Below are 72,089 nucleotides of genomic sequence, written 5' to 3'. Positions count from 1 at the left end.
TTAAGAGATAAATATTATGTATTTAAGAAGATTTGGAGCCCATATTTGGAACATTTCAATTTGAAAATTTAAAGGTAGTAATTTGAGTGCCACTGAGTCTTTTATCTCAGATTAAGTGAACTGTGTTTTGTATTCTCCTCTTGTTTCTTTTTTTTTCTTTCTGCTTTCTTTTTGTGGAATTTAGGGAGTTTAGATGTAGATTAAAGGGAGGGTGTAGTTTTAGGTTTGGAGGGAGGGTTGGGGTTTTTTTTCTAGTAGATTTTTAGTTTTTCTATAAGCTATGTTTAAATTTTGATATATTGTTTTATTTTAATGTCTGTGATCATTGTTGTTTTTCTTATAAATAAAATATTTTTTAAAAAAGAGTCGTGGTCCATGCTGACATTCTATGGTGGCCTAAGCAAGAAAACATGACATCCATAGGACAGGTCACCAGATCCCACTCACAGCAGTGGAATGTGCAACTCCAACATTAGACCGGCATCAAGGTCGATCAAATTTGTTGTCAGACTGTCAGTCAGCCAGGAGATTACGGGATGAAGGTAGCACCCATTAATATTTCTACCATTAACGATAGGGCGCAGAAACTTCACATGGACGTTCACATTGGCTTTGGTTTCAAATCCACTACTGGGAGTTGATTTTCTGAGAGTACATGGACTGTTGGTTGATCTAGAGTCAGAAGGCTCGTTCATACCAACACTTTCCAGACATTCGCCCCAGATGAGGCCAAGCTCCCAGACTCTTATTTAAACTCTGTTACTCTTTCGGAGAATGAATTCACCAGGTTGTTGGCAAATTCCCCACAATAATTACACTTCAATTCACCTCGGCGATGCCAAGACATGGGATGCAGCACCACATACCAATTGACGGGTCACTGCTGCAGTGCCCAAGCTTGTAGACTCCCTCTAGATAAACTTTGTCCAGCCAAAGAGAAGTTTGAAAGGATGGAGGACATGGGTTTTGTCTTCCCCGTTCCCCGTTCCACATAATACCCAAGGCTGCAGGCGGATGGAGACCCTGCGGTGTTTATCACAGGTTGAATGAGATTACCACACTGGATCGCTACCTGATACCACATTTGCAGGACTTTGCATCCAATCTGCAGGGAGCCCACACCTTTTCTAAGGAGCACCTGGTCCCGGGGTATCATCAGATCCTGGTCCACTCCGATGACATTCCAAAAACAGCTATTATTACACCCTTTGGCCTATTTGAATTCAGAAAGATGCCTTTTGGGCTCAAGAATGCTGTGCAGACTTTCCAATGTTTAATGGACAGAGTGGGATATGATCGCAACTTTACCTTCATATGCCTAGATGACATATTTATTGCTAACTGCAGTCGTCAGGAACATCTGTCCCACCTGCACAAGCTTTTCACTCGTTTGAATGAAAACTGGCCAAGTGTCAATTTGGGTTAATGACCATCAACTTTCTGGGCCATAGAATCAACAAACACTGAGCAAATCCACTACTGGGAAAGGTCAAGGTGATCCAGGAATTTACTAAGCCCAGCACAGTTAAAGGCCTTCAGGAGTTCATTGGAATGGCAAACTTTTATCGCCAGTTTCTACTATCAACACCTTCAAGAAAGCCAAGGAAGCACTGGCTAATGCTGCTTTGCTGGTCCACCCAAGAACAGAAGTCCTGACAGCCTTGACAGTGGATGCTTCCAGTATGGCAATAGGAGGGGTGCTTGATGGGCTTTAGAAACAATTGGCTTTCTTTAGCAAGCACCTAGGACCACCAGAACTCAAGTACAGTGATTATGATCAAGAATTGTTGGCACTTTACCTAGCTATCAGATATTTCAGGTACCTTCTGGAAGGCAGGCATTTCATGGCTTTTAAGGATCACAAGCCACTTACATTTGCCTTCACTTCAGCTCAACAGAGACATTTATCATATATTTCTGAGTTCTCTATGGCCATTGAACACATCTCAGGAAATGTCTACATAGTGACAGATGCGCTGTCTTGCCTGACCATACAATCCATGCAGATTTTAGGCCAAGGGGTGGACTATGTTTTGCCCACGCAAGCACATTAGACAGATGAAGAAGTTCCGTATTACAGAATAGGAGACTCGAGCCTGTAGCTGAAAGAAATTCCGGTAGGCCTGGGGGAGCTCAAACTCCTGTGTGACATATCTACACATTTGGGTCATCACCACCCAATCGTTCCGTTGGCCTGGAAGTGGCAGGTACTTGATGTGGTACATTGGAAAGCACATCTATTGATCAGAATGACTGTCCAGATGGTTGCCAACAGATTTGTGTGGCGTGGCCTTCGGAAACAGGTCAGTAATTGGGTGAAGAGATGCACTCGTTGCCAGATATCCAAAGTCCAGCAACACACGAAAGCCCCACTACAATCTTTTCTGCTGACGTTTTGGTGATTTGACCACATATACGTGGACACTGTAGGCCCCCTGCACATGGTTCCCGTTTTCTTCTTACTATAGTGGATTGGGCCATGCAGTGGCCAGAGGCGGTTCCACTGACAGACATGGCTACTGACACCCACGCCAGGGCCCTCATTTCTGCCTGGATAGCACATTTCGGTCTGCCAGCACACATCACATCTGACAGGGGTTCCCAATTCACATCAGGCCTGTGATCAGCAATGGCCACCTGCTTGGAAGCAAGTTGCATTACACAACTGCATACCACCTGCAATCCATTGAACTAGTAGAAAGGTTCCACAGGCATTTGAAATTGGCCCTTATGGTGTATCTGCAGGGCCCTAACTGAGTTGATGAATTGCCATGGGTACTATTGGCAAACAAACGGCACCCAAGGATGATATAGATGCTTCATGAGAACAGCTGGTCTACAGTGCGCCCCTGATGGTTCCAAGAGAATTTGTACCAGATTCACGAGGACAGGAGGAGACACCTGCAGCGGTCCTAAGCAAGCTCCGCGAGTAGCTCATTTTTTAAAAATGCCCTTAATGACATTCTCAACACAGTCAGGCCAGGTCCTATATACCCAAGAACTTGTGGTATTGCAGGTACGTTTTTGTACAGAAAGGAGCACACCAAGCATCATTTCAGGGTCCGTATGAGGGCCCCTTTGAGGTTCTAAGATGCAATGGTTTGACATACATTTTGAACATTGGAGGTAAAGAGAAAGTTTTGAAATTGACTGCCTCAAACCTGCTCATCTGGATCTGGACAGACCAATGGTGGTTCAGACACCTCAGCGGAGTGGAAAGCCAGGGTCTGCAGCGGGATTGCTGGTTTTGGGGAGGGGGGGTCATGTGGCGACCCACTTACCAGCAAGCAAACCGGCTCCCAAAATGCCGAACATGCTGTGGAAAATACAGGAAATTGACCTGCATCCAACATAGGTTTTTATCTGGGCTGATGATTTTGTTGATGATGTCACTTCCTGTTTGTGACAGAAACAATGATGAATATAAGCCAGCATGCAAGCCTGGAGAAGTCAGTCTTGCACTAGACTCCAAAGCATGTTCATCAACTTCCCTGCATATACATCAACTCGGCAACGTGTACAGCGATTCCACAACGTGTATATCAATGTCTGTAGTAGCTCAGCATAGAATACTTTGCTACAAAATAACAATAAATCTGGAAAGGCAGTATTAGAAGAAAGATCAACAAGAGTTAATGTTCCTATTGAAGACCCTTCACCAGATAATCTGAACTGGCCTTGGTCCCACTTCCATTTTCATATATTTTTCTCTCAAATCTTTAACTTCCCCATTAACCAGTATTATATTTGATATTGTTTCAAATACATTCAGCCTCTATGAAAAAGAATTATAAAGATTTATCTTCCTTGGTTTAAAATGTTGCCCTCTGGTCTAGATTCATCCATATCTTTCACTCAAACCTACTCTGTCAATCCTTTGGTCACTAGTTTTTTTTAAAAGATACAGCACAGTAACAGGTCCTTCTGGTCCAAGTAATGTGCTGACCAAATATGCCCATGTGACCAGTCTACTCTTAGTTTTCCAAACTCCAATGAGTAAAGACAGAATGTTCTCAACTTTTCCTCTTAAAACTGACCTCTGATCCTCGGAATCAAATCAGTTTATGCAGCATTCTCTTTGCAATAAACCCCACCATTTCATTTGCCTCCATATTATTTGCTGTCCTTGCATTGCTAACCTTTTATGTTTTTCATACACGTGGATACTTCTGTACAGCTGCATTTAGTAGTCACTTTTTCATTTAATTAATCTTCTGGTTTTCTAATGTAACTCAGCAATTATTTTTAAATTTCCACACATTATAGTCAACCTATCAAATTTTTTACCCAACTGGACCTTTGCAGCCTCTTTGTATTTTCCTCATATGTGGCTTTCCCATCTATCTTTGTATTATCAGCAAATCCCCACTATATATTTGTCCCTTCATGAAAATTATTAGTATGGATTGTGAACTGTTAAGTGCCACACCATTAAAAGTGCCAACTTTAATCCTGACTAATGTTTTCTGTTGGTTCCTCCATCCATGACATGAACTCTTGAGAAACCTTTCTTGAGGCACCTGTCAAAAAATCTTCTGAAAATTCAAATTTACTCTACATAATTCATCCATCCTTGTTAAATTCTAAAAATACTCATTAAATTTGTCAAATTTAGTTTCCCTTTCACAAAACCAGTCCATTCTGCTCAATTATTTGATGATTTTCTGAATGGCTTGCTACAATCTTAATAAAAGATTCCAGCAATTTCCCTTTGACAGATGTATGTTGAAAGAACCAAAGTCTTGTTGATCCAAACCAAGGCTTTTATTAACTAAAAGACTGGAGCATATCACAAATAGGTCGACCAGTCTAGAATGACCTGGTCTGGCTAAGACCTGCCAGTAGGTGTGGCTACACTCTCAGCCAATCAGAGTCATCCTACACTACCATCTGTACATATGTACATATACACCTTGGTGATGGAATCTGTACTATCACAAAGGTTTTCTATAATTTCCTAATTTTCCTCTCCCTGCCTGCTTGAATACTAGAACATAGAATAGTACAGAATAGAAACTAGCCTGTCAGCCCATTATCATGTCTGCGTCGATCGTGATGCCAATCTAATCCCATCTGCCGGCACAGGATCTGTATCTTTCTATTCTCCACCTGTTCATGTGTTAATCTAAATGTCTCTTCTAAATACTTCTACCACCTCCCTTGGCAATATATTCCAGACACTTACCATAATGTGGTCAAAAAAAGCTTACCTCACAAATCTACTTTAAACTTTTTGCCTCTCACCTTAAGCCCATGTCCTCTAATATTTTACATTTCCATCCTGGAAGAAAAACTGACCCTCTATCCTATTTATGCCTCTCATTTTATATTTTCTATTATGTTACCTCTCAGCTTCCGGTGCTCCAAAGAAAACAATCCATATTTATTCAACCTCTCCTTACCATTATCAGAAATATCTTCCAGTACAGTTAATTTCCTGGCTTCCTGCACCCTCTTCTGTATCCTATTATGCACCCTTTCTAAAGCTTCCACATCCATCTTTTTGTTGGTGACCAGAATTGCGAACAATACTTCAAATGTGACTTCATTGAAATTTTATACAACAATATCACTTCTCAACTGTTATATTCAGTACCATTTTTTTAAGGCAAGCATGTTGAAAGCATTCATTACCACTCTATTTACTTGTGGTGCCACTTTCAGGGTGCTGTGGAATGGCACCCCAAGAACCCTCTTGGGGACCTGCCATCTATTGTGCACTTTCCTCTTACGTTTGACCTCCCTAAATGCAATACCTCACACCTGTCCAGATTAAATTCCATCTGCCATTTCTCCATGCAAATTTCTGACTGATCTGTATGCGGCTACATCCCCCAACAACTTTCATCGCTGTCCACAACTCCTCCAATTTTTATGTTGTCCCCAAACTTAGTCATCAGACATTTCTGTCCAGACAATTTATCAATAACAAACAACAGAGTTCTGATCCTTGTGAAATACGACTGGTTTTCAATCAGAAAAAACACTTTCTTCAATGACCAAATCAATTTTATATCCAGCTTTATAATTCACTGTGGATTCCATGTGACTTAATCTTTTGGAAGAACCAATCATAAGGGACCTTATCAAGTGCTTCACTGCAGTCCATGTGGACTGTATCATCTGCTATCTTTGCAACCACTTACTCAAAAAGGTACCTTAGACAGGACCTTCCTTGCACAAACCTTTATTGACTTTGCCAAATAATTTATTCATGATTTTCCGAATCTGAATAAATCTCATCTCTAAGAATCTTGTACAATAGTTTCCCTACCACTGATGTAAGACTCAATGGCTTATAAGTTTCTGGCTTGTCCTTCTTGTTCTTAAAGAAAGGAACAACATTGACAGTTCTCCAGACTTCTGGGAGCTCATTGATACCTGTCAAGCCCCCAGCATTCACCTCAGGCCATCAGGACTTATTCTCAAAAGTTTTTTTCAAAATCCAAACATCTCTCTTCTTGACATTGACATGCTCTAGTTTATTAATGTACTTCTCCCTGATTTCACCATCATTTATGTCTTTGTTGGTGACAACGGATGCAAAGTACTCATTTAGAAGCTTCCATTTCATCTGGCTCCAGGTGTAGATTCTGTCCTTCATCCTTGAATTGATCTACCCTTTCCCCAATTACCAAGGATATTTCACAGCCAAATTTAGCCCTCCTAACTTTGTGTTTAAGTTATTTCCTGCTTCCTTTATAGTGTGGTAATTGTGGTTTTGCAGATTCCAGTTCAAGTTTATTGTCATCTGCCTGTTCATGTTTCTTTGGCTTGGCTTCGCGGACGAAGATTTATGGAGGGGGTAAAAAGTCCACGTCAGCTGCAGGCTCGTTTGTGGCTGACAAGTCCGATGCGGGACAACCTGACAAAACAGCATTTCTCTAGACCACAGTGCACATACATACACACACAATACAGTTCATAATAATCACATATATAGATAAAGATATAATTTAAAATAAATATTTTGGGATGATTTACTCAGTTACTGAATACTGCTCATCTATCTCACAGCTTTCAGGAAGAAGCTATTTCCCAGCATGGCAGTATTGACTTTGATGCTTCTGTGCCTCCTTCTTGATGGTAAGGGCTCAAACATATGGTGTGCTGGATTTAAAGTGTCTACTATAATTCTTTGAGGCCTAGTTAAGCATTGCTCCTGGTAAATGTTGACAACAGAAGGAAGGAAACCCCCAGTGATCTTAGTAGCCATTTTCATGATTCTCTGTATTGATTTTAGGTCTGATACTTTGTGATGATGCAGCCAGCCAGGACCTAAAAGATATTTTCTTTAAAAAAAGCTCACGAACTGAAAACCCAGATGGCTGTTATACCTGGTGGTCTGACAAGCCAATTACAGCCTTTAGATGTGTGTATAAACAAACCATTTAAAAATAGCATGAAGGAAAACTGGAATGAATGGATGGGAGAAAAGGACTATGCACTAACAAGAGCAGAAAAATGAAACGTCCCATCATTACACAAGGTGTATGAGTGGGTGAAGACTTCTTGGGACACTATAAGAGCTGGAATTAGTGTTAAGGCTTTTAAAAAGTGTGGGATTCGTAATGCCCTTGATGGCCCTGAGGATCATTTGAAGATGGTGATACCAGGGGTACTGATGCTGAGTTTTTGGGCTTTGTCCGTAATGACGCTGATGAATGTTCAGGCAGTGAAGATGATTAAAGTCTTTGTTACAATATTGATATTCATTGTTTTTTGTTTATGATAGCTGTTTTAATGTTGTCTTATTTAAAGTTTTTCTCTTGTTAATTACAGCAGTATTATAAAAAGGGGTTTTACCAATGTTCTAGTTGCATATTCTGGCCAAGTTTTATGTGTAAATACACTAAAACTAATTTTTCCTAAAATTTCAGGCTAAAAATGATGGTGGGGGGGGGGGTCATATGCCAGTAGGTCCTATATGCCATCAAATACAGTAATTGGAGTCTAAACTGGTAGATTTAAAATTGAAATGGCCTTTTCTCAGTGATTTATGACTGGTTTTATAAAATACATCAATTGGAAGCAAACCTTTAGCAAGATAATGTAAAATTATAATTAATTGAAGGAAAGCTATCTTTGCATCAATAATCTCCCTGGAATAAACATGATTTCACTCTTTTAATTCTTGTAAATCTGTTGACAATATTGTTTCATGGGTATGTTTTTAAAAAAAACCTGCTTTGAGTCGGACCATATTTTTGTATTCATGCTTATAACCTGTTGGTGTTTTTTAACATTTAGCATATAAATCCTAAATTATTTCTTTTATTTACTAGATTTTTTTTGGTAAGAAGAGTCTAATAAAATTTTTTTTAGACATGCAGTACCGTTACAGGCCCTTTCAGTCCACGAGCCTGTGCCATTCAATTATACCCAATTGACCTACAACCCCGGTAAGTTTCAAAGGGTGGGAGGAAACTGCAGCTCCCAGGAAAACCCTACACAGACACAGGGAGAATGTACAAACTCCTTACAGTCAGCGTGGGATTCGAACCCCAGTCCCAATCACTGGCACTGTAACAGCATTACACTAACCGTCCTTGCACATTTACAGTTTTACTTTAATAGAATTTTGATTCATGCTGACCAGGTATTGAAACATCACATGAGCTACGATATCATGTGGTCTGATAGATTTAATGAATATGTGCAATTTCACAGGTATTTGAATGCTTTCATTATACCCATGTGAGTGTTTAGAGTTCAGAGTTTTGCTTTATTTCTGTGGACATTCATACTGTATTTTCAGACTGCAGCATTTGAGGGTATGCACAATATTTTTGACAGTTTTTCACACAGCAAATATATTAATTTTCCTAAATCAGTTCAGTTTAAATTCTGGATGACCATAAACAAATAACAATTGACTGATTTTTCACATAAAGGTAGATGTTGCTGCGATTAATATTTTCATACAATCTCAAAAATGCTAATTATGAGTCAGATTTAATCAAACCTACGACCTACCTGCATATACTCCCTGAAACTGAGCTTCTGCTGGGTGCTTTGCTTTCCTCCCTCATCCCAAATATTTGCTGATATGTCAATTGCCAATAGAATGTTGTCCCTTAGTGGAGATAAGTGGCAAAGGATTTAAAAAGATGTTGATGTCCATGTATGAGAGAACCTCACGATTAAATGTCTAGATCTTAACAGAATTTCTACAAACAGCAATGGGTGACCAACAATGTTATTATTAGTAAAAGGAAATCAAGCAATTTCAAGGGCCCCTTTCTTAAGAGTTTATCAATTTCTATTGATTATGATGAGGAACATTTTGAAAATGCACTCCATGTAGAGGAACTAGATATTTGGGACATCTGGATTTGCATTTGTGAAATCCAAAATTGCTGTTGGTTTTCTCCAGTCTCATGATAAGCAATAATGGTCTCAGCTTCTATAAAATGTAGTACACCTAACAGTTTAAGAAATTTCTTGAAGAAACTAGAAAGCAGGGTGTGGGATAACTTCATCTACATAGTCTGAATAAGATGGTGAAGAAGTATCTTAATTGGATGAAGAAATTTGAAGATATTTGCCAGATATGAGCAGAGCAAGAACTTTCAATCTGCAGGATGCTCAGAATGTCATATGGAAAGATTTCATTCACAATAATCATTTGGAAAATATTTGCGGCTGAAGATGTACTTTGGGATCAGCACCACATCAGGTCCTTGGAAGACATGTTGGCAAGAAGACTAAAGTAGATGAAATTTTTGTCTCTCTAGAAGGAAAGACCTATGCAAAGGCAGAGATAGACTATGACAGAAAAATGCGGATTCAAGAAACTGCAGATGGTGAAATCGGAGGAAAGGTGAGTCAGGCAGCATCCGTGGAGGCAAAGGGATGATTCTGACACAGGTTCCAACCCAAAATATTGACTATCCCATTGCCTCCACAAATTTGTCCAGGAGCTGTTTTTTTGCTCCATGACAGAAATTTGTGAGCTTTAATTATGATTGGAGAGAAAAGTGCAACATCCAAAATTAGATTTCATTTTAAAAGAGATCATCTTCATGGGTTGTATACTCACTGCAGAGGGGCTTAAACTGGATCCAACAGAGATAAAAATGATAAAAGTGCCTAACCTACCAGATGCTTCCATGACCCAATGTCAACAAGTTAAGTAAATACCTGTCCCTTTGAGTGAGATGTGTAAACCACAAATACACATGATGTAGAAAGATGGTGAATGGGATTGGATATATGTCCATGAATATGTGGTCCTCATAAACCAATCAAATGATCAGAGCAGAATCATAATTTCAATTACTGTAAAGTGCTACAAGTTCAAGTTAAATTTTATTGTCATCTAATTATACATACACAACCTGACAAAACAAGATATAGTTTTTTAGGTGCTGTTGTACCTTCCTGTTTAATGAAGAGGTGGACTTCAGGAAGGCGAAGAACCACTCCCACTACATATCAATGGCTCTGAAACAGGGAGTGTGAGGAGCACAAAATTTCTTGTGATCCAATTAAAGGGCAATGTATCCTGGACCCACAACACCTCTTCATTAGACACGAAGGTACAACAGCACCTAAAGAAGTTGAGGAGAGCAAGGTTACTGGCCACCATCCTAATAACACTACAGGAGTACATCATAGTGTGGCATGGTAGCTGCAAAGCATCAGATTGGAGGTCAGTATGGAGGGTGATTAAAACTGCTGAGATCGCTAGGGTCTCTCTTCCCTTTATTGACAACATCTCCAGGGCGCAGTGCTTAAAGAGGGTTCAGAGAATTATTAAGGGCCCTTACCATCAAGCCCACAGTATCTTCGAGACACTACCTTCAAGGAAGAAGTACAGGAGCATTAAAAACCAGGATTGTCGTGCTTGGAAACAGGTCCTTCCCGCAAGCACTGAGACTGTTGAACAAACTTAAATATGTGCAAATGATTTTATATATATTTATTTTGGATCACTGTGTATATATGTTGTTTGTGTGTAGGGTGTACTGTATGTCTTGTTAATGTGGAGACTGTACAAGCCTTTCAACCTCCTTTCTGTAAGCTGAGTCATCATTGTTGCTGATGAGGCCCAGTACCTTTGTATCATCTGCAAACGATGACTTTGTTGGAGCTGAACCTGGCAGTACATTCGTGAGTTAGCATTGTGCACAAGAGCGGGCTGAGCATGCAACTCTGAAATGAGCTAGTGCTCAGTGTGATGGAGTGTTGTTTGGGCTTCACTGATGACCCCATAAAGTGCTTTCCCCTCATTCGCAGAAAGAGGAACATAATCCGCTGTGATCAGAGTGGGTAGTTAGAAAGGCCTGCACCTCACCATTAAGAATTTTATTTCTAGTGAGCAGTAGGCCTTTAGTAGGGAGTTATAGCAGTACACCAGTCCTTATTTATGTAGATGCACAGCCCCCTCTATGGGTTTTGCCAGAAGCAGCTGCATTTCTGCCCTCCTGAAAGGAGCTGGCTGACCGAATCCAAAATAGAACCTTAGAGCCACGATTCTCCAATTACCTGAGTGCAGCTGCTCTTCAGCTCCCTCTGGTGGTTAAGATGGAGCTGCAGGTAATCCAGTTTATTTTCCTTTGGAGTAGCACTTTAAAATCCCATAGAAAGATGGACAATTATGTAAAAACTGCTCTTGCTTCAAAGAAAGACAAAAAAGCATACCTCTACCTCTTGCCATATATAAGTATTAGGGGGGGAGTCGATTCTGAACGATACTGTGCAACGACGTGGAGTTAATAAGGGACCTTGAGGTAGGGGTGCCATTAGGTAATAGTGACCATAGTATGATTACTTTTAATCTGCAAATGGAAAGGGAGAAGAAAAGGAAGTCAGAAACATTAGTGCCACAGCTAAATAAGGGTGACTATACAGCAATGAGGGAGGAGCTAGCCAAAATAAAATGGAAGGACATTCTAGCTGGGAGGATAAGATGGCAAAGCAGAGCGGGAGGTTAGAGGATTGGGAGGCCTTTAAAAACCAACAGAGAAAAACTAAGAAAATCATTCATGAGGGGAAAATGAAGTACGAGGGCAAATTGGCAAGTAATATAAAATGGGATAGCAAAAGCTTCTTCAGATATGTTAAAAGGAAGAAATTGGTTAGGGCCAAAATTGGGCCCTTGAAAATGGAGAAAGGTGAAATTATCAATGGGGACATGGAGATGGCAGAGGAATTTAACAATTACTTTGCATCTGTTTTTACCAAGAAGGATATAGGTTATTATCAGAATAGGAGTAGGAGTCAAGCAGTATCTAGGGACTTGGTGAAATTACCGAAGGAAACAATTAATTTGATGGATATTCAGACCTAGAAGCAGGTGGTTGTGAGCAAATTGTTAGAACTGAGGCCTGATAAGTCCCCTAGGCCTAATGGGCTGCATCCCAGGATGCTTAGAGGGGTTGCTCTGGAAATTGTGGAAAAACTAATTGACATTTTCCAAAGTTCTTTAGATTCGGGGAAGTGCCTGCGGACTGGAGAGTGGCTGATGTTGTATAACTTTTTAAGAAGGGAGGGAGAGAGAATATGAGAAATTATAGACCGGTCAGTCTGACGTCAGTGGTGGGGAAGATATTGGAATCCATCACATTAAAGGAGAAAGAGCAGAACACTTAGGAAGGAATAATAGTATCGGTGCTAGTCAGCATGGGTTCCTTAAAGGAAAATTTTGCTTGACTAATCTCCTGGAATTTTTCGAGGACGTAACAAGGAGGGTGGACTCGGAGAAGCCAGTGGATGTGGTGTACTTGGACTTTCAGAAAGCCTTCGATAAAGTCCTACACAGGAGGCTAGTTTGCAAAATCAAGGAGCATGGTATCAGGGGTAGGGTGCTGTCATGGATAGAAAATTGGTTGAAAAGTAGGAAACAAAGAGTTGGGATAAACGGGTCATTTTCTGGATGGCAGGATGTGATGAGTGGGGTCCCACAGGGGTCAGTGTTGGGCCCTCAGTTGTTTATCATTTATGTAAATGATTTGGATGAGGGGATAAATAACTACATATGCAAATTCACAGATGATACTAAACTGGGTGGTAGTGTAAAGAGCGAGGTGGATGTCAGAAAATTGCAAGGGGACTTGGATAGTTTAGGGGAGTGGGCAGAAAGATGGCAGATGAAGTTTAATGTGAGTAAATGCGAGGTTGTCCATTTTGGAGGCAGAAACAAGAGAGCAGAATATTATTTAAATGGTGTTAAGCTAGGGAGCGGGGTAATGCAAAGGGATCTGGGCATACTTGTTCACCAGTTATTGAAAACTAGAGTGCAGGTTCAGCAAGTGGTGAAGAAAGTGAATGGTATTTAGGCTTTCATAAAGAGGGGATTGGAGTATAGGAGTAGAGAAGCCCTCCTGCAGTTGTACAGGGCCCTGGTGATACCTCACCTGGAGTATTGCGTACAGTTCTGGTCCCCATATTTAAGTAAGGACATACTTGCTATAGAGAGAGTGCAGCACAGATTTACGAGATTAGTTCCCAGGATGGCAGGATTGTCATATGCGGATAGGTTAGAAAGACTTGGATTATATGCGATGGAGTTTAAAAGGATGAGGGGTGACATGATTGAGGTATTCAGGATTATCAAAGGGCTTGACAGAGTGAAATCAGAACACATGTTCCCAATGATGGGTGAGACTAGGACTAGAGGGCATAGTTTAAGAATACAGGGAAAGCCATTTAACACAGAAATTAGAATTTTTTTTACCCAGAGAGTTGTGGGTCTGTGGAATACATTGCCACAGATGGTAATGGGGGGGAGAGGGGGAGAAATTCATTGGATAGATTTAAGAGAGAGTTGGATAAGGCTCTTGTGGGAAGGGGAGTTAAGGTTTATGGGGATAAGGCTGGGATTGGTTATTCAAAGGCAAAGATAAATGGTGCTGTTGGCTCGAAGGGCCAATTGGCCTACTCCAGCACCTATTGTCTATTGATTCATTTCCAGTTTAGTCTAGAAATTTATAAATCACTGAACTAGAACAATACTGCCAACAGATCAAAGCTTGCTAAAGCTTAAAATTTCAATTGGAATAAACATACAGATGAAGAGGGTAAAAAATATTCTAGATTTTTATAGCTGAGGAGATGCCATTTATTAAAATGTGTGATGTAAAAATCCAACCAGAATGCATTGAGCTCAATGAGCTCAACGGTAGACAGTTGGAAGATGAACACTAAAAGATATGAGATGAGGGGAGATATACTGCATCACCTCTCAGACTAAATGGATCCATTGAAGTGGCATTTGGAATCGATGAGGAGCACATTGGAGGCAGAGAGTGATGCAGAGTAATTTCAGGGACATGGCCGTACGAACATTTTAGTCAGTTAGATGTGAAAGGCAGAAGCACCATTCTCCTATCACTAGTCTATCAATTATCCAGTTTGGGGAATAGCATCTCAGCGGAAAATAGCAGCAACAGCCAGATCAGTGGCACTATAAACTAGGATAGGGCAAAATCTAGGTGTGCAAACTTGATAGGGGACTCTTTATTCAGAGGCATAGATGGGTATTTCTGTAGCCTTGAGCTTGATTTTAAGATGGTATGTTACCTCCGTGGTCCCTTAGTCAAGGATGTTTTGAGAAGGCACAGGGGATTCTGAAAGGGAGGGTGAGGATCCAGAGATTGTAGCCCATATTAGTCCCAACAACATAAGCAGGAAGAGAGATGAAGTCCTGAAAAGATGATATAGGGAGTTGGGTAGTACGTTTATACAAAACAAAACAGGACATCTAGGGTTCTAAACTCAGGATTTCTTCCTGTGCCACAAGCTAACCAGGTAAGAAACAGAATAATAGTACAGGTCAATGCATGGCTCAAGCTGGTGCAGGAGGGAGGGCTTTAGTATATGGATCATTGAGCTCTCTTCCAGTGCAGGTGGGACCTAAACAAGGTGAAGTGCTTTCAGCTGCACTGGAGGGAAAGTTGAGGCTAACCTAAATGTTAAAGTAAGCAAGTTCAGTGACAAGCCAGGCAGATACAAGTATGTGTGTCAGAAAGATTTGATAGATTAAACTGCATTTACTTCAATGCAACAAGTCCAAGGTCAATATACTCAGGGCATGTATACATACATGGGACTAAATATCTTTTTTTTTGAATATGTTATTTATTCAACATATATAATGTCAAAAATTAAGAATGTCATAGCATAAGTACATAATAAAATATCAATAAATATATGCTGAAACTCAATAAAAACTTAAATACTAAAATCTAAAAACTAAAAAACTACAAAAAAACCCCTATTTACCACCCCCCCCCCCCCCCCCCACCACCTCCCTCTGGCCCCAAACTAATCCCAAAACTAAAATGTAAGATATTTAGGACGGGGGTATCATGGTATTACAGAAATATGGTTGCAGACTGGTAACTCAATGTTCCAGGGTTACAGATGCTATAAAAAATGAGAGAATGAAACCGATGGTAGAAGATGCATGGTAATCCATTCTGTAAAACAAGATCAAGCCAAAATAAACTTTAAAAGCCTTCCCTCTCCATTCAGTGAGCTACCCCTCTTCTCAGCTTTATTTTCTTTTGCCTCCCCTATGACCTCTTGCCTATTGGCCTATGCTCCTCCCTCTGCCCCTTCTTCCGTCCTCCTCATTCCTCTCCTCACATTTTTATTCAGGCGCCTTCCTGCTTTTTGCCTATACTTTGACAAAGGCTCAGGCCCGAAACATTGATTACCTTTTGTTTCCTATAGTTAATGCATGACCTGCTGAGTTTCTCTAGTACTTCTGTGCATTGCACGACAATCATTGCCCTATCATCATCTGCAGAGTTTCCTGTTTCACATCAATCATTCATGGCAGATTTGGGAGAAATATTTGTCAACCAAATCATCTTGGAAAAATTGATACTGAGAATGTATATTGTTGGATTGCATATCTTATACAGTATTTATTTTAATATTAAATTGCAATATTACCTGCAAATGTACCTATAATTGAGATTCATTGAAATAATATTAATGTGGACTTCTCCATTATACAGCATGTTGAAATTGGGACACTTCCAAGAGAAGTTTGTCATCTATATTAATGATCTGGAGGATGGAGGGCTAAATTGGATTAGTAAATTTGCAGATGATACTAAAATAGGGGGAATTGTGGATGATGAAGAGGGTTTTCAAGATTGCAGAGGGATTTAAACTGCTTAGAGGAGTGGGCAGAAAGATGGCAGATGGAGTTTAATGCTGATATGTGTGAGGTGCTTCATTTTGGAAAGAATAATCAAAGCAAGACATATGTGGTAAATGGGGAGGGGGCATTGAAGAATGCAGTGGAGCAGAAAGATCTAGGAATAACGGTGCATTGTTCCCTGAAGGTAGGAGCGCATGTGGATAGGGTGTGAAGAAGGCCTTTAGTATGCTTGCCTATATAAATCAGTGCATAAAATATAGGAGTTGGGAAGTAATGATGAAACTGTACAAGGCATTGGTGAGGCCAAATTTAGAGTACTGTGTGCAGTTCTGGTCACCGATTTATAGGAAGGATATTAACAAGATAGAGAGAGTGCAGAGAAGATTTACAAAAATGTTGCCTGGGTTTCAGCATCTGGAATACAAGGAAAGATTGAGCAAATTAGGTCTTTATTCCTTGGAACATAAAAGGCTGAGAGGGGATTTGATAGAGGTGTTTAAGATAATGATAGAGTTGATGTGGAAAGGCTTTTCCCATTGAGAGTAGGAGAGATGGATACAAGAAGTCATGGGTTGAGAGTTGACGGGCAAAGGTTTAGGAGTATCATGAGGGGGAACTTCTTTACTCAGAGAGTGGTTACTGTGTGGAATGGGCTTCTGGGAAAGGTGGTGGAGGTAGGGTCAATTTTGTCATTTAAGAAAGAGTTGGATAAGTATATGGATGGGAGGGGGAATGGATGGATATGTGCAGAGTGCTGGTAAGTGGGATTAGAGAAGGGTACTTGGATCAGTGCGGACGAGAAGGGCCAAATTGGCCTGTTTCCGTGCTGTAATTGTTATATGGTTATATGGTTATAATAATATTTAAGTATTGCCATCTGGTGCCATCTCATGGTAATGCAGCAATTGCAAATACCATATAAACATTTTGAGTTAAGTCAGAGTTCAACCCCATTGATATCTTTAAAGTACCTCAAAGACACTACATAATATGTAAGTCACAAAGAAGTCACAGAATGTACCAAGGGGAATTATATTAAAATGAAGGAAAAGCAGATCTGGAACATCTAGTGATCAAGTGCTGCCCATTCTATTTGCCAAGGGAGTTCACTGCCATCATCCTGGTTGTGGTGTATATTCCGCCTCAGGATAGTACTGGAGGGACTGAGTACAGTGATCTGCAACCACAAGACAGCACATCCTGATGCCTTCCTGATCATTGTAGGGAATTTCAATCAGGCCAACTTGAAGAAGTCTGTAACAAACAATTACCAGCACATCAACTGCGAGACAGAGGAGCTAACACATTTGGCCACTGCTACACCACCATGAAAAAGGCCTACTGAGCCATCCCATGACTGCACTTTGGCAAGTCTGATCACCTGGCTGTACTTCTACTTCCAGCGCACAAGCAGGGACTGAGGACTACAGCACCATGGGTGAAAATGGTGAATGTATAGTCGAAGGAGGCAGAGGAGCGCCTGCAGGATTGCTTTGAATCAGTGGACTGGACCATATTCAAGGACTGATCCTTAGTCCTGAATAAATGTGCAACATGTGTCACTGACTTCATCAAAAAGTGCATAAACGAGTGTGTGCCCAAATGCACATACTAGGTGTTCACCAATTGGAAGCCATGGATTAATCAGAGGGTTCACAACCTACTAAGGGTGAGATCAAGGGTGTTTAAGGCCAGTCATCCAGATCTCTACAAGAAGTCCAGGTACGACCTGCAGAAGGCTATATCAGCCGCAAAGAAGCAATTCCGGAGGAAACTAGAGAGAGCAACTTGGCAGCTATGGCAGGGATTGCAGACCGTTACTGCCTACAAAGTGAGGTCAAACATCATAAATGACTGTGATGCTTCACTACTTGATGAGCTAAATATCTTCTATGTCTGCTTTAAGAAGAAGTCAACTGTGCCTACGAGAATCCCTGCAAAGGCTGAGGACCCTGTGAAATCTGTCTCTGAGGCCGACATCAGAACATCTTTCAAGAGGATGAACCCATGCAAGGCATCAGGCCCTGATGGCGTACCTGGCAAGGTACTGAGAGTCTAAGCCAACCAACTAGCCGGAGTGTTTACGGACATTTTTAATCTCTGACTGTTATATTGGAGGTTCCCCCTGCTTCAAAAGGACACCAATCATCCCGGTGTCCAAAAGGAGCAGAGTGAGCTGTCTCAACAACTAACGCCCAGTAGCACTCATATCTATACTTTGAGAGGTTGGTCATGGCCAGAAATGACACGCACATAAGGACTGGATCCGCTGCAATTCACTTACCGTCACATCACTCCACAGCAGAGGCAATATTATTGGCTCTCCACTCAGCTCCAAATCACATTGACAACAGCAACTCATAAATATGCTGCTCTTCATTGTCTACAGCTCAGCCTTCAACACCATTATTCCCTTAGTGCTGATCCAAACCCTGGGCCTCTGCAAGTGAATCCTTGGCTTCCTCATTGGAAGTTCACAGTCATACAACATCCCTGACAATCTTCACAGGTGCACTTCAAGGATGTGTGCTTAGCGCACTGATCTACTCATTATACCCATAACTAGGGGTGTGAGTAGGCACTATTCAAATGCTGTCCACAAATTTGCTGATGAGCAACACAGTTGTCAGCAGAATCACAGACAACAATGAGAAAGTGTACAGGAGGGAGATAGATTAGCTAGTTAAGTGGTGTCACAACAACAACCTTGCACTCAACGTGAACAAAACCAAAGAGTAAGAGATCATTGTGGACGACAGGAGAACACTAACCAGTCCTCAACAAGGGCTCAGCAGTGGCAAGAGTCAAGAACTTGGAATTCCTGGGTGTCAACTTCTGAAGATCTTTCCTGGAGTCTCCATGTTGATGCAATCATGAAGAAGGCTCATCAGCAACTATAATTTGTGAGGCATTTGAGGAGATCTGGTATGTCACTGAAGACGCTCACAAACTTCTACAGGTGTACTGTGGAGAGCATTCTGGCTGGTTGTATCTGTGCCTGGTATGGAGGTCCCTATGGTCAGGACAAGATTTAAAAAACTCCAGAGGGTTGCTAACTCGGCCCACGACATCACGGGCACCAGTCTTCACTCCATTGAAGACATCCACAGGAGGTAGTGTCTTAAGAAGTCAGCCTCTATCTTCAAGGATCCCCACCACACAGGCCATGCCCTTTTCACTGCTACCATCAGGAAAAAGATACAGGAGCCAGAGGTTGAGCACTTAGCGGCACAAGGACAGGATCTTTCCCTTTGCCATCAGATTTTTGAATGAACAATGAGCCATAGACACTAACTTACTTTGTATTTTTAATTTTTCTTGCACTATTTTTATTTATTTTGTAAAGTAGTGTAAATAAACATTTGTAGGGTAATGCTGCTGTAAAACAATGAATCTCGTGACATGTTCATGATAATAAATTCTGATTCTGGTGACAGCATTACATGATAGATACCAGGCCATTGATGTATAACATTACAGGCTTATTCTGTACTTCCCTCAGCACCACCCTCTCAATTCATTCCTGTGATCTACATCAGTTATTTTTTTTATAGAATTTTAATAACATTAGATTTGGTTAATTACCACTTGTCTCCCTTGAGCTAGTAAGTGTGAGTTCAAATCTTAAGCCAGAGTACAAAATACAAAGGAAATAATACACTATCAGAAATCTATCTTTCAGAGGAGATATTAAATTAAATTTGAGTTGCTGTAAAACAGTGGATCTCAACCTTTTTCTTTTCACTCATATTGGTGCTCTGTGATTAGTAATGGATTGCTTAAGGTGGTATGTGAGTGGAAAGGGAAGGTTGAGAATCACTGCTCTAGACCCAATTGTTATTGAAATATTTTGCTTGAGAAAAATTGTGATTGGCCCATTTCCTTTGGAGTTAGGAAACTGTGCACATAACGAGTCAATTAGGTATGATTAAAACAGTGGTTTTCAAATTTTTTTTTCCACCCACATACCACCTTAAGCAATCCTTTACTAATTACAGAGCACCCATGGCATAGGGATTACTTAAAATGGTATGTGAGTGGAAAGAAAAAGGTTGAGAACCACTGCTGTAAAAAACTCCATGTTATCATTGGGAAGAAGAATAGGCAAATATTTATTTTTAAATCAATATCATTAAAACAGACAATTGGGTCATTTATTTCATTGGTATATTTGTGATTTTTCTGTATAGAAATTGACTACTACATTTCCTGTCTTACAGGTATTTATTTGACCATTAAGCAATTTGGAAAATCCCAAGGTGACAGGAAGGGCAAAGAGAAGATATGAGATAGCTCTAGCAGATAGAATTAAGGAGAATCCCAAAGAGATTCAATAAGGAAAAAAATAATCAGAGGAAGAATATGAAGACATGGAGCCTAAAGTATCTATGGAAGTAAATTGCAATGTTTTGAAGAGAGTCCAAGTTACAGAAGGGGAGATGCTGGAGATCTTAAAATATTTAAGGTAGATTCCCAGGGCAAGAGTATCCTAGATTCATTATGGAAAGCTCGCAGGAGAAACACAAAAGATGCTGAATGTTGAGATATGAAAAGCTAGAAGGGAGGCAATATCCATGGAAAGAAATGGGCAATCAATATTTGGATCAAGACCCTATATTGAAATGAAACTAGGAAGGTGTGATATCAAATATCAAGAAAGGAAAAAGGAGAGGGAAGTTGGGAAAGGGCTAAAAGGTGACAGAGTATTGGACAGAGGAAGGAGAGGAGGAAGGTGCAAAAATCTCTACCAGGGTCCCACTGATGTTTTCTCTAGCTTCCCAGAGCATCTGAGGATACACTGATTTAAGTTGGAGATTTATCACTATCAACACCTCATTTTGTAATGTCAATACATTTCAGGATATCAGTGTTCTCTTTCCCAGATTCCCTAGCATTGATGACCTTCTTTATAGTGAATGCAGTCCAAAGAATTCATATCCCATGGTTCTACAAGTAGAACATAGAACATTACAGCACAATACAGGCCCTTTAGTGTTGTGACGATCTATATAAACCTACTGAACAAACTAAACCTTCCCAACCACACCCATAACCCCCATGTGCCTAAAAGTCTTAAATTTCTCTATTGTATCAGCCTCTGCCACCACCACTTGCAATACAATCCAGGCATTGTTTTTAAAAAAAACTTTCCCCTGACATCTCCCCAAAACTTTCCTCCCATCACCTTGTACAGATGTCTTCTGATGTTTGCTATTCTCACCCTGGCATAAAGGTGCTTGCTGTCCATCCTATCTATGGCTCTCTTAATCTTGTAGATCTCTATTAAGTCATCTCTCATCCTCTTCAATCCAAAGAGAAAAGCCCTGGCTCTAAAGACACATGCTCCAATCCAGGCAACATCCTAGTAAATCTCCTATGTACCCTCTTCATGGCTTCCACATCCTTCCTGTAATGAGGTGACCTGAACTGAACACAATATTCCAAGTGTGATCCAACCAGAGTTTTATAGAGCTGCAACTTTACCTCCTGACTCTTGAATTTGTTCCCTCCAACTAATGAAGGCCAGCATACTTCTTAACGACCCTATTGACCTTTGCAGCTACCTTGAGAGATCTATGGGCTTGGACCTCAAGGCCCCTCTGCCCTTCCAAACTGTTAAGAATCCTGCCATTGATCATGTACTCTGCCTTCAAGTTTGACCTTCCAAAAGGCATCCTATAAATAACTACATTGATCCTTAAGGGGACTGCAAAGAAAATCAAATCCTAGGACTTGCTTAGCTATTGGAGACCAGAGATCAAAATAGAGCTGAGGCATAGTAACTGGTTTAAAAGTCAATAACGGTGTGATTGATGGAAATGAGAATCATGCAAAGTATAAAGTAAGATTCAAGTTTGTTACCATTCATTTTGATCTACCCATCAAAGATCAATTTCATAACTATTCATTTCTGTCCTTTGATGCGATTACAAGCAAGCATCATGTCAAATTTATAAAACTTTTCTCTGTCATATATCAATTACATCATAAAGGCATCACTGTCATGCTGATTACATGGTATAACCTATCCTATTATCATTCATGCCCTGACTACACCTTTATCTTTTGGCCCAACATAAATCCCGTCATACACTACCTCCATCATACAACCTAACCCACTGTCATTCTCGCAGTACACTTACTGCATCATAAAGGCAGCTACTGTGATTGTTCCTGTCAAAGCTGAAGAACTTGATCATCTCTAACCAAAACAAAGATTTGTGCTAATTCAGTCGGATCTCAATGGTAAGTAATCTATGGAATAGTCACAATGTACCTTGAACTGGTGCAGAAAACTTATTATTTATCTATTCCTAGGAATTGGTTTGGTTTTCTTAGAACCCAAATAGCAATTTTATGATAATCAGAGAACATTGATCCAAATAGCAATTTTATGATAATCAGAGAACATTGATCCAGACAAAGTGTTTGTGAAAACAATTGTTTCCATCAACCCTAATGTCAACATTCTGCCAAACAACATTAATTTCTAAACTCCAGTTCTGGAAAATAGGCATAAATAAATATTTGTGAAGAAATTAAGAGTAAGAAGATTTTCTCTGAGGCAGCTCCCAGTCAACTTCCACAAAATCTTGCAAGCCATCTCTTATCTAACCTTCATAGAGTACAAAATATTTTAGCTTTTTTCTTTGTTAAGGACAGCCTCTTTGTCTAAAGAGATAAGGGGGGCAAAAACAGTGCTCTCTTTAAATCCTTTTACAATGGTATCAATACTCTTGTAATAAGCCAAAATTCTATTTACTTTCCTAATGATCTACCATGTCTACACACTAATATTCTGGATTACATGTACAAGGACATCCAGATCTCTAAATACCAATAGGCAATGGTCTCACATTATTGAAATAATATTGTTTTTTTTTGTCAAAGTAGGTAACCTTGTATTTCCTCTAATTTTACTCATTTAATCTGTCAACCATAATTTTGAAGACATTTTCTCTCCTAACAATTTTCCCACAATGTTTTATCGTCAGCAAATGAGAATACATTACAATGGATCTCTTCATCTAAGCCATAGCTGAGATCACATTGAATCTCTAAGATCTCAACCAGTTAATTACAATGAGCTAATATAAAAATAACCTACTCTTTCCTTTCTGCCTATAACTAGTATTGTACAATAATGTTTCCCAAACACTACTAGTCATAATCTTTTGCAATAATTTTATAGGTGGAGCCTATCAGAGACCTTTTTAGATCTAAATGCATTGTATACATTCCCTGTTCCTTTTTATCCATGTTGCTGGTTACATCCTGAAAGAACTATAACTTGACATGATTTCCCTTTCCTTAAACTATATTGATACAGACCAATTATCTTAGTCTTCTCTAAGTGCTCAGTTGCCACTTGCATGAAAATGGATTTCAGCATTTTCCTGCTGAATTATGTTAGGTTAGAGATCCCTCTTTTTTTCATTCACCTTGACCTAGCCCTAAATCTGGGTCTATTTTAGAAGCACATTGTAGTGCACTACCAGTAACCACAAAGACTAGGCTGAGGGAGTGATAGGCTTTAATGTACAGAAGAACCTTGCTGGCCTGGATCCAGGTATAGGAATGGTGGGAAGGGAGAGGTAGCTCAACCTTTATGGCCTAGGATCACGGGGAAGGAGTCATAGGGTATGAGTCATCAGTGGGCGGGCCAGCTCCATATATACAGTAGTCATCATAACTATATACAATGGAGGAAACGTATCACCACACTCACCCCTCCTTTTAAAACAGAACTCTCTTTAGTCTTTGAACAACAAAGAAAAACTGCCAAGACTAAAGATTCAGTTGCACTAGTGACCTCTTCTGTCTACAGGACCTGCAGGGAGCAGGGGTGGGGGTGGTCTGCTGAGCCGCCAGCTGAGCATCAAGGGACAGGATCAATGTCTGACTATGTGGAGAGGGTGTTATCTATGTTGGGATGATGTCAGAAATGGTATGGGAGGGAGGTGGGGACAGTGCCCTGAGGGGAGCCGGCCCTGTTGGAGTGAGGTCTGCATGGGAGTGGTATCCCAGGCAAGTCTGCCCCCAACAGTCCCATTATGGGGTGGTGATAAACTCAGGGTGGTCAGGGGTGTACGGAGTGGTTCTAAGCTCTCCGGCATGCACCAGATCCCAGACAGATACTGTATCCTCATTGCCATCGGGGTACCTCACAAAAGCATACTGAGGGTTAGCATGGATGAGGTGTACCTCCTCGATCAATGGGTCAGTCTTATGGCCCCTCGTATGTCTCCGGAGCAGGACCAGTCCTGGTGTCACCATTCAGGAGGGCACTGAGGGCCCATTCACCGACTTCCTGGGGAAGGCAAACATTTGATCATGCAGGGACGTGTTTGTAGCACTGGCAGGTCCTTGGACTTCAGGGCCAGGAGCACAGCCTTCCAAACAGTGATGTGTCTCTCTCCACCTGGCCTTTACCCTGGGTTATAGCTGGTGGTCCTACTGGTGGCTATGCCTCTGGCCAAAAAGAACTGCCACAGCTCCTCACTCATGAATGAGGTCCCCCGATCGTTGTGGATGTAATTAGCATACCTGAACAGAGTGAAGATACTGCATAGTGCTTTTATCACAGTGGCTGGGGTCATATCCAGACAGGGAATGGCAAAAGGGAACAGGAAGTACTCGTCGATTATGTATAGGAAATAAATGTTCCTGTTGGATGAGGGACGGGGACCCTTGAAATTGACATTCAGTCATTCAAACGGGTGAGTGGTGAGATGAGACTTGTTGGACCTGTGGAACTGTGGTTTCCATTCAGCTTAGACCTGACAGCGTGTGGTCATGGACCTGACATCCTCGACAGAGTATGGGAAGTTCCGAGTCTTGATAAAGAGAGACAGTCTTGTAACCCCGGGATGGCAAATGGCATTGTGTAAGGCTTGGAGACAGTCGAGGTGCGCTCTGGTGCATGTCCCCCCGGGGATGGAGCATCAAGTGGATCATTGAGTTTACCTGGCCAGTACAAGATTACATAGTTGAGGGTGGAGATCTCGATTCTCCACCTGAGTATCTTGTCATTTTAAATTTTACCCCGCTGCTTCGTATTGAACATGAAGGCAATGGCACGCTGGTCCGTCAGCAGGGAAAATCTTTTCCCGGCCAGGTAGTGCCACCAATGACGCACTGCCTCAACAATCACCTGTGCCTCCTTCTTGACTGAGGAGTACCATGTCTTAGGGTTGTGAAGGGTACGTGAAAAAAATGCTTTTGGCCTACCTGCCTGGTTGAGTGTGGCAGCCAGCACAAAGTTGGAGACATCGCTCTCCACCTGGAAAGGGATGGATTCATCCATGCCATGCATCATGGCCTTCACAATGTCTCCTTGGATGAGATGGAATGCAGTCTGGGCCTCCGCCAATAGTGGGAAAGTTGTGGACCTAATGAGGGGGTGAACCTTGTCGGCGTAGTTGGGCACCCATTGTGCATAGTAAGAGAACAGCCCCAGGCACCTCTTCAGTGCTTTCAGGGTGTTTGGGACTGGGTGCTCCATAAGGGGTCACATGCGGTCGGGTTCCGGGGAAATGACACCATGTGCCATGACACATCCCAGGAGTGCCAGGCGATTGGTATTAAAGAAACACTTGTCTTTGTTGTATGTGAGATTGAGGGACTTTCGCAGTCCACAGAAATTTAGCAAGGTTAGCATCGTGGTCCTGCTGATCATGACCACAGATGGTGACATAATCTAAATAGGGAAATGTCGCTGCCACGTTGTGCTCCTCCGCCATTCGGTCCATCACCCTCTGAAACATGGAGATGCCGTTGGTGACGCCAAAGGGGACCCAAAGGAAACGAAAAAGTTTACCTTCGGCCTCGAAGCCTGTGTAGATAAGGTCACTTGGGAGGAGGGGAAGCAGGTGATAGGCTGACTTGAGGTAAATAGTCGAGAATACCCGATATTGAGTGACCCTATTGACCATGTCAGCTATCCAGGGAAGGGGGTACGTGTCCAGCTGGGTGAAGTGGTTAATCATCTGACTATAGTCAAAAACCATCCGGGGCTTGCTCCCATCCCTGACCACCACAACCTGAGCTCTCCAGGGACTGGAGCTAGGAGCGATAATCCCCTCCGACAGAAGTCGCTAAACTTCGGCCTGAATGAATGCCATGTCCTCGGCGCTGTGGCGTCTGGTCTTGGTAGCTATGGGGCGGCACTCCGGGTTCGCAAATAGTGACGGAGGGGCCACTCGAAGGGATGTGAGACTGCAGGCTGGTGCTGGGGGCTGGGAGCGGGGGGAGGAATCCGTGAGTTGTGGGTTGCTTACTGTGAGGGGCGGTTGAGGGCCTCCGAACGACATCATCACACTCCTAAATTGACTCTGGAAGTCGAGGCCCAGGAGGATCGGTGCGCAGAGCTGAGGCATGACCAGTAAGGAATAATTATCATAACGTTCCTCCCCCACCATCATACAGTACCCACTCATGTCCGTTTGATGGTCTTTTGCTGTCAATGAAATGGAGCTGCTCATAAGTCATAAGCAGTCTGATGCAGATTTGTGTGATGATGGCTCTAATGTACATACTGACCCTGAAGATTTAGATTAAAACTTCAGACTTGGAAACCCTGCCTCATCAAATGCAGGAGATCCAATGAGCATGAAGCCATCTCTTTATTCTTGCATGAGGTTGTGCTGAGTCAAGAAATGATGGATCTCCACTCTGGAACTCGTGCACACTGCAGGAACTCAACAACAACCAGCATGCATCCATTAGGTCAGATACAAGCTGCTTTGAAGATACAAACAACATATTTCTGCTTCTACAATGCACTCCATGATGTTTGGGACAAAGACACTATTTTCCTTTATTTGCTCCTGTGCTCCACAGTTTTAAATTTGTAATCGAACAGTTCCCATGTAACTAAAGAGCACATTCCAGATTTTATTCAACCTTATTTGTATACATTTTGGTTTTTACCATATAGATATTACAGCACTTTCCATACATAGTCTCCTCATTTCAAGGCACCATAATGTTTGGGACATCTGATGCAAAAATGCAAACCACAGAAACAGGATGGCCAGATTACAATTTGCTAAGAGCCTGCAGAATTCTGGAAAAAGGTCTTGTGAACAGATGAGACCAAGATTTACGTGTATCAGAGTGATGGCAAGAGCAAAGTCTGGAGGCATAAAGGAACTGCCCAAGATCCAAAGCATGCCACCTTTGTCATGGTTTGCATATTGCAATGAAGCTTCTGTATTTCCATTCATGAAGTATTCTACCGACAGTCGTCATTGACATATCCACACTTGCCTCCTGAAGAATGTTTCTAATCTGTTGGACTTGTGTTTGGGGAGTTTTCTTCATTAAGATGAGATATGTAATCAGCAATGGAGGTCTTCCTTGGAATGCCTGTCCCTTTGCAATTACTGAGCTCACCAGTATGCTTTCTTCTTAATGCTGTTCCAAACTGTTGATTTTGGTAATCCTAAGATTCAGGCAATGGCTCTAATTGTTCTTGTTTTTCAACCTCACAATGGCTTCTTTGACTTTCATTGGCACTACTCTAGTCCTCATCTTTTTAAAATGGAAACTACAGACTCCAAAGATGATCAAAAGCCTAGAAACATGCCAAGCTCTCTTAGATGTGCACCAATGAAGCAATTAAACATACCTGAGTACTCACAAACACCTATGAAGCCAAATGTCCCAAACATTATGGTGCCCAGAAATGAAAGGACTTTGTATGAAAAGTGCTGTAATTTCTACATGGTCAAACAAAATTGTATACAAATAAGCTTGAATAAAATCTGGAATCTGCACTTTAATTACATGTGAATTGTTTGATTACAAATTTAAAACTGTAGAGCACAAATAAGATAAAATAGGTGTATTTGTCCCAAATATTATGGAGGGCACTGTATATGGTTTCAGTTGAATTGAGCTAAAGGTCCAATGTCTGCCGCACAGGAACAGCTTGAAGCTCTTTGAGAACAGTGGTATGGCAAATGCTATCTGTGTAGAGTTGCACATTGTCCCTGTGACCACAATAACCCTGTTTGGGTGTGAGCCAATTTTGACCCATAACTGGTTGATAGACTGATTGTTGACTGTAAATTACTTTTGTTGCCAATAGGTGAATGGTTGGAGAATTAGGATCGTGGATTTATGAGAGAGAATCAGTTACAGGAAAATAAGTGGATTGATTGCAATGCTTTGAGAGTTGGCATTGATTTATGAGTCATCTTGACTACATCTATGTCATGACAAGATGTGAAAAAAAATTGATGTTTTCCTTGAGGTGCCAATCATGAGCAAATTATTGCTGTTCTGGGACACAGAAATGCATTTCATAGGCACTGGGGGCTATAGATTTCTCTCCTTCATTAGCCAAAAATACTTGTCAACAGGTTGTTATTTCTCAAGCAGAGATGTTGCACATAGGAGTTCACTTCTCTATTCTGCAGAAATAGACACATAATGTTGTTAATGAACTTTTCACATGCAGGTATTTTTGATGAGGAACAAACAATAATTGGTATTCTACTCATTTATCAATTTCATTCATTAAATGTAACATTTGATTCAATATCTAATAAGAATGAAGAAAGAATTTGTCTTTAATTGCTAGCATTAAACTCAATAAAGTGTGGCTATCAATCTCCAGTTATGATCACTTCCATGGGAAATGAATATACAGAGGTAAGTACATTCGTGCATAATGTTGTTGAATAGGTTTAGGGCTATCAAAATTTCCCCCATTCAGCCATCCCTCTCCCCCTACACTCTACTGACTGTAATTATAACAAGCCACTGTGAAGGTTGGTAAAGTATATTACAGAAAATATAAGATGAAGAAGGTAATGACAAGGGCAAACAAAAAGAGAAAAATCTAACAAGGCAAACAAGACTTTCCATGGCTTGGTCAAATGTATTTGCAAGTTATATCTGTTTAGTACTGAGAGCCACTTTTGATAGTGTACTGTCTAGCTGATGGGAAATCCCTATACACATGGAGGTAAGACTTGGATGATCACTAGGCAATTAAGCATATTCCAATGCTGGAGAAGGACAGATCATTCACAGTAAACATTCCTGAGAGATGGAGCAGTACATTGAGCTTTCTTGTGACTACTTCTCTCCACATAATATATACCAATAAGTTAAGAAGTCCCCTGCTACCTACACAAAAAGATTCATACAATTCCATGGTATCATATTCAGTACACAAATTCTACTTGAAAAGTTTGCTGCACTTTTCTTTTGTGTCATTGTTATCTCCTGAACTTTAAGGGTTCTTTCAGAGTGATCATTGAACCCTGAAGAATCAACAGACTTTATTTTCTACTATTGCCCCATTGAGAAATGTTCTTTGACAAGCAGTATTTCTACAATGTAGGATGTTTTGTATATTATATTTCATCTTCTTTCGTGTTTTCCAGGATCTCTTGAGAGAACACCAGAGAATGGTAACCACCAATTCAATAGTTTACAACACTTTAATGATGCCAATATCTGACTCGGATAATTGACAATAATGTCAAAAGCTAAGATTAAGCTTTTCACCCCATTGCAAACCAGCAATATGACAGACTACTAAGAGTTTCAAGATCAGTTATATTTTTCTTTTGTGCTATGTGTTATGAAGTTTGTCTTTGGGCATTGAATACTAAGTCATCAATGGAAAAGCAAACTTCTCACCACATCTGTAAGAGTGAAAAGTTGGTGAATGAATAGGTATATAATTAAGAGGTCTGAAAGCAGCATTATTATAGTTGCATTATAGTTGGCAGATTACCAATAATGACTTCAACTTTATTTGTGTTTCATAAAATCACTGGCGAAAAAAAAGACTCCGGCCATTGATTTTCTGTTAACTTTAAACAATAAAAGCTTTCTTGCTAAAAGAAGAAACCATCCATCTCATATTTTTGTAGAAAAAAAAACATTGAAGGATATGGTTGTAATGTGACAGGATAAAACTATAAATAAGAATAGTAGACCTAAACCTATGTTCATTGGACATTAAAAGTGCTATATAAATGTTTGTGTGGCTCCCAAAGCTACCTTACTGTCTGGTTTGATGAAGAAAAGTGGATGACTGCTTAGTTAGTACATCTGATTGACTACAGATGCAAAAATTTTGATTTGGCCTCTCTCATGCAAAATTGTTCATGTAGTTTAAATCATAGCAACTAGCTTAGTTTTATGTTTTACTGAAAATTGAAGTAATGAGAGGGCTCAGATGAACGTAAACTGTCATAAGCATCATTGCTTTAGCTTATAACATTATTTGAGCCCTATTGTATAATATACCTCAATAGCAGCTGTTCCTGAAATAATGGATGGTAAATTCTTCAGGAATATGAAACATCATCATTTCCAATGGGAACCTATGCTGCACCTCAATATCCTGTGAATATGTATGCTAAAATTCAGTATCCTGTGGGGACCTATGCTACATCTCGATATCCTGTAGAGACCTATGCTACATCAGAATATCTTGCAGGGACACGCGTCACATCTCAGCATCCTGCAGGAACCTTTGCTACATCTCACTATCCATTGAACACTTATGGCAAAGTTGACTATTCTATGGGAACCAATGCCAAACCAGAATATCCTACAGGTATCTATGCCAAAAATGAGTATCCTCTGGGAACCTACTCCACGTCTCAGTATCCTGGAGGGACCTTTGCCATACCTCATTACCCTGGAGGGAACTACACTGCAGCTCAGTACCCTGGAGGGACCTATAGGTCATCTGAAACACATGCTAAAACTCAGTATCCTATCTCTAGTGAACCACAGTATCCTGGAAGCTTCTATGCACCAGATCAATATCCTATGAAGACTTATGTCATGGGTCAATATCACATGGGTACCTACAACGCAGTTCCATATCACATTAGAAACTTGGTCACTGGTCACTATCCTTTGATGACCCACTTTGTACATCCCTATGCAGTGAGGAATTATACTGTGGGCCGCAATCATGTGCAAACTTACAGAGCAGGCCAAAACTCTTTGCAAACCCATCTTTCATTGGATAATTCTGTGAGAACTGTTACTACAAACCATGATACAGATCAGACTGTTATAAAAAACAATAACTCAAACCAAGATCTTGAAATAACCATTGCAGCATATGAGGATCTTGCAAGGGCTGAGAGTGAAGACCATGATTTTGAAAGGACTGATAGTGCAGACCAAGAACGTGATATGGTAGACAGTGACAACAAGGATTTTGAAAGAACAGATATGGCAGACCAGGATTCTGAAAGGATTGAGATTATAGACCAGGAAGCTACGAGATACAGTAGTGAAGACAAGGATTCTCTGAGGGGTGACAGTGTAGACCAAGATTCTGTGAGGACTGGCAGCACAGAGCAGTATTCTGCAAAGACTGACAGTGTAGACCAGAATCCTATGAAAAGTAACAGCAGAAATCAGGATCTTTTATGCATTGACAAAGACCAGGATCCTTTGAGGACAGATCATGCTGAGCAAAGTGCTGTAATGAACAACAGTATAGGTCAGGATCTGGAGAGGATGAAAAGCATAGCCGAGGGCCCTATGAGAACATACCTTGTACCTCAGTATCCTTTGGATGCCTTCATCATAGACCAATATCCTATGATGATCAAGAGTGCAAAGGAATACTATGAACAGGCTTTCTCTACACCTCATTTTCCTGTGAGAACTTGCATCGTAAACCCAGTTTCTACAAGGGCCTATATGACAGTTCGTGATTCTGCCTGGACTGACAATTCAAGGCAGGACTCCACTAAAACTGGGAGCCCAATACAGATTCCTGCAAAGGCACAAAGTACAGAACAGAGTCTTGCAAAGAGAAGGAGCCAAGAACAGACTCCTGCAAAGAGAAGCCCAGAATTGAGTCTTGCAAAGAGCAGAAGCCCAGAACCAAGTCCTGTAAAGAGCAGAAGCCCAGAACCAAGTCCTGTAAAGAGCAGAAGCCCAGAATTGATTCCTGTAAAGAGCAGAAGCCCAGAACCAAGTCCTGTAAAGAGCAGAAGCCTAGAAACAAGTCCTGTAAAGAGCAGAAGCCCAGAACCAAGTCCTGTAAAGAGCAGAAGCCCAGAACCAAGTCCTGTAAAGAGCAGAAGCCCAGAACCAAGTCCTGTAAAGAACAGAAGCCCAGAACCGAGTCCTGTAAAGAGCAGAAGCCCAGAACCAAGTCCTGTAAAGAGCAGAAGCTCAGAAGCAAATCCTGTAAGGAGCAGAAGCCCAGAACCAAGATCTGCAAAGCCCAGGACCCCAGAATATAGTCTTTCAAAGACCAGGAACCTAGAACAGAATTTTGTAAAGACAAGAAGTCCTGGCCAGAGTTCACTAAAGACCAGAAATCCTGGCCTAATATCAGACAAGGCCAGAGGTCTAGGCCAGAGTTTCGAAAAGACTCAAAATCCAAGCCAAGGTCCTGTGGATATTAGAGACCAAGTCCAGACCTCTATAAAGAGCAATGTCCCAGACCAGGAAGACACAATAATCAAGTCAAAGGAACCTATAGGCACCTATGTCTCACCTCAGTACCCTGTAGCGATCCAATTTGTGGACTCATATCCAATTAGAAGCTATCTAATATCTCATTCTTCAGGAACTTACTTTGAACCTCTGAAAACCTATGTGATGCCTTCATATCCAGTGAGAAACTGTGTTACACCTCAATATCCTTTGCAGGCCTTTGTCCAATATCCCTTGATGAACTACAGTTCACCACAGTATCCTGTGAGATCCTACAAAGTTCCTGTGTATCCTTTGAAGACCAACATTGAATCTAAATATCCTGCCAGGTGCATCAGTCTTTAATCATGGCAACACCGGTCCTATTAAGTCATACATTAGTATCTGTGAATATCCACCTCCAAGCTGCCTTTAATAAGCACAAAAGTAAATTGACAGAAAATAGAATAAAACCAGCCCTAACCACTCCATCTGTATGTTTATTTTCAATAAATGTGTTCATTGAGGTAATGAATGTTAGTACTGTGGATTTGAAATTACTCCTGCACCAGGTTAAGAATAACTACTAGATCAGGTAAATCACAGGAAACTGCATAATAAAGATCTCTTTTTAGACATTAAATTAGGTGGACATCTTCGTAGAAGATAGGGAGATATTTTGTTTAATGTTTTTGGATTTTTCCGCCACAATAGTGAGGATCTCCCAGTGGCAATCCATTTCAATTCATTGCCCCATTCCCATGCCAACATGTCTATTCAGTTTACCGTCTGGACATCCTCCAACCATTGGAATTTACATCAATATCTCCCATTTTCGTTAGCCACCACCCCCCCCCCCCCCCCATCAATGTATCCCTATTTCTCCTTTCCTCCAGCTCTGCATTCACAGAGTCACCCTATCCCTGGTCAATTCTCACTTTTCTCTCCTGTCCTCTCATGTCACCTCCCCCTGTACTTTATTTCCTTCTCTCTTTAATTCACGGCCCTGCCTGCTATTTCTTCATACCTTGAAAAAGGGCTCATGCCTGAAACCGGTTTTATATCTTTACCTTCTCTGGAAGCTGTGAGATCTGCTGAATTCCACCAGTATTTCAGTATTTTGACTACAATCACAATGTCTACAGACTTGCATATTTCACTCTGTATTATGAAAGTCCAAGTTCACATAGAAATCTTAGAATTGATGAACTAGAAAGCTCTGAGCTGCTAGCCTGATAAATTTGGGCATTCAAAACTGGTTAATCGATTGTATCTCTTAATTAATTGTGAACTTTCTCAAAGAGATTTAAAGAATGCCTTAATATCTACGTTTCCAGGTTTGATCATCTGTAGAATGAGTACACCATATTCAATGCTTTTCATCAGTAATTGTTCATAAAATATGGCCTAAAATACATTGTGTGGAAAATTGCCTGCAGTTTCTCTTACTGATCATCTCAATATGGCAATTAATTGAGCCTTAGACATAACATCGGAATAAAATTGTCGCCTGTATTTGGAATCAGGCATTGACAGAACCCCCATGAAAAATAAAATATTATGGATATATTTGTGTTGGAATAACAGTTGGTGTAAATTCATACAAAATTGTAAGTGCAAATACTCTAATATGGTTTAATTTTAATTGAGTTGAGTTGGATGGGGATATTCCAGAAGATGCAAAAATAAATTATGCAGGGATCTGAAACTTCAATGTGAAAAGAGAATGTGCCTAACCCAAACTTGACATCCTCATCATTAATCCATATGTTTTTGCGTTCTTAGGATTGAGATTGCTATTTTTAATTCTAATTGTTAAGGTTTGCTTTCACCAATTGTGATTGGTCAGAACAGACTAACAATAATGACATTAATCAAACCCTTTTCTTCTCAATGTAATTTTGATCCATGATCTTATTGAATGGTGGACTAGTTTCAGCTTGTGGCAAATTCCTGTACTATTTATCATATTCCTGAAAATTATTTCCTTGAGTAGTGTTCCACTGCTAGTTTGGTTCAAGAGTTAGATTAAGCTAGTAGTAAGGAATCATTATAGTGTGGCATTCTGTTATCACCACACCAAAGGTCATTAATGACTGTTTATTCGAATTAAGGGCAGCGCGGGCTCAGCCACCACGTGCGTGGTGACGTCATAATTGCTGCCCAGGGCATGTGCTATAAGGGAGGGTGGAGTCAGGGAGAACCCCTGAGGGCGCCATCTTCCCATGGCTGCCCCGCCACATGGCCATACACGCAAGCTAGTTCAACATGAGAATGTGTGCCACCACACTAGCATAGTTCTAAGATGCACTGGCTTTGAACTGGATGTCTTGATTATTTGCCTAAGAATTTTTCTCCAATTCACTTGTTCATCTTTTATAAGAAACCTAGTACATTGTTGCTATTCTTAGAACAGCATTCTCTTAGTGGTTGACCAGCAATGCCATTGGTACTTGATCCAAATTTAATTTAGCATTTACTAAGTTTGCACTAAATCTATAATGGCTGTCATTTGCAATCTAATTTAACACATCAAATTTGCTCAAATTTATCCTCCAGGCCCACTAATGTTTCAATCATTGCTTCAAACATCTACAAGGATGTTTGATGCTTTGGAGAGGATGCAGATGGCAGAAGAGATTTACTAGGATGTGGCTGGGATTGGAGAGCATGTCACATGAAACAAGGTTGACAGCTAGAGGTTTTTTCTTTGGAGTAAAAAAGGATGAGAGGCCATTTAATAGCAGTATATAAGATTATGGGGGGGAGGGCTTAGATGGCGTAGACAGCCAGCACCTTTTTCCTGGGTCAACAATAACAAGCACCAAAGGGAAACTGTTTATAAGGTGAGTGGAGTAAAGTTTAGGGGAGACGTCAGAGGCAAGTTTTTTTTAAACTCAGAGAGTGGTGGGTGCCTGGAATACATTGCTGGAAGTGGTGGTGTAGGCTTGTTCTTTTGGGACATTCAAAAGACTCTTAGATAGGCACATAGATATAAGAAAAATGGAGGATTATGGATATAAGTAGGGAAAAATTAGATTGTTGTGAAGTAGGTTTATATAGGTTGGCACACATGAGCGGAAGGGCTTATACTGTACTGAATTGTATGAAAATGCTGCATACTCCACTGTTTTCTGCAGCAATAATTTGATAAATAAATTAACACAGTGCCTTTAGTCACATGCTATAGATATTAAAAAAGGATTATTAGTTCCTGCACCAAGTTGTGAAGCTCATAATACACCCATTTTCTACAGCAGGATTCATGTCAGAAACAAGAGTAGCCCATTCAACTCCTTGGGTCTTGACTGTTATTTAATTGTGTCACTATGGATCCATGCCTCAATACAGTAAACATTCCTTTGATCCTTTTAACTTCAACAGACAAAAACCTATCAATCTCAGTTTTGAAATCTTCAATTCATCTAGCATACATAGCCTTTTGTATCCTAGATCCAGCTTTTAAGCATTCAGATTTTCACACCTTTGTGTAAATGTGCTATCGAGTTCAGTTTTACCTTTAACATCATGATGTTTTGGATTCTGCAGTCAGAGGAAATAGCTTGTCAACATCTATGATACTCAAATTAATTCCATTATCATTGTACATATTCCTAAAAGGTCAATATATCCCTCTTGAAGAGTGCTTCTCAGAGCTTCCTTCTATTTTTACATCATCCCTCCTTGATAGAAAGCATTAGCCTTTTTACACCTGCGTACTTTTAACAATTGGTGGGAAATGACAATGAGCAGAGGTAAGGAGAAGGAGGCATTAATCTGCATCTATTTAGTACCTTTATATGATCTCAGGACATCCCAATTAATTTTGAAATGTGGTCACAATTGCAGTGTAGGGATTACAACAAAATGTATGCATCCATCAGGCTCCAATAACCATCAATGAAGTAAATGACCAGATGACATAACCTGCTAACATTAGTTAAGATATAACATCAGCCAATACGCAGAATGTTCAAAGTTCAAATTTATTGCCAGAGTACATACATAACATCATATACAACCCTGAGACATATCTGCTGTTCATCAAATAGTGATGTGGGACCTTTAATGTGTGCAGAGACAGCTGAAAAAATGGTGCCTCTGAGACTGCAGGATTTCCTCACCATTGTAGATATAACTACCTTGAATATACTGTATGTTCAGAGCTTTGATGTTAAGTTTGAACCCATACTGTTCTAACTCAAAAGTGAGAATAACCATTCAACTGAGGGACCACAAATATCCTTTTTTTTTGAAACTTTATTTATTAATTTTAACATATGAAGAAAGTAAGTAATTCACGTACAGAAAAAATACAAAATAAAGTAATACAAGTACAAAATAACATAGTTAATACAATACCAATCTCGGCATCTCCCCCTAACAACTAAAAACTAAGACTAAAAAAAAACTATTTTTAACCCCTAAACCCCCCCTCCCCACCCCCATGATAAAAAGTTTAATTAGTATAATTTAAAAAATTTTTAAATATATATCTTAAAAAAAGATCGATATATATTCAAAAAAACCAAAAAAAATATTAATTAAGTATTAATTATTAATCCAAAAAAATTTTATTATATAAGAATATATATGAAAAAACAAAAATAAAAAGAACTTAAACAAAAAAACCAACTAATAATAAAAAAAACTAAAAAAAGAAAAAAAAGAAAGAAAAAAAGAAAACATATATATAGAAAAAATATATAATAAAAAAAGTTTTTTTAAAGAAAAAAAATGATTAGTTCAAACTTATTTAAATTGTAAATCAATAAATGGGGTCCACTTTAACTCATAAAAAGACATCTTATCTTGTATAGAAAAAGATATTCTTTCCATAACCAAACAAAACTTCATCTCTGAATACCAATAGATTTATTTTATAATCTTCATTCAAGACTCTCATACCTTTGATACTATCATTCTGACGTATTAATTGTGCTAGAGGTTCAATAACTAAAGCAAACAAGGTGGGTGATAATAGACATCCTTGTCTAGTAGATCTTGTTAAATTAAAGGATTCTGAAAGCAAACCATTAGTAACAACTCTAGCTTTCGGACCATTATACAGAGCCCTAATCATACCAATAAATGAGAGACCAAACGAAAACTTTTCAAGTACATTAAATAAAAACTTCCATTCTACTCTATCAAATGCCTTTTCTGCATCCAATGAAACCACCATTGGATAATTCTTCTGAGATTTAGATCTATTTATCAAAGTAATTAATCGTAGAATATTATCCGAAGCATACCTATTTTTTATAAAACCTGTTTGATCACGATGTATTATCTTTGGTAAATACTGAGCCAACCTATTAGCCATAACTTTAGCCACTATTTTATAGTCTACATTTAACAAAGATATAGGATGGTAAGAAGCTACCTGTAAGGGATCTTTATCTTTTTTTTGGTATAACTGTAATTATAGCATTAGAACAGGACTCAGATAATTGAAAAGTATCATAAAGTTGTTGTATTACATTCTTAAATAAGGAAGATATATCAACATAAAAAGTCTTGTAAAACTCAATAGAAAAACCATCTCCACCAGGTGCTTTTCCATTTGGCATATCTTTTATAGCCATTTCAATTTCACTATCCGTAAAAGGTTTATCTAACTCTTGTCTGTCTTCTTGAGATAACTGTGGTAAATTAATATTTTACAAAAAAGAGTCTATTGCATCTTCTTTTACCTCTTTACATTCAGTCAAATAAAGTTTTTTGTAAAAATTACAAAATTCATCATTAATTTCTTTTTGACTAAAAGTAATACCCAATTTATTTCTAATAGCTGGTATAATCCTAGATAACTGTTCTTTTTTTAATTGCCAAGCTAATACTTTATGAGCTTTCTCACCCCATTCATAAAATTTATTTTTTGAACGATTCAACAGACATTCAAATCAATATGACTGTAACTTATTATACTTCAACTTTAAATTAGTTAATTGGATCTTTTGGAATTCAGTAGCTTTCTTTTGAAATTCTTTTTCACAGATTGTTATTTTCTTCTCAAAATCCTCAGTTTCTCTAACTCTCTCTTTCTTCAGTTTGGTTCCATAACTGATAATTTGACCTCGTAAAAAGCTTTCATTGCGTCCCACAAAACAAACTGATCAGAAAACAGAGTGAACATTATTAGCAATGAAATCCTCAACTTGTTTTCTCAAATAAACAATAAATTCTGGCTTTTGTAGTAACATAGTATTAAATCTCCATCTTAAAGTATGTTGTGTAACTTGAGAACTTTGATATTCCAGTAATAACAATGAATGGTCCGAGACTAACCTTGCCTTATAATCCACAGATATAACCTTATCCTGTAAATGTGCCGAAATTAAAAAATAATCAAGTCTTGAAAAAGAATTATGTCGAGAAGAATAAAAAGAAAAGTCTTTCTGTGTAGGATTAAATCTACGCCAAATATCAACTAAATTCAAATCTTTCATCATATTAGACATATGTATCGCCATCTTAGATTTCTTAATTACCTTTGGATACTTATCCAATAACGGTTCTAATACCATATTTAAATCCCCCCCAATCATCACATTGGAATTAGCTTGTCCCAATAATAAAGATATTTCGGTAATAAAAGCAGTGTCTTCAACATTTGGAGCATAAACATCAATCAAAGTCCAGGCTTCATTAGAGATCATACAATTCAACTTAAGTAGTCTTCCTCCATTTTTCTCCTCATCTTGCAATTGAAACAGTAAATTCTTATGTACCAAAACCACAACTCCTTTTGCCTTTGAATTAAATGAAGAATAGAAGACTTGTCCATCCCAGTCTCGCTTAAGTTTCAAATGTTCTTTATCTGTCAAATGAGTTTCCTGTAAAAAGGCCACATCTACTTTAAATTTTTTTAAATAAGCAAGTACTTTATTACGCTTTATAGGATTATTCAAACCCTGAACATTAAGAGAAGCAAATTTAAATTTCGACATGTCTTACAACAATTAGAAATAAAAACCCAACTCTTACCCCCTTACCCTCTCTTAATACGATCAAAAAAGAGAGCAAAAAAAGGAAAAAAAAATGTTTTTTAATTATTTAAACAAAAAAAAACCCTTCATTCTTTAATCTAATAATACAAAAAAAAAGAAAAAAACTGGTAGGAGGTTAAAAATACCCCCTCCCGTCTAAACCGTGCAATGCGGTAACTCCCAAAAAAAAAGGGTGTGAGATAACTCACACGTAGCAGATGACTTTCAGAAAATAGTGCCTATCCAGTTCTCTCCCCCAACTCTCACTTCATCTTAAACTAACATCATCATTATTTAATATCCCTTTTTTTTGAAAAAAAAGCATTAGAAAAAAAGGACAACTCTTCTTTTAATCAGCTCCAACTGCCGAGTCACCATTACGACCATTCCTTCTTGGAGCACGGCTCTTTTCTTCCATCTCTTGTCTCCTTGGAGATCGCGGCGGACTATATCTCTGTTGAAACTGAGTGATTGGCAGCTCTTGAGCAAATGCTATAGCTTCCTTTGGAGAATCAAAGAACTTTGATTGGTAACCATCTTGAAAAACCTTCAAAACAGCTGGATATCTAAAGGTTGCCTTATAACCTTTCTTCCACAACAACTCTTTAGCAGGGTTGAATTCCCATCGTTGGAACATAACCTCTTGACTCAAATCCATATAGAAGAAAACTCGATTATTTTGAATCATCAAGGGTGATTTTCTCTGTTGTGCATTTCTAATAGCCACTCGTAAAATTATTTCTCTGTCATAATAATTCAAGCAACGAACCAAAACAGGTCTTGGACTTTGACCTGAAATAGATCTTCAACGCAAAACTCTGTGAGCACGTTCCAGTATTATACCTTCCGGGAAATGTTCTTGACCCAGCACCTGTGGAATCCATTCAGTAAAAAATTTTCTTGGGTCTGGTCCCTCCATACCTTCCGGCAAACCAATAATCTTTATATTGTTCTGTCTGGATTGGTTTTCCAAATAATCAATCTTTTTCACCAAATTTTTATTTTGAGTTTTGTAAGGTAAAACATCATGAGATGGGAATGTGTAGGGAGTTACCCTGTACAGGGCAGTAACAAGAAGGGGAGGTGTCCTTGTACTCCTGTTAGGTAAAACATCATGAGATGGGACCGGAGAAGGAGTCACCCAGTACTAAGGAGTAACAGAATGCATCCTTGTACTTACAAGATAAGAGAGACATTGATGGATTGAGAGGCAGGAAGCTAGCAGGGAAAGGATAGCAACAGTTTAAGAGAGACATTGATGGATTGAGAGGCAGGAAGCTAGCAGGGAAAGGATAGCAACAGTTTTAGTCATTGGACAAGTAATGATATGATGATGTTCTAAGCATGTATCCAAGGGTATAAAAAATCACCATTTTGCTGATAACGGCAGAATGCATTCTCCGACTAACCTGGTTGGTCGCAAGTGTTACAATCCGGTAATAAAGAACAAAGAACCCTGATTTCGACTCAGCCTGGTGTTTGTCTCACTCATTCATGAACAAAGCAGACCTAACAGTTTGTAAGTCTTCAACCATTTTGGTCACATCAAGAAGTTGATCCCGTATTTCGCCTATATATTCTTCACACGAATTAAATTTATCTCTCACTTCAAGCTTAAAAGCTCCAAACTCAGCCATCTGTTGAGAATGTATTTTCACCAGGGTATTAAACCTAGTACCAAGTTCAGTCATAATCTTGGATAATTCCTGCATTGTATAAGATAATTTAGATTCAAGATTCACAAGAATCTTTTCAATTGGAAGAGATTCTGGCTCAACAGATTCCTGCTTCTTCTGCATAACCAAAGGGTCTTCTGTTGCTTCCTTCATTCTGGTTGCCTTCCTTGTAGTATAGCTGCATGTGGAAACCCCAGCCACAGCCTTTCCAGCAGTGACTGGAGGACGCTGGCCAGGATTTTCCCCAGTCCATAATTTATTAATTTCTCCCAGAATATCAAGTTGTATAGGTTCTTCTATCTCAAGAGGTGCAGTTTGCAGCGCCACCACTACAGTTGACAAATGCCTTTCCCCAGCCGGTGTTTCAGCTGGTAATACTTCAACTGATGATACTACAAGCGGTTCATTCATAACATTGCTGTCAGATGCTACTGTGCATGTGCGAACCTGAGTAACTCTTTGTTCTAAAGGCTGTTTGGCGCCCTCTTTAGGGGGCTCTACCGATGTAACACAGAGCTCTGCATCCAAACACTGTACCTCTCTCCTGGGATCCATTTCACGCTGAGTCCTACAGGTAGGCTCCAAAACTTGAACTTTTGGAAAATGTAGTTTTTTGATGATCTGTTGTCGTTTTTTTTTGCTCTTTTTCACCAATTGTACCATCAGAAGTTAAATTAACAGCACTGAAGTTATCTAAACTTTTAAAGAATTTTAACGGTCATTTCTAGACAAAACAATAAGATAGAGTCAGGAGAGGACTGGAAGGCACATCTGATCCTTACGCCATCTTGCCACACCCCCCCACAAATATCCTTAAATACAAGCAACCTGGTAATGGACACCTCCTTCACTTCCATTTCTTGTCATAGCCTTTATTTGCTTAAACCTCAAATGCTTTGTCAAAAGGCACTTCCACACCTTTAATGGATGTTAATTTTTAAATGTGAAATGATTTTCTTTATGATGTTTAAACCATGTGCCCATCATGCATATAAAATAACATCCATCAAGGAAACTGGATCACGGTATTGTATCAGGTGAATACGATGCTGGGAAACCAGTGATGCATTAAGACGATCTGAAAATGGTGTAGTTCCCACCTGGGACAACTTGCCCAATTGTAAATAAGAATCAAAACATAGGAAGAGTTATGAAAAAAACAATACTACTCCAGGTGTTTCCATTGTGGTATTAGAACAAGAATCCTGAAATTTTGATTGACCAGTCATGGAGGAACAAAGAAACCAGCCCAAATGATCCATGACAGGCAACAACATTTTAAAGTAGTGATGCCCTCATAATATTGTAGCTATTGTCCTTGCTGGCAAGGGTTCAAGGGAGAGAGCAGTTCAGTTGAATAAATTGATACGTTTTTGCAGAAAATTTTAGGATGGTTGATTTCTGACCTCAGTGAAAGGAGCACAAGTAAAATTTCCAAAGTGAACATGCTGTAGCAGCTCCTCAGCAATGTTGTTGATATTCATTCTCATGTTAACCTAAGTTTGAAACTTTAATGCGTTAGACATAGTATTCAAACAGTTAAGCTTCTAGTCAGTCATGGTCAGCATGACATCGATAGCTAATGGTTTGACAATGGTTGAAATTTCCAGTAATGATTATTGGTCAGCATCTTTATTGAAAATCCTTTCTGACATTTGAAAATAAAGGATACTATTCTAGGCTGACTTCAGCTGTTTCATTATTAGGAAAAATGTAAATACAAATACGTTTGAAATCTTGAACAGTAAAATAGGACTCATACCTGACAGAGCATTTGTGCTCTGTCCACAGTGGTCATCCAAAGCTCTCCATTGCATCTATTTCAGCTCCCCATTCCCACACTGCTCGGTCACTCCTCATTCTTCTCCAAGGTGAAGCTCAATGTACTCTGGAAGAATGACACCTCACAATCTTCCTTGGTTGACTAGTACCCAATGATTCTCAAATTTCAGACATAGTTACCTCCTTTGTTCTCCTCTCTATCCTTCTGATCCACATCTGGTCCTCCTGCTTTTGTTCCCTTTCCCATGTCTTCCTTCATTCCATATTACCCCATTTTCATTTCCATGATACTCCTGGTTTCATTCATGTCCTCCATTTCATCCCCTCCCCAACCTGATCCAATCTGACCTTCATCTCTCCCTTAATGGTTCCCATTATCACTTTTGTAACTGATCAACCACTTACCACCCTCCCCACAGCTATTTCCACTTTATCCTCCATTTCCCCCCCACCTTCCATCTGCCTTTTTTTCTGTCTGATTTCACCTATCATATACTTGCCTCTGTCTCCCAAATCCATCCTCACTCTCCTTCACCTGGGTCCATCTGCCCATCATTTCTCACCATTCTGTGTTAACCCACCCACCATTTTTACTGGTTGTCTTCCTTCTCCATTCTCATTCCTGATGCAGCAACTCTATCAGAGCCATTGACAATTATTCCCCCCCCCCCTACAGATGCTGCTCAACCTTCTAAGTTCCTTGGCTCCATATTCCTTTTTCACTGCCAGGGTGAGGCTCAATGCAAACTAGAAGAGCAAGGCCTCATATTTGACTTGGAGAGTCTACAACCCAATGGTATGAACATTCCAACTGCAGTCTGTTGTGTCTTCGACTGACCTCTTGACATGATTTCCTGGAAGAAAGATGGTTGAATATGAGAACACTTCAAGAACCCTTGTATTAAGTATGACTTTGGTAACAGGAAGGCATTTCTTTTGATGTTAATTGTTATCAGTTTTGCAATTTTGCACCATGCATAGTTATCAAAGTATTGTCATACAGAACGAAAGCGGCCCTTCAGCCCAATTCATCCATTCTGGCCAAATTGGTATTACCTGAATTTGGCCCTCATTCTTCTAAGCCCTTCCTACCAATATATCTGTCCAACTGACCAAGCATATTTTGAATTGTTAAATGGTGCATTGTGGTCAAGGGGAACAACTTTCAATTGCATTCATTTCTTGCCTGAATCAAACTTAGAGCTAATTGTTCTGATGTAACCCAGAAAATGTCAGTGAGCAGTTATGTGTAAATAGATGCATTTAATCACAGTGGAAATTATGGAAAAAGTCAGGTTGTTAGCATACCTATTTTCAGTAGAATTGGACACAACAGAGTAACTTTTGCATTGATTCATACTGTATATGCTAGTATAGCTGCTTAAGAGAAGACTGTTAAAGATTCTGCTGCAGAGTTCTTCATGATGATTAGTCAGCCCCCTTAAGCTTGCTATATTCAACCACTTGTATGCTTCACAGCACCATTTTAAGTAAAAAAATTGCTCTGTCATGTGATTTTTTTTTTAAAAATGGTGCTGTGAAGCATACAAGAACAAAGATATATTAAGGTTGATACTTTAGGGATTACCTCCAGAAATCAGGAAGTGGTTCTCAAAGTTCATGCCTTATTCTTCATTGAAGAATTATTTTATTTAAAGAAGCCCTTGGTAGGGGTCTTTGGTGATTGCTGCTGCTCTCCGACAGCAGTGCTCTCTGTACATGTACTTAATAGTGGGGAGGATTTTGCCTGTGATGTCCTGGGCTATGTCCTTTACATTTTGGAGGGCTTTACGCTCAGGGGTATTGGTGTTTCTATACCAGACTGTGATGCAGCTGGTCGGCACAATTTCTACCACACCTCTGTAGAAATTTACTAGGGTTTTTGATGTCATACCAAACCTCCACAAACTCCTGAGGAAGTAGACATGACTTCTTCACAGAGCCATTGGTGTGTTGGGTCCAGGAAGATCCCAAGAATTTAAATTTGCTCACCCTCTCCTTAGTTCTAGTGACTTTTTTTTGAATATTTTATTTGAAGTTTTATCCATACATATGAACATAACAAAATACAATAATCAAATATTAATAGTGGATCCATTATACATGATGGTATAAGACCCCCACCTCCTAACGATAAATCCCCAAGTAAAGAAAAACAAGAAATGGGTGGAAAAAAAGAAGCAAGAAAATAAAGGGAGAAAACAGACCTGATGCCGTCCACTACATGGTTCTAACTATTTACATTTTTAATTATTTTAAGGAGGTTAATGAGGTTCTCAAAGTTTAGGGAAAATATGTATAAATTTGTACCCACAATTTGTAAATATGGGTGCCAAATTTTCAAAAATACATCTTATTTATTTCTTAAATTATAAGTAATCTCAAGGGGAACACAACAGTGCATTTCTGCGTTGCATCGCTCTATACCTAGATGAGAGTCCAATTTCCAAGTTACTGCTATACATTTTCTTGCTCCTACTAATGCAATCTTTACAAATTTTTTTTTCCATATATAGTTGATTCCAATTTCTGTCTTACCCCTACAATATTACCTGGTAAAAATAACATTGGATTTTGTGAAAATGTAATTCCTGTAACTTGTTCTAAAAAAGTTCCCAAATTTATCCAAAAAAGTCTCACTTTTGGACAGGACAAAGTAGAATGTGAAAAAGTACCTATCTCCTGGCCATATCTAAAGCATTGATCTGATAAATCTGACTTCAATCTATTTAAAGTTTTGGTGACATTGAGTACAAGGTTGTTGTTGCACCATTCAGCCAAGTTTTCAATCTCCATCCTGTATGCTGAATTAACCCCTTCCTTTATACAACCCACTACCATGATATTGGCACATTTGTAGATGGTGTTATCGTCATACTGAGCCACACAGTCATAGGTGTAAAGTAATTAGAGCAGGGGGCTAACAATGCAGCCCTGTGGTGCTCCAGTACTGATGGAGCTTGTAAAGAAGTTCACTGATTGTGGTCTGGAGGTGAAGAAATCCATGATCCATTACAATTTGGGGTGTTGAGTCCCAGGTCTTGAAGTTTGCTGTTCAGTTTTGAGGGGATTATGGTGTTAAATGTCAAACTGTAGTCAATAAAGAGCACCCTGATGTATGCATCTTTGCTGTCCATGTGTTCCAGGGCTTTATGTATAGCCAGTGAGATGGATCCGCCATACACCTGTTACTATGATAGGCAAACTGGAATGTATCCATGTCACTGCTTAGACAGAGCTTATATGCTTCATCACCAGCCTTTCAAAACACTTCAGGTTGAAATAAGTGCTACTGCGCAATAATCATTAAGGCAGGTTGCTACATGCTTCTTGTGCACCGTTATGATTGATGCCTGTTTGAAACAGGTGGGCTCCACACCCTGCTGGAGTGAGTTATTGAAGATATCTGTGAAGAAATCTATAAATTGGTCAGCACATATTTTTAATACTCAGCCAGGTACTCCATCCAGGCCAGATGCTTTCCTCGGATTCACTCTCCTGAAGGGGGCCAGGGCAGATGTGTGGGAAATAAAGAGGTGCTGGTAAGTGCTGAGGTGATAGAGGAGAAGACAAGCCCGAAATGTTGGTTATATATTGTTGCTACATAAAGAATGCTGCGTGACCTACTGAGTTTCTCCAGCACTTTTCTGTATTAAAGGGCAATATCAGTGTCTGCTTTCTTGTTTAACTACCTATTTCAATTATAGGTCACTTGAACATTTAATGCACCAAAATCACATTGGGTTGAGGGTTTTTATATTTTTAATACTTACTTTTTATATACCTATTTCTAAGCCTTTTATGAACAAGACCGTGCCAAACACCAACACCATAGAACCAAAAATCACTGTTGACAGCACCCAGCTGACAAATGTAAACTTCAAATACTTGAGGAGCATTACCTCAAGGGATGGGTCTTTGGACAAAGAAATTCGACTCCAGGATCAGCAAGGCCAACCAGGTTCTGGGGATGTGGAGGATCAGAGTGCTTAATCAACACAAAGCTGAAAGTATACAGAGCTGTGGTCATCCCTTCTCTTCGATATGGATGTGACACCTGGATTCTGTACCAACGTCATATCAAACAACTGGAGAAATTCCATATGCACGCCCTCCTTTCCATCTTTGGCATTCTTTGGCAAGACCATATCTCCAACCTGGACATCTTGCACCAGCATTGAGCCCCTGATCATTAGAGCCCAGATGCAGTGGGTGGGACATGACATCACAATGAATGACCCATCAGCTGCTCTATACTGAACAGAAGACCGGAAGGAGACCTCAAGGTCATACACACAAGCACTATAAAGACGCTGTGAAAGAAAACCTACACTATTGTGACATCCAGCCAAGAGAACTTACTGCGGCTGCTGACAAGATCTCGTTGGCGAGCCCTGTAAAGTCTACACCAGTTTTGAATCAGGTGTTCCTAGAAACTAATGGAAAAGCGTGAATGGCATCACAAAACAGCATAGTACCCCCATTGTACTCTACTCTGCGCTTCCAGACTTGGACTGCAAAGAATCCACAGATGAACTGCACAGTAACGTGTCTTCTTCGATTTGAAGGATTACCAATATCTAAGTCTTTTCAATTAGAAAAGCACTAACTGCAATGTGTCAGCATCTAGGTCTAGGGAACTGGGTGAGTACAAATTTCCTACAATTAGTGGCACAATCAGCATTATTGCACTGGCTGAAAGCCTAAGTATTTTGTGATCTTTCCAGAGTCAATCAAGGGAGATTAATGAATGATTCAACTCGGTGCTTTCACATTTTTAATGTTACAAAACATTCCCTTAATTGCACAAATATGAATACAATTGCAAGTTTCAACAAGATTGTTAAATACAAGAGGAGTGCTAGTATGTAAAGCATACTACTCAGCCATTCAATTGACTCCAAACCTGATGACAATGGACTAGAAGGAAGTGTACTGCTAGGTAACATCATTATCTGAGCATTCAGATCTCCAAATTAATAACTGTAATACAGATAACAAATGGCAGTGGACCTAGCACTGACCCCTGCAGCACATCTCTCACTGATCAAAGGCCTCCAATAAGTCCATTTATTGTCATTTGTTTGTTCAAGTACAACCTGACAAAGCAGCATTCTCTGGTCCTTGGTGCAAAACACAGACATGTTGGTAGTTCTTTGAATGGAAGAAGATACATTGCTGTGCAGTTCATCTGTGGACACAAAGGGGACTCTACAGTCCTAATCTGGAAGTGTAGAGTCTAGCACAATGGGGGTAGTGGAATTCCGTGGTAGTAACTGTGGCAGCTGCCTGGTGATGCTGTTCATGGTTTTTCATCAGTTTTTGGCAGTACCTGTCTTCAAAACTGGTGTAGGCTTTACAGGGCTCGCCAACGAGATCTGTCAGTAGCTGCAGCTTGTAGTTCTCTTGGCTGGATGTCATAGTAGTGTAGGGCTTCCTTCACAGTGTCTTTATAGTGCTTGCATAGACAACCTTAAGGTCTCCTTCCGGTCTCCAGTTCACCAGACATACAAGCAGACATAACACACATAAAAACAATACATATGCAGGACAAATATTCATCTTTTCAAGTAAGTAAGTAAGTAAGTAAGTAAATAAATAAATAAATAGATAAATAGTGATTCAGAGAGTCTCGGATGGTTAGTGTGAGCAGTTCCTTTGGTTGTTCAACATTCTCACTGCCCGTAGGAAGAAGCTGTGCTTAACCTGGCAGTGCTGGCTCTGATACTCCTGTAACTTCCCCGACGGGAGCAGCTGAAAGATGCTGTTGTCCAGGGCGAATAGGTCTTCAATGATTTTCCATGCCCTTTTCAGACAATTATCTCAGTAGATCATGTCAATTGGGAGAGGGGTGGGGGGAGAAGACTCCAGTGATACTTTATCACTCATGGTCCTGTGGATTGACCTCTGATCCATTTCTCTGCAGCAACCATACCACACTGGGATACAGTCGGCCAGGACACTCTCGCTATAGGTCCTGTTGATGGTTGATAATAATGGTGGCTGGTAACTTTGCCCGCTCCAGTCTTCTCAGGAAGTGCAGTCACTGATGTGCCTTCCTGAAAGTGAAAATAAGAAAAGTGATCTTCCACTACTACCCTCTAATTTTTTCCCCCAGGTTAGTTTTGAATTCAATTGGTCAGCTCACCTTGTATTCCATGTGATCTCCTCCCAGACTAAACTACTCCATGGAACTTTGTCAAAGGCGTTGCTAAAGTTCACCTATTCAGCATCTACTGCTGTACCCTTATCAATCCTTTTGGTTATCTCTTCAAGATCATTGGATTCCTGAGAACCCTTCTGCCACACACAAACCCATCACTCTGCAGAGCACTGCATTCAGTCTGCTTCCAGTTGCTATCGCTCCGACTCATCCATCTGTGGCCTCCTGTGTTTCAACTAGGTCCAATGCAAGCTTGAGGAACTGGGTACATTGCAGCTCTTTGGACTTAATACTTAATTCTCCAGCTTTAGCTGACTCGCTCTTTCTTTCTATTTGTATCAGAACTGGCCATTCCTACCTGACATCAGATTTTTTTTGTTAGTTTTGTCTGGCTTGCTGAGCACATTCCTCAGCCTTGCTATTAATAACACAACACACAGATAAAAAAGAAACCTATGACTGCAACATTGTCATTTGATCTCAGAAATATCCCCTTTATTGTACCTGTCCTATCCCAACTTCTCTGCTACTGAAAACTGACTTGTTTTCTCTCTTGAAAATTCAAAAGTGTAGATGCTAGAAATCTAAAACAAAAATATAAAACTCAATCACCAAGTAGGTCAGGCTGCATCTGTGTTTTATTTTTCCCTTAATTGTTACGAGGTTCCAGGATCTGAAATGTTAATTGTTTCTCTCTCTCCCACAGATACTTCCCAGTCTATTGAGTATTTCCAGCATTATTATTATTTTTTCATCTTTATCTCTATCTCTATAATTGACTGGTTCCTGTTAAAGACAAAACAAAGAATTCCTGCTGCAGTTTTCAATGCAGGCTTGTGAATTTACAAGCAGGATAGAAGGGTGATACCAAATGGAGATACTAAAAAGAGAAGAGTTAATGAAAAGATATGTTGCAATTTCTACAGTATGTTATCTTAATACAATATTAAGCAACTTGATCCTACTGAAATATTCGCACAAACCAAGGGTCACATTTTAAATAATTACCTTGGCATGAGAATTAGTATCAGGTACATGGTTTTTCATACTCACAAATCTTCAAAAAAATTAATCACAAGCATTTTACAATTCCAATCCTGATAATCTATATTTTACTTAATTCCTAATACTCAAACTAAAATGGTTGCTGTATGAAAAGAGAAATAGACTGTAAAATCATTAAATTATAATAGTGTTCTTTAGTTGTGGACTATACCTGCAATGGGGATGCTTTTCATATTTCACTGGAAAGTGCATTTTCTATGATTAATTGGGAACAATAAAGTACTTGTTGATCCACCATGAAGGATAAACCATTCCATACTTTTCTTGGAAAATCACCTTAAAAATGTGGACTCTGGGCAAGTGATAACAGCCTGATGAAGCACTTTTCAAAAACTTCTTTGCATAAGAGTAATTATGAAAAGCTGTATTATGCACATTTAGCTGAAGATTAGTTCTATGGCAAGCTCCTCACTGGCCACCGAGACAGAGGTGCACCAAAGAAGAAGTACAAGGACTGTCTAAAGAAATCTCTTGGTGCCTGCCACATTGACCACCGCCAGTGGGCTGATATTGCCTCAAACCGTGCATTTTGGCACCTCACAGTTCGGCAGGCAGCAACCTCCTTTGAAGCAGACCGCAGAGCCCACCTCACTGACAAAAGACAAAGGAGGAAAAACCCAACACCCAACCCCAACCAACCAATTTTCCCTTGCAACCGCTGCAACCGTTTCTGCCTGTCCCGCATCGGACTTGTCAGTCACCAACGAGCCTGCAGCAGATGTGGACATATCCCTCCATAAATCTTCATCCACGAAGCCAAGCCAAAGAAGAGAAGTTCATTCATAATGATATTCACTCCTGCCTTCAGTACATCAGCAATAACCTTTGATCAATTGAAGATCAAACTTAAGAAGAAAACACAAAATTCATGGTCTGTGACCTAGCAGTGATCCTTACCCTTTTATAGGTTTCTGGGATCTGAATTAACAACTGCAGACAGCACAAGACACTGAAAATGTTCCACCAGTATAATCTTCATAAAATTCTCCAAATTTATTGGAAACACAAACAAAGATATGTCACTGTCCTCCAAACACATTATCCCTACTACTGAATCCCATTTTACAGTAATATTCCAATGATCCAGCATACCTAGGAATTTGGTGATGCCAGGTTGGTAGATTTTCCAGGCTAACCGATGTTTCATTAATACCCAAAACATTATTTTCACTTTATTAATGATGTGACACAGTACTGTAATTTCCAGTGAACCATGTAATTTAAAAGGAATGCAGGAACCAGAACCCTGGCGAATGGGAAGGGAACATGAGAACCTGGTTCCCAGGTGAATGGGAAGGAGCATGGGAACCAGAGCCCCGAGAGAATGGGAAGAGAGCATAGGAAAAAGGGTTTTGGTGAGTAGAGGCCATAGGAACCAAAGCTCCAGTGAGTAGAAAGGCTGTGCGGAAACTGGTGTGCCAGTGAATGGAAATGTGTCCGAAAACTGGGGCCCTGTTGAGTGGAAAAGGGAGATTAGCAGTCATCACCTGGTGAGCCAAAGATACCAAATCAGTGTGATTTCAAAATAATCAGATCAAGGGTTGCTGCGCACACAAAGAGCCCTATCGGATAGGCTCCTTTGTTCTTATGCCCACACAGACTCCCCAAGTTGATGCTCTGATCCAGCACAAAGATATTACCCAGTAAAAAGAGGAAAAGATTTGAGTTTCCTTGAAATCTTCTCAAAGCCTTTATGACAAAAATACAATATTCCACCAACTCTTGGGAATCCCTAGTCAAAGACTACTAAAAGTAGAGAAAGACCATTCAGCTCCCTATAATCAATGGAAGGAAGGCACCATCTCACAAACTGCTCATCCACCACCACCCATCAGGCATCTCCTGTTTATACATGGATGAGATTGCTATTCATACACTCATCTCATGTTATCTCAGAACTCGCAAAACCAGATCAGAAGCATTATCCTTGTTAAGCAAAAGACTGCCCAAGAAACTAAAATATCCTCTCCTCTCCATGACTCTCTGGTCTGCTCTTCCATCGCCACCCTTCCTTCCGTCCCCTTTGGCACTTCCACTGCAACCATAGTAACTAAAACATGGCACTGCACCTCCCCTCTCACCTCTATCCAGGACCTTAACAAGATCTTCCTGGTGATGCAAAATGTCACATGCCCCTCCTCCAACCTAGTGTAATACATTCAGTGTACTCAATGTGGCCTCCTCTATGCTAGTGCTTTGTTGAACACCTGTGCTCTGTCTCACATTTCAGCCAGAACTCCCATTTCCCTACACATCTGTCAGTCCTCAGCCTCACCCATTACCAAAGTGAAGCCTAATGGCATGAACATTGATTTTTTTTTTAAATTTTCAGGTAATCCCCACCCCCAATACTGTTTTGCTGTTTCCACCTGTCCTTTAATTGTTCCAAAAATCCCATTCTAGTACTCACTCTTCATTCCACTCCATCCCGTGGTCCCACTTTCATTTGTCCAGTATCCTATTACCTCTTGCCTCCTCCCAATTCCTTGCCCTAATTTTTATGCGTGCTATCTCCCCTTCCCACCTTATTCGAAAAAGGGTCCAAGCCCCAAATATTGACTGTCCATTTCTCTACCTGGATCCAGCCTGGCTGCTTCTTCTGGCTGAGGTTGAGCGGTGTTCGAGAACTAAGAGGTCATTGTCCATAGATATGAGACATTTAGGACTCGAAGGTAAATTTATTCTCGAAGAACGTTGCAAACTTGTGGAATTCTCCACAGAGCCATTGGTGGACGGATTTCTGGACACAAAGACACGAGATGATAGCAAGAATACGGCACTGAGAGGGATGATCGGTCCTCCCAGGGCGTTCAATGTTTCCTCTATCATCCCCCTCCCTCTCATCAGTCTCCACGTCCGTTTTAAGCTCTGCAGTAAACAAAAAGCTGGAAGAACTCGGCGTCATCCTTGGAGAGGGAGTGGTCAGTTAACGTCTCAGACGACATGACACGGTGACCGGCCAATTTTCTCCTGAATCCCGCCAGCTTCCCATGCTTTGCTCCGCAAATGTTGTGGCTTTGATCTCTGGAGCTCGCTGAGTGCGTCATCTGTCTGCGCCGGAAGAGGCCCGAGGGACCTGCTTGGCGTCGCGCTGAAAAGGGAGTGTGTGTGGTCATTTGCGGGAGCGGAGGAGTTATGAACAGCTTGGAATCAGATGACCCATACCTGGTAGAGGAACTGAGTGAGGAAGAGGAGCCGGTGTCGAGGTAGGCCTGGGAAGAGGAGAAAGCGATGGGACGAAGGAGCTGGGATGATGGTGGGCAGGGCTGCCCCTTTTCTGGCCTCGGAGGCTTTCGCAGTGACTGCAACTTATTCAGGTTGGGGAGGGAGAGGTTAGATACGAAACTTTACTGGTGGTCGCTCCGTTTGTTTCACTTTCCCATAGCTCCAGACAGAACCACTCGGCCTAAGGAATTTGCCACTTTTTGAAAATGTTGCTTGATGTTTATGTTATTTTAGGTTAGACCCCAATTTAATATTAATTTGTCCTGGGTTGATCACCTGTTCTATTGCTGATACGAATGCAACGCAATTGTTCATGATTAGTAATTTCCTCCCTTATTACAATATCCCCCTTTCAAGCGAACTCATTGTTCCTGCCTGAATTCTCTTTTCTAATACAATTGCAAACGTTTGAAAATTCTGATTGTGGTGCGCTGTTAGCCAGAATCAGACACACACAAAGGTAAAGACTACAACAGGCTTTAATTCACAAAGCCAGGCTGGCCGTAGCTGCAGCAACTCTTGAGTGAGGCCGGCGCAGGCTTATAGCCCAGAGGGTGATTGACACCCGACCGGGTGGGGCTTGATCCTTTCAGGCTGACTGATTGACAGGCGGCCAGGTGTTGTCCTGTCCCCTTCCACTCCTGCAGGTACAGAGGTTGCCCCCTGCAATAGTACCACCACACTGATATAGCTTGATAGTATTTATTCTGTCACCTTGACCTGTTAAAAACAAAACACTGCATCTGTGGGAAGAGAAACAATTAAAATTTCATGTTGAAGACCCTTTGACAGAACCTTGCATTGTTCTTTGTTTCTGCTCCCAGCTTTTGTATCTATGCCAGCTTTTTCTATTTACCTTTGCTATTGTCTTATGTTGTCCATTAAGCAGCATGTTGAGTTAGATTTGGACAAGTGAAACTCTGCCTTCAGAATTATAAAATAATTAGATATCAGGATAAATTTCAGACTTTCTTCAGAAAGGAAGTCAAATGGACTCTAAGAAGTCAATAATGGTGAAGCCACATTGTTCAGAAACAAATTAAGTTCAAGAATCAAATTTATTGTCAGAGTACATACATCACATCCTATTACAACCTTGAGATTGTTTTTCCTGCGGCTAGGCAGCATTTCTTATCAATAGCTGTAAACTGTGTTCAAGAAAAAAAAATATATATACAAAAGAGAGAAATCTAAACAAAGGAAGAAATGTAAACAAACTGCAATAGAGAAAAAAATACATATTAGATAATAAATAATGTGCAAAGAAAGAATCCTTAAATGAGTCTGATTGAATCTGTTGTTTAGGAGTCTGATGGTGGAGGAATAGGAAATGCATGATTCTTGTGGCGCCTTTTCTGATGGCAGCACCACAAACAGAGCATTTCCTGGGTAGATGGATCCTTGATGATTGCTGCTGCTCTCTGATAGCAGCATTCCATACAGATTTTCTTGATGTTGGGGAGAGTTTTGCCTGTGATGTACTAGAAATCATTAAAATGCAGTTGGAAAATCAATAAAGCACAGTTGATGAAAATATAAAATAAGAACTGGAAATGCTGAAAGCATTTAGAATATCAAGCAGCATCTTTCGAAAGAGAAACAGTTAACTTTTAAGCATTTTCTAATTGGTTAAAAATCCATTGAGGTTCCCTGATCAGGTTTAAAGCTTGCAGATTATGATTGGAGTACAGTAGCATAGTGATTTAGTTACTGGACAAACATTTAAAGACCGGGCTGTTGATCTAAAATTTAGACCTACAGCACATTAACGGGGCCTTCTGGCCCACAAACCGATGCCACCCAATTGATCTACAATCCCCGTATGTTTTGAAAGGTGGGAGAAAACTGGAGCACCTGGAGGAAACCCACGCAGACATGGGGAGAATATACAAACTCCTTACAGACAGTGTCAAATTCAAACCCCGATCACTGGCAATATAACAGCATTGTGCTAACCACAGGACGAGTTTGAATGGGTGAATTTAAATTCAAGTGAAATGTCTGAAATTAAAAAAAAGGCCCAGCAAATGACTACAGAGCCATTGTATTATAAAAATGTATCTGATTAATTAAGTTGCTTCACGACAGGAGGCCTGCAATCTTTACTTAGTGGGGCCTTTGTGACTTTAGACCCACAAATGTAGCTGACTCTTCAATGCTTTTTGAAATGGATGCATTAGCAATCAGAGGTGGATTGTCAATACTGACCTGGCCAGTAACATGTAGCCAAATAAGTGTTAAATTCTTAATGACAGGGACTAGGTCTTGTACACAGGGAGCTGACCATTGTACACTGGTCACTTTGTTCCTTAAACAGCAAAGTAACATTTTTATGATTAGGCATGTTTGGTGAGGCTGGAAAGGTGATAATGGATTGCATTCTTTCCATCCTAATTGAAGTTGCCCCTTGGTGTAGTTTAATGGCAAAAAAAATCAAAGGAAAGTTGATGGACATGAGTGTGAGAAGAGGTTACAGGAAAATAAAAAGTGGAGGGGGGAGGATCCAGTGTGATTCAGTAAGCCTAATGGCTTTCTTCTGTGTCATTATAATGCATGTTCAATCTCTGACCATTAGTGCCAATGGAATTATGTGATGGTGTTTGTTAATTGGAAATGGATGTTTTGTTTCCTCCTGCCAGTTCTGAGGATGAGTTGGATATTCTACTCCATGGCACGCCTGAACGCAAACGCAAACTGATAAAGGAGTGTTTAACAGGTGAAAGTGAATCCAGTGATGATGAATTTGAAAAGGAGATGGCAGCTGAATTGGATTCCACTATGAAGGTTATTGAGGGGAGCTGGTCATTGACTTCTGAAGGTGTGTTCAAGTAAATCAGAATTTTACTTAATTGCCATTAGTTTTATCAATGATGGATATGTTACAAGCCCAAGGACCATAAATCCAGCAGCAATAGATATTCACCAAGACAAATGGTTACTTAACAAAAGTTGCCCTTTAATGATTTTTAAGCATGAAAACAGAATCACACTTTAACTTATCAGTATTAACTTAACTAACCTAACAACCCCCTTCTAATTCTAAGCGCACGTGTATATAATGTGATATGTGTGTAAGTTCAGAAAAGTTCTTTGATTCACAGTCCAATCTCACTTCTCATTCCTCCAAGTTCGCTGGTTGCAGGTAATTCTTACTGTGCACAGAATTTAACATAAAGTTCACCAGGCTTTGGTACTTGAAAGGTAAATGGTTACCACTCAGGAAGGTTCTTGTTGGTTATCAGAGAGAGATTTGTTGTTCACTGGACACCCACAACGGATCCCTTTTTAATCAGTCATTTCAGTGTCTTGCCGAAGAAACTTGCCCCTTCAAGGTTCTCTAGATGATAACCTCTTTCTTTCAGGTCACCACAAATTTCCTTTTTGTTTCTCTTATTTCAAGTGAAACATTAGACAGCCAGTCCTCTCCTCAAGGGCTTTGCAAGGCTGAACTAAGCCGTCTTCCAAATGGGGTTTTCCACAAGTTTGCCGAGAGAAAACCTGTTTTACTCTCTCTGCTTGCAAAACCACATGACCCTCTTTGAACAGCAAGTTCCCCTCCAGACATTCTGCAACTCCGACAAGTTCTTTCATCTGTTGCCTGTTTGTAAACAATCCATTAGCGAAGTCTCTTGGGCACTCTCCAAAGCTTTTGCAAAGGCTCTGGGGCTGACATGTCTAGCATGAGCAGAGCTCCAGTATTTTAAATAGATCTGTTTTAAAATGTTTGTATGTGACCTACACTAAAAAAACCTGCCCAAATTTATCTCCCAAAAACCTATCAAAATACAATACAAACACAACATAATCTGTCACAATACCTAGAGTGTAAGTTGATAGATTTTTTTGTTAACCAATTAACTTTATGGTCTCTAATGATGCGCAAGTCTGCTGTAGACAAGATTCACAGGTGTTAGAGCTCTAAATTTAGTCGCTTAAGATCACAGATCCACTGGAAGGAGAATACTGTCCCGAATGTTGCACCATTTGCAATTACAAATAATTATTGAAAATTATAAAGTTACACCTCCCTTCTCTCATTGAGCCTGCTGAATTGTTATGAGTATGTTTTACTCCATAACTAACCTGAGCCATGCTTGCTCTATGGTACTATGTAAAATGTGTTTTGAATCTAAATTGAGCTATACCTGCCTTGTCTGAGTTTTATGGGATAATATACAGGGAGATTTACTGTATCATATTGATAACTTGTGTCAGAACAGTTGTATATGGAGATTTGCTCTCTATTTGATGGGTGCTGTACAAGCCTGTAAGTGTTTCCAATTCTCTCACAACACTTGGTACCTTGCTAAGAAAAGTTGTCAGTCTTAAGAAACTTTAACAGAATTTTGCTGATCTCTCTGGCCTTCCATCCTGTTAGGTGCTTCCTCCAGTGCTCTAACCTCTCAGTCTCAAGCTGCTCTCCCGTGTCAATACTACAATGAAGTGTACTTTGACTCTGATTCAGAGGGTGAAGATGAGCAGGGTAAGAGTTCTCTTCTTTCACTTCTAATTCCTGACCTTGCATTTGCAAAAAATGTGTAGAATAATGGACCCGAGGGGAATTGTGATAACCGCAAATCAGATTTTTCTGTGACCTCAGGAGCAGGTTCAGTACATCTTGATGGCAGTCGTACTCTGTTGCTTGATTTTTTGTTTACTTTGATAAGGATGTGTTATTTATCTTGCTGAAAGTCCCAAGTACTACCAGCGACTGCAGTACCCCAAACCAGGTCAAAGAAAGCAAACACAGCCATGATTTCCTACCCTCTCTGCTACAAGATAGAGATTCTAGAGTTGCCAATTATAGCTTTTACAGGCAAGTACCAGTGTGAAGATAATTCATGAGCAAGTACTAAGAACTGCTGGCTCTGTGAACAAGTGGCAATCTCTTCATTGGGAGAAAAGGAACAGAATGGTGATTGGGGGAAATTGGCTATAAATGAGTCACATTCTATGTTGGACACGATAATATTTTTATTTGTACTCAACCAACATAGAAGGAGCTCATTCAGCCTATAAGATCATGTCATCCACCAGGGGAGAAAACCCATTGGCCCCATTCCCTTTTCCTTTACTCTACCCCTGCTACTTATTCCCTCTTACACAGGCCAGTCGGCCATTAATGATTTTGCCTCTCAAGTGACTTACAGAAATGAATTAACCTGTGAGTATAAAGTTATACAGCACAAAAAGGGATATTCTGACCAACCCATCCAAAGCTAACCAATTTAACTTCATAGACAAGTCTTGTTTATCTGCATTTGGTTCATAATCCTCCTAACACCTTCCTATCCATATTTGTCCAATGAATCTAGCATTATAATTATACCTGCTTCTATATCTTTCTCTGGCAGCTTGTTCCAGATAGGAACACTCTTGGGTTCATTTTGCATTAAATCAGTACCCTGTAGTTTTAAAGTTCTCTACTCTGGTTGAGTGGGAAGGATGTGGGAGACTGTGAGCTTTGACTTTATCCATGCCCTGCATAATTTTATAAACTTTTGCTTTTATTTTTAGCTTTAACCTCACTTGTTAGTCACTTTTGTGCCATTTTTTTCCATTCATAATTTTCTTTTTTTCTTGGAATATATCTATCCTGCACTTTCTTTATTTCTTGTGGAAATATCGTCCAATTCTGCTGTGCTGTCCCTCCATCGAGCTTACTTTTCCAGTCAACTTGGGCCAGTTCCTCTCTCCTACCACAATTTCCTTTGTTCCACTGAACTATTGACACACCTGATATCAGCTTTTCCTTTTCAAATTTGAAACTGAACTTAATCATATTATGATCACTACTTCCTAAGGGTTCTATTACCTTTAGCTCCCCAATCACCTTGGGTTCATTACACAGCACCCAATCTAAAACTGCCAATCCCTTGGTGGGCTTATCAACAAGCTGTTCGAAAAAGCCATCCTTTAGGCATTCTACATTTCTTTCTTGAGATCCAGTGTCTTCCTGAATTTTCCAATTCCCTTTCATGTTAAAATCCCCCATAATTATTTTGACCTTCTCCTTCTGAGATTCTTTTTCTATCTCCAGCTATAACTCGTAGTCCACTTTCCGGCTGCTATTTGGGGGCCTGTATATAACTGCTAATAGGGTCTTTTTACCCTTGCCATTTCTTAACTCAGCCCATAAGGATTCAACCACTTCTGACCCTATTCCCCCTGCTTTCTAGTGATTTTAATATCATTGCTTACCATTAGGGCCACTCCACCACCTCATACTTACCTGCCTATCTTTCCTGTACACTGTGTACCCTTGGACATTCAGCTCCCAATCGCATCCATTATTAAGCCATGTCTCAGTGATAGCCAAAATGTCATCTCTTTCAATTTGTAGCTGTACCACAAGGTCATCTACTTTATTCCTAATCCTCTGTATTTAGGTACACTACCCTTGAACCAATATCTGTTACTGATTTTTTTTTTCCTTCTGTATTTCTATTGTACAGCAAATAATCTTGTCTTTTCACCTGGTTGTCCTTTTTTTGTCATCTTTGCCACACATTATTTTTGACTTTTTTTTTCCATTTTCCTCTTTCTCAACTGCAACACCCTGGTTCCCTTCTATCCTAATCTCTGCACTCACATTCTGATTCCCACCCCCCTGCCAAATTAGTTTAACCTAGCAAACCTGCCTGCTAGGATATTGGTTCCCCTCCAGTTCAGGTGCAGCCTATCCTTTTTGTAGAGGTCAAACCTTCCCCAGAAGAGACCCCAATGATCTACAAATCTGAACCCCTGTCCCCTGCACTGAATTTTCAGCCACACATTCACCTGCAACAACTTCCTGTTCTTGCCCTTTTTTTTTGCAAGTTTGCCTCCCTCTTCTTGACCAGAACTGCAATATGGATTATCATTCAGGGTTCCCTAAATTTCCCAGCCTTGCCCTTCACCCTAACAGGAACATGCTGTCCCTGAACTCTTCCTATCTCATCTTTAAAAGTCTCTCACATTCCAGTCTCCCTTATCTCCAAACATTCTCTCCCAAACAATCTCCACAAATACCCGGATGATGTCTCCAATGGTCTTGACCAAGTTTAGGACCTTAACTTGTGGACCAATCCAATCTACTCTATAATTACTTTGCTTCAGTCACTTGCCCAATCTCGTGCCTGAAGAGGGGGGGTTCACTGTTGGAATGTAGGAGGAACCCCTGCAGTTATGGGAGAGAATGTACAGCTTCTTCCCATAGGCAATGAGAATGCTGAATGACTAAAGAAACTACTATGCTAATCATCTGAGACTCTTGTATGTACCAAACAATGTCTATTTATTTATTTGTATAAATAAAAAGCTTATCCTGCGTATGTATTATTTATCTTTGTATGTTATGTCTGGTTGTGTGTCTGCATGTTTTGGACTGAGGACAGGAGAACACTGATTCATTGGGTTGTACTTGTACAATCAAGTGACAATAAATTTGACTTGAACCAAATTTTAATTAAAAAAAAAACTTTAGACATGTAGCACAGTAACAGGCCATTTCAGCACATGACCCATGCTGCCTGTTTAGCCCATAAACCTGGTACTTTTCAAACTGTGGGAGAAAACCCCATGCAAACACAAGGAGAACATTCCAATTCCTTACAGACAGTGTGGGATTTGAACCCAAGTCCTGATTGCTGGTGCTGTAACAGTGTTGTGCTAACCGTGCCACCCAGGTTTTATAGATCAGCAGAAGGATGGCGGCAGATTGCTGGCTGCTGTGAGACTGCAACCATCTTCTGATGGGTAAGAACATGGCATTTTGCATTCCTTCACTCTTCACCCTCTTCTAGGCTGCAACAATCAGGATTGGGTGGAGCTGAACAGAGCTGGGAGACTCACTCCCTTCCTGATTCAATGAAGCTGGCAGGTGACCACTGTTTCTGCTCACTCTCCCATCATACCTATTTTTGCAATCCTCTTCCACTCACTATCCTTGATCACTTCTAACCTGCAAATAGTTCTGAGAATGTAAGTTCAAGATTCAATTTATTGTCGTAATAAAGACAGTGCAATATTACAGTTTGTTTTTGTCTGCCTTGCGGCAGCGGCACCAGCTGCTGGAGGCTTTCAGGACCGGGTGGAGCAGCGAGGCCCACGGGCTGTTAGACCGCTGAATGATTCCCAGTTCCAACAGATGCGAAAACTCCTCCTTCGCCACCTGGAGCTTGTCAGGTGGGAGCTGGAGTGCCTTGGCGTGAACCAGTGGGCCCTAGGTGGAGATGTGGTGGAACACCCCATGGCGAGGCGAGGCAGCGGAGAACTGTAGCTTGAGGAGGACCGGAAACTTGTCCAGGATGGCGGTCGGAAGGGACGAGACGGTGAACCTCCACGAGAACTTTCGTCGGCCATTCTGGAGGTGGACTGTCTTGTCTCCATACGTCCGGATCTCTGTTGCATTGGCCGCATGGAGGGGAGGTCCTCTAGGTCAATTCATGGACTCGATGGCCATTGTCGGGATGTCTCTGATCTAGGCCCCAGTGTCGACGAGGAACCACCGGCCGCTGACTGAGTCCCGCAGGTATATGAGGCTGTGTCCTTGGCCAGCCGTTGCAGCCATTAACAACGGCCAGCCTAGTCATTTCCCTGGAACGAGCAGGGCTGACGACACTTCTGAGCCTTGGCTCCCCAGCACTGGTGGTAGAAGCAGAGGCCTGGAGTGAACGCTGTGCCCCTAGTTATGCTCTTGGTGGCCCCTGCAGGGGCCAGATGCTCTACCGCAGCGCTAGGGGTGGGCTTGGCATGGTCATGCCCGTGCCTCGTGACCTGCTGGACTGCTGAGCCCTCCGGGAATCTCTCGAGCCATAGCTCTTGGGCCTTCTGTGCAACCTTCCTTGGTTGGTAAAGCTCTCTTGGTCCAGTAACAGCCGGATGTCCTCGGGCAGATGGTCGAGGAAAATGTGCTCAAAGAGTGGGCAGTTGGTGTGATCACCCATGAGTGCAAGAGTCTCGTCCATCAGCTCCATTGGGGACGTCTCCCAGGGCGTCGAGGTGCAGCATCCGAGTGGCATACTGGCGCCTGGACACTCTGAGGGATCCGGTGAGCACTCGCTTGGTCTCATATTTGTCTTTGGTGGATGGGTGCTGAACGAGGTCCTGCACGTGTTTGGCGGTGCCCTGGTCCAGGTAGAATTTGGATGTATAGAACATTACAGCACAGAAGCAGGCCCTTTCGCCCTTCTAGTCCACGCCAGACTATTATTCTCTCTTTTCCCACTGATCTGCACCCCAACCATAGTCCTTCATACCTTTCCCATCCATGTTCCTGCCCAATTCTTCTTAACTGTTAAAATTGAGTCCATATTCACCATCTTAGCTGGCAGCTGATTCCACATTCCCAACACTCTCTGTGTGGAGATGTTACTCCTCACATTCCCCCTAAATATCCCCTTTCACTCTTAATCATTGTGCACTGATTTGTATCTCACACCCTCAGTGGAAAAGACCTATTTACATTTACTCTGTCTATCCCCCTCATAATTTTAAATACTTCTATCAAATCTCCCCTTATTCATCTATGCTCCAGGGAATAAAGTCCTAACCTGTTTAATCTTTCCATGTAACTCAATTCCTGAGGGCAAATGCCTAGTAAATCTTCTCTGCATTCTTTCCATCTTATTGATAATTTTCCTGTAGTTCGATGACCAAAACTGCACACAATACTCCAAATATGGCCTCACCAATCTCTTATACAACCTCTCCATAACATCCCAACTCCTAAACTCAATACTTTGATTAATGAGGATGCACAGTTGGCATAGCAGTTAGCGCAATGCCTTTACAGCGCCAGCGATGGGACCGGATTCAAATCCCGTGCTGTCTGTAAGGAGTTTGTACATTCTCCCCGTGTCTGCGTGGATTTTCCCCAGTGGCTCAGGTTTCCACCTACCATTTGAAACGTATGGGGAGTGTAGGTTAATTGGGTGTAAATTGAGCAGCACTGACTCGCGGGCTGAAATGGCCTATTACCATGTTGTATGTCTAAATTTAAAATTTAAATTTGATTTAAAAATGGCAAAAGGCACTTTCAAGGAATTATGTATCTGTATCCCCAAGTCCCTCTGTCCTACCGCACTCCTTAGTGCCCTACCATTCACCGTATACGCCCTTTCTTGGTTTGTCCTTCCAAAATACAATGCCTCACACTTTTCTGCATTAAATTCCATCAGCTATTTTTCAGCCCATTTTTCCAGTTGGTCCAGATCCCTTTGCAAGCTTTGAAAACCTTCTTTGCTGTCCACTGCCTCTAATCTTAGTGTCATCTGCAAACTTGCTGATCCAATTTACCACATTATCATCCAGATTATTGATATAGATGACAAACAACAATGGTCCTAGCACCGATCCCTGAGGCACACCACTAGTCACAGGCCTCCAGTCTGAGAAGCAATTATCCATCACTACTCTCTGGCTTCTCCCATTTAGCCATTGACGAATCCTGTTCACTATTTTACCATGAATACCTAACGTCTGAACCTTCCTGACTAACCTCCCATGTGGGATCTTGTCAAAGGCCTTACTAAAGTCCATGTAGACAACATCCACAACCTTTCCTTCAACTTTCCTGGTAAACTCCTCAAAAAAACTCTAAGATTGATTAAACACGACCTACCATGCACGGTCATGTTGACTATCCCTAATCAGTTTCTGGTTATCCAAATAATTGTATATCCAATCTCTCAGAACACCTTCCAATAATTTACCTACTACTAATGTCAGAATCACTGGTCTATAATTTCCAGGGTTACTTTTGGAGCCTTTTTTAAAACAATGGAGCTACCCTCCAATCCATAGCTAAGGACATTTTAAATATTTCTGCCAGAGGCCCTGCAATTTCAACATTAGCCTCCCTCAAGGTCGAGGGAATATTTTGTCAGGCCCTGGGGATTTATCCACCCTTATTTGCTTTAAAACAGCAAGCACTTTCTCCTCTTTAATCTGTAAAAGTTCCATAAACCTCGCTACTTGTTTTCCTTGCTTACCACGACTCTGTGCCCATTTCGTGTCAGATGAAATCTGGCTGAGGTGAAACTGAGCCTCCGCGTGGCCGAACCAGGTCTCTGGCTCCTGAACCCAGAATTCAGGCAGCTTGACAGCTATAGCACTGATCCCAGGTTCGCCCATGATGGGTTCAAAGACGTTTGAACCAGTCGAGGTCATTAATTGCAGTGGCAGCTACACTGCTACTGAAAGAACACACAACCAGACGGATTGAGCTCAGTGAGCAGACTGATATATTGCAGGCTGTTGGGCTGGACTTGTGCTCCGGACCTGGCTGAGAACCGCGCTGATGTCACCCGGGCGTCACGTGGTCCCCCAGCGCGGGCTTCTGAGCCCTGTGCTAAGAAGGGGAAACCCCTCCCCGACTGTGCCATTTTGGCCGGCTGCCCCGCCGTTTGGATTACAAGCAGGGCCGGTTCGCCTGCCTAATGGTGTGCCGCCACGTTATTATTAAGATCCAACGAGTGTCCTTTAGGGAGGGTAATTGCCCTCCATTTCTGATCAGCCCGTTCCTGCCCATGCACTGCATAATCTCTTATCTAGTCCTTCAAAGGGATAAGATTGTCCAATAGATGATTTCTTTGACATTAGTCCATCCACCTGAGAATAAATCCAAAAGATGTCTTTTAATATGAATCAGAACCAACAGCCTAACCTTTTATTTTGCAAGTGAGGCAAAGGCCATCTTTGAACTATTCACTCCTTGCAATTTTATGTTGCTTATTCCAGAAATAGATTCTGGATAGGTGAGGGGTTAGTTTATGAGGAGAGATCCTGCAACTATATTCATTGGACTTTAGAAGTTGAGTGGGGGGGTGGGGTGGGGGGTGGAATCTTCTCGATTGTGAGAACAGATAAAATAGAATCAGGGACGTTACTTCCACTGGCAGGTGAGACTCGAACTAGGACACATAGTCTTAAGATTCTGGATGGTAGATTGAAGAGGAGGAATTGCTTCTCCCAGAGTGGTGAATTTGGAATTCTTATGTAATGGAGCAGGAGACACTGCCACATTAAATCCATACAGATGCAGGTCAATGGATCTGAGTCCAGAGCCAGAGCAGCATGATCTTATTGAATGGTGGATCAGGCTCCACAGGCCAGGGGGCAAGTTTACAGTTATTTTTGCACAACCAATTAGTAATTTTGCCGCACCCACAGGTAAAAGGAATCTCAGGGTTGTATATGATGTCATGTATGTACTACAATAAATCTGAAATCTAATTATGCTCCTATAATCTATGTTCTAAAGTTAAAGCTAGTTTTAGTTTTTTGCTGATTGTCTGGACTTTGCGCACACTTTTGCTTTGAAAATTATTTTAACCTGCTGATATCCTTGCAAAAGGAACTAGTTCAAAGAAGAAATGCAAAAAGAGGCAGAGGGTTCTGACAAATGAGGAGCTGTTGTATGACCCAGATCAAGATGACCGTGACCAGGCCTGGGTTGACATGCAGAGGAGAAGGTGAGTGTTAGAATAGAAACTTGTCGTAATTCAACCGTTCTGAACTCTGAAGAGAGATTTGGGATATATGAATCCAGTTCCTGATCTGGTTTGCACTATCAGCACTCTTAACGTTTAAGAATGTTTAACAGGCTTAACTTAACTTTGACAATTAACAGTTTTTAACATTCTTCCTCTCTGCCTTTGTCTCTTTCTCAGCACTTTGGTGATTTCTTAGGAAGATTTCAGCTGGGGGAAGTTTGTTGTGAGTTTTGGAATCACCTTTATATCTGGCTAGTTTTAGGATTTGATTATACCGTACTTGTAACAGGATTTAATTTGGCTCCTATTTTGGGGAATTGATGAAGAAAAATGTGTGAACATGAATGAGTCTTCTTCAGGGCTTATGGCATGAACATAATAATAAATCCAGATCTCAAAAGTTAATCACCTGACCATAAACCCCAAATCATGGGCTCACTACCTCAAGTGGTGGAACAGTTTTTTAAAAAAAAAACAGTTCTATGGAAAATGTAGTGGAATGTGGAATGATTTTCATACCAATAGATTAGGCTTGTTATAGAGTGCAGAGGACTCCAGAAACCAGCAGCAATGGACATGCACCACAAGACCGAGTTACTTAAACAAAAGCAGTTTTTAATTATAATTGAACAAGAAAACAGAATTGAACTTTAACTTAACCTACTTAACTAACTTACCTAACTACTCAATCCCCCCTCTAACACTAAGCGTGTAAGTAAGATTAGAAAAGTTCTTTGAATCACAGTCCAGTCTCCGTGGTTTCAAGCAATTCTTGTTCTGTGGACAAAAGTTAACAAAGTTCACCAGTCTTTGGAGCTTAACAGCCATATGGTTACCGCTTAGGAGGGTTCTTGCTGGTTTTCAGAGAGATTCCTTTTCCAGGACATCTGCAACTGATTCCTTCTCAATCAGACTTGCTGACGAAACTTGCCCCCTTCAGGGTTCTCCAGATGAGCCTCTTTCTTTTAGGTCACCTTTCACGCCGCCAGTCTTCACCTTCAACCAGCCAACCTTCCAAAGTTTGCCAGCTTTGTCCTCTGGAAATGATTTCTGTCACCTCTCTCTCTGTGCATCACACCCTCCCTCTCTAGCCGCTTTTAGGTGTCCCGATGAAGATTACCCGCCAGCAGACGTGGCTAGCAGAGTTCAGCTGGCACGATTAGGTGGCCACGGAATGGACAGCTTTCTGGCACCTAATCGTGCCAGCTGACTGCTAGCCATCTAGCAGCGAAAGCCGGCTACTCAGAACAGGAGTCTGACAGCCCCCTCCTTGCTGCCTGAAGCCCCCGGTGTGGGACTGCAGGGCTGGGGCATCTGGGGGAGTACGGGGCTGGGGGGGGGGATTTTGTGTGCTTGCGTAAGCCCCGTAGGAGGGTAGGTGTCAGGCAGCGGGGAGGATAGGTGTCAGCAGTGGGGAAGGTGGTTGTCAGCGGGTAGCCAGCTGACAGTCAGCCTGCCCACTGCTAGGCACCTGAAAGCTGCTAGCAGCTTTGCCCGAGCTGCTTTCAGCTGCAATGGGTAATACTCCGAGCAGGATATCATACCTACTGGAGAAGTGTAGGGTAAGTAGACTTCCTGGCCAGGTACTCCCATTTCAGATGACCACCCGACAGACGTACAGGAGTACAATGTATGGCTTTACAGTCGAGTATTGTGGCCATCTGAAAGCGGCTTCTGAGAGCAAAACAGTTATCCCTCTGCCTGCAAAGATGACATGTTCCCAGGCAAGCTGCTGTCGATACTTTGTTGCCTTCTGCAAAAGGCATTCTGGAAAAGTCCTGCAAATATTTGTGTTTTAAAATGTGTGTATGCAAGCTATTCTAACAATTCCTCCCAAACCACCTCTAAATACTCTGTCACAAGGTTACAAAGCTAATTGGTTTAAATGCTTACAGCTAGATATTTCAGATTTATTAATGGTTACAGCTGCTCATCAACGTTCGATGGGGTTGATTTCAGCACCTAACATTTTTATGATTAAATTTTGAATACCTTTATTCCACATTGAAAAAACTATTAAGTATGCTGTATGATACTCTTGCACGATGTTGCTATTGCTACTCTCTCGCGATGATGGCCGTACCACGTGGCAAGCTTGGGAACATACCAAATCAAAATGGAAAGTACAGATTTGAACCATTATAACTGAAAAATTGTAAGTCAGGAGCACTTGTATAGTACATAAATTCTGTTGTAATTGCTTAGAATATCAACTCTACTGTGAAGTTTGTGGATTTTTCTTCCTATAATCGCATGCTCTAGTTATCCATTTTCCATCCACATCCCAGAGATGTGCGGGATGGTAGGTTAATTGATTACTATAAAGATCTCCCAGTGCAGTGGCATTTTCTGTAAATTGGTGTGTTAAAGGGCATGTGGTTCAGGAATATGTTCAAGGTACAAAGAAACAAGTAGGGAGATAAAATTGATGAGATTACTCTAAGATGCAGCATAGATAATGAGCCAAATGCCTACAAGTAAAAACATAATATTGAAACAGATTTGATTCGATTTATTATTAATTTGATCTTTATTCCTCCTCTACCATTTATATCATTTCTGTTTGTTTCCTTTGTTTATCCAATGTTCCCTTAAATGTATCTCTATTGTTCACAACTGTTTTCTGATAGCAAAGTCTACTTTCTCACCATTCTGCAGGTATTCTGAATATCTTGTTTGATTTAGTGGAAGCTACCCTGTATTCAGGGCTAAAATTTTACGTAGTCTGTAGATTTGCTCCACATTTCAAAACCTTTTAAGTTTTAAAGATCCTTTCCCAAATCATTCATACAAATTTATAAATCTGTTCCCAGCATGGAACTTTGTGCCTTACCACTGACCAAACTAAATAATGACATTGAAATTCTATGATCCTGCAGCCAAGATGAAATCCATTCTCTGGATTTAGTATAACATGAATGTCATTTGGGCCTAAGAGTTGAGATGGAAGCCAAGGTGGGTGTAAGCTTTTGGAACATCAACTGCATTAACTATCTTCTCAGACAGAAAATATAATTCATTTGTAAATCAGTGTAAAATGACAGGAATATCTGTCTTCTATTATTCTTCTGCAGGTATCGTGGACTTAATAAACAACCAAATATACCAGAATCTTTGCCGGTCCCTGTCAGTGATGCAGTTTTGAACTGCCCAGCATGCATGACAACTCTGTGTCTGGACTGCCAGCGGTAAGTAGTAACAATTGATGGGTGAGCATGTTTAATGGGCCTGTAATAGAGGTGGCCTGAACTCCTGCAGTTTAGTCTGGGCTCAATATTAAGTTCATTGGCCATAGTTGGACTAGCAGGGGGGCTGCTTTACTGATTAAGAGTAGCCAGAACTTTTAAAAGTGTGTTTATCAGCTATAAAAGATCCAGAAGTAGCAATGGTGAAATAACTTTGGTTTTTGGCTTGTGCTATAAGTGAGAAGACAGTAACTAAAGGTTGTCAAAATACTTCATTAGTTTCTTTTCAAGATCATGAAAATAAATGCTGTAAATGTTAGTATTTTAGTTGAGGTTTGTCTCATTTATATATAACTGAATTTGGGGCACCTTCCACTGGATATTTTTTAATGTTCATGTTATTTAAATGCTAGAAATGTAAAGCAAAATCAGAAAATGCAGAAGTCACTTATTTGATAAGGAATCATCTGTGAAAAGCGAAATCAAATTACTTTACAATAGCCAAAACGATGGGTTGGAAGGAACAAGAGAATATCTTTAGGATGAGACCAAATGCGTTAATGTGTAGGTGGAAACACCATCTCTTGTGCATTGCCAATAATCCACCATGTGGTCATGTCTAGTAGATCAAAAAATGGATGAAAAATGGCTGACAGTTTTGATACAGGCAGAAAGAACAATTTACCTAAAGTTGGAAATTAGAAGGCTCTAATTTGCCCATATGGGCTTTTTATTGAGCCATGTTATGCAAAGTGATGTAGGTTTGAGAATTAAAGTAACAGACAGCCATAAGTTCAGGGTCATTCTTGCAGACTAATTGTAGACACTTTGTGAAATCTGCATTTGATATTTCTGATGCAATAGAGTCAAGAATTGTTGCTTTAGCTTGGGTGGATGATGTAAAAAGACAAGCATTTACCAATCCTGCTGTTGATTAGGAGAGTGTAAGTAGATGGGATTGAAAGGGCAGACTAGTGAATTGCAAAGAATTTGAATCCACAAAGATTCTCTCTCTATGGTTGCTCTGTGTTTCCAGCATTTGTTGGAACTTTTACCAATTAGCTTCATTGTTAAAATTCTGTAGTCTTCAGGGAAGAAACCTGTAACTCTAAGCATGTTTAAAATTAAGTTAAACGCAAGCTGCTGTCGGAACCCAGTGAGTCAAGCAGCATCATTGAGACTGGTTTCAGCCAAATTGTCAACCATTATTTTCATCCTATTGCTGCTCAACCCACTGCATTCATACAGACTGTGTGTTGTCTTATTCCAGCATCTAGAGTTTTAAATGTCACTGTAATTGTATTTGGAGACCAACTCAGACATTGATATAATCAACAGATCTGAGTATTATTTAAAATATACCTTGTGGTTCAACTCAATGTTTATGCATGTCTTCAGATGCTGCCTTTTGTTGTATTTTCACTTTATAGTCCTGGTTTTAAAATCATCACAATTCTGTCCATCCCTCCACTACTAGTATCAAAAGAGTTTCTAGTGCACCTCCTGTGTATCAAGATTGTTAGTTGAATAGACAAGTCCATTTACACAAATTAGTTTATATGCAGGAGCAACATTCTGTATAAAAATGTAATGTGACCTTTATTTCTTCAGACATGACTTCTACAAAGAACAGTACAGAGCCATCTTTGTGATGAACTGTATTATTAACAGAGCAGAAGTTCTTAGGTACAAGAATCCTGCAAACAAGAAAAGGAGGAACAGGTCAAAGAAGATAAAAGATTCAAGTGGAGCAACCTCAGGCAACTCAGAGCAGGATGGGGATGAAATATACCATCCGGTGCGCTGTGCAGAATGTTCAGTAGAAGTCGCTGTTTTTGACAAAGATGAGGTGTACCATTTCTTTAATGTTTTGGCCAGCCACTGTTAATGTGCCGTGAGGCAATTTTTAAAATAAATTCTTGGGAACCCAATCATTTGAGGTGGAGTGGTCTCATTGTGCAATGGCCATTTTAAGGAGTCATGTTAACTTGAGTTCTACACACATTGACAGTTGTTTTATTGGTTGTTGTCACTAGGATTATCTATAAAATTGGTTTACTTTACCTTTAATTAATAAATGGTTTACACTGCTTATTTTCCTTAATATCTTAAATCCACCAACAGTGATCTTGGTAAAGTATGAATACAAATAATCATTTGTATTCTCCAACATTATACATTTGTCGATTAGGAGCATTTAATCTTGTCCATGTACTCTTAGGTACAGGTCTCTCTTCCTCCCTCAGTAGATAAGTTTGTCACAAGTGATCAGTAGCAGACTTTGGGATTCACATCATTCTTATCAAACCTAATCCCTTAGTGCAGTTGGACATGTTCAAAGAGATTCAAGGCTGGACACAGATTAGCAGCAGACAATAGTCTTTCTTCGTGTGCATGGGAACATACTCAGTCACATAGTGACAATGAAATCATACGCTTTGGCCACAAGTTAACCATTTACAATTGCAACTCCTGCTAATGATACAAGGATTAACAAACAATACCTGCCACTCCTCTACTGCATGTACGCACTATGGGGTTGGGTTGTGGGACTCTGTCACAAATCAAAATGATCTTGAGTTAGGGGTTTAACATATACAGGTAGCACTCTGCCTTGTCTCTGCTGGGCAGCCGGGACATCGCAAGTGCAGATAAACATCAAAACTCAAAATTGAAAGTGATATTTCAAAGTTACAATGGTCAGAATCCACAAGTCAGGGTTTAATCTGTGTATTACAAGTTACCTCCACCCTTCACTGGCACACACCTAGCAACCAACTCTCCACTGTTGCTCACAGTTTGCAACCTGGAGTGATGTTCAGGGTCACCTCAGAAAACAAAAGCAAGAGTTGTTCTACAAGGTGGCCTTTATATCACAGTGCCCATGTGACACAAGTTGCAGCAGAGAACCAATTGCAAGGTGGCTTCTTCTGAGGGCAGTCCTTATGTTTATACACAGGGCAAGTGACTTCCAACCTGTAGT

The 72,089-nt window shown here is 40.5% G+C and overlaps 2 protein-coding genes and 2 long non-coding RNA genes across 8 annotated transcripts; all 4 read left to right on the top strand.

Annotated features, from left to right (window-relative positions):
* The first annotated feature begins 3,468 nt into the window (after positions 1 to 3,468).
* LOC138737497 (uncharacterized) lies at positions 3,469 to 7,510 on the top strand. Its single transcript, XR_011340978.1, has 3 exons — positions 3,469 to 3,547; positions 7,018 to 7,086; positions 7,244 to 7,510. It is a non-coding gene; the product is annotated as an uncharacterized lncRNA (long non-coding RNA).
* A 14,632-nt stretch (positions 7,511 to 22,142) lies between these two features.
* LOC138735989 (proteoglycan 4-like) lies at positions 22,143 to 33,077 on the top strand. 5 transcript variants are annotated; one of them, XM_069884736.1, is made up of 3 exons: positions 22,143 to 22,366; positions 29,521 to 29,547; positions 30,588 to 33,077. In XM_069884736.1, exon 3 carries the CDS (start codon positions 30,674 to 30,676, stop codon positions 32,906 to 32,908), a length of 2,235 nt encoding a protein of 744 aa, XP_069740837.1. In that variant the 5' UTR covers positions 22,143 to 22,366; positions 29,521 to 29,547; positions 30,588 to 30,673; the 3' UTR covers positions 32,909 to 33,077. The 5 variants fall into 5 exon arrangements, with proteins under 5 accessions (XP_069740837.1, XP_069740833.1, XP_069740836.1 ...); XM_069884732.1 differs by having other exon boundaries at positions 30,440 to 33,077; XM_069884735.1 differs by lacking the exon at positions 29,521 to 29,547.
* Positions 33,078 to 41,695: 8,618 nt separating this feature from the next.
* On the top strand, positions 41,696 to 50,047 carry LOC138735992 (uncharacterized). Its single transcript, XR_011340052.1, has 3 exons — positions 41,696 to 41,784; positions 46,446 to 46,534; positions 49,862 to 50,047. It is a non-coding gene; the product is annotated as an uncharacterized lncRNA (long non-coding RNA).
* Positions 50,048 to 53,195: 3,148 nt separating this feature from the next.
* Positions 53,196 to 71,037, top strand: eapp (e2f-associated phosphoprotein). The gene is made up of 6 exons (XM_069884739.1): positions 53,196 to 53,426; positions 56,085 to 56,263; positions 57,824 to 57,928; positions 65,783 to 65,900; positions 68,996 to 69,109; positions 70,718 to 71,037. Exons 1-6 carry the CDS (start codon positions 53,356 to 53,358, stop codon positions 70,992 to 70,994), a joined length of 864 nt encoding a protein of 287 aa, XP_069740840.1. The 5' UTR covers positions 53,196 to 53,355; the 3' UTR covers positions 70,995 to 71,037.
* Positions 71,038 to 72,089: the final 1,052 nt, after the last annotated feature.

Source organism: Narcine bancroftii, chromosome 6 (genome assembly GCF_036971445.1).
Source record: "Narcine bancroftii isolate sNarBan1 chromosome 6, sNarBan1.hap1, whole genome shotgun sequence".
NCBI lineage: Eukaryota > Metazoa > Chordata > Chondrichthyes > Torpediniformes > Narcinidae > Narcine > Narcine bancroftii.
This window is presented reverse-complemented; position numbering and strand designations above follow the sequence as displayed.

Bases quoted from the DNA above. Each gene is read 5' to 3' on its own strand.
- LOC138735989 (XM_069884732.1), top strand. The intron at 29,548-30,439 runs GTAACCACCAAT...TAAATTCTTCAG, and splicing joins TGAGAGAACACCAGAGAATG to GAATATGAAACATCATCATT.
- eapp (XM_069884739.1), top strand. From the start codon at position 53,356: ATGAACAGCTTGGAATCAGATGACCCATACCTGGTAGAGGAACTGAGT. The intron at 56,264-57,823 runs GTGTGTTCAAGT...CCATCCTGTTAG, and splicing joins CTGGTCATTGACTTCTGAAG to GTGCTTCCTCCAGTGCTCTA. The intron at 65,901-68,995 runs GTGAGTGTTAGA...ATTCTTCTGCAG, and splicing joins GTTGACATGCAGAGGAGAAG to GTATCGTGGACTTAATAAAC.